Source organism: Aquarana catesbeiana, linkage group LG12, assembly GCF_042186555.1.
Source record: "Aquarana catesbeiana isolate 2022-GZ linkage group LG12, ASM4218655v1, whole genome shotgun sequence".
In the NCBI taxonomy this organism is placed as follows: Eukaryota; Metazoa; Chordata; class Amphibia; order Anura; family Ranidae; genus Aquarana; species Aquarana catesbeiana.
In genome coordinates, this window is record NC_133335.1 from 17,375,650 (window position 1) to 17,447,738 (window position 72,089).

A 72,089-nucleotide genomic window follows, 5' to 3' on the forward strand; every position below is an offset into this window, starting at 1 on the left:
AAAAAAAAGAGCTGCATGGTCAAGTTGCCAGAAAGAAGCCTTATGCCGCGTACACACGAGCGGACTTTACGGCAGACTTTGCCAGGCGGACGTGATTTCGTCGGACAATTCGATCGTGTGTGGGCTCCAGCGGACTTTGTTTTCTCAAAAGTTGGACGGACTTAGATTTGAAACATGTTTCAAATCTATCCGACGGACTCGAGTCCGGTCGAAAAGTCCGCTTGTCTGTATGCTAGTTTGACGGACAAAAAGCCACGCTAGGGCAGCTATTGGCTACTGGCTATGAACTTCCTTATTTTAGTCCGGTCGTACGTCATCACGTACGAATTCGACGGACTTTGGTTGATTGTGTGTAGGCAAGTCCGTTCATTCAGAAAGTCCGTCGTAAAGTCGGTTGAAAAGTCCGCCGGGCAAAGTCTGCCGTAAAGTCTGCTCGTGTGTACGCGGCATTACTGTACAAGTTTCACAAAAAAGCCTGGTTACAATATGCCCAACAACACCTTGACATGCCTCATTGGGCTTTTTTGTGGCATTGGCGCCGTAAAGGCTTCCTTCTGGCAGCTCAACCATGCAGCTTTTTTTTGTTCAAGTATCGTTGAATTGTGCTCCTTAAAAACAACCACACCGTCTTTTTGGGGAGCAGCCCGTATTTCTTCTGAGGTTACCTGTGGGATTTTCTTTGTATCCTGGGCAATTCTTCCGCCAGTTGTGGCTGCAATCTTTCTTGGTCTACCGGACCTTGGTATAGTATCAAAAGAGCCCTGAATTTTCCACTTCTTAATAAGGGATTAAACAGTACTGACTGGCATGGTCAAGGCTTTGGATATCTTTTTATATCCTTTTCCATCTTTATAAAGTTCCATTACTTTGTTACGCAGGCCTTTTGACTGTTCTTTTCTACCTCCTCATGGCTCAGTGTCTAGCCTGGTCAGTGAATCCAAGTGAGAGCTAACAAACTCATTGACTATTTATACACAGACACTAATTGTGATTTAAAAAGCCACAAATGTGGGAAATTAACCTTTAAATTGCCTTTTTAACCTGTGTGTGCCACCTTCTGTGTCTGTACCAAGACCAAACAATTCAGGGTATGTAAACTTTTTATCAGGGCCATTTGGGGTGATTTCTGTTATCATTATGATTTAAAAAGGATCCAAAAAACTATGTGATAATAAATGGCTTCATGTGATCACTATCCTTAAATAAAAGACAGTTTTTTGGCATGATCAGTTATATTTTCAATATTATGCCAAAATTTCACAATTTCTGCCAGGGTATACAAACTTTTATGCTCAACTGTACATACAATTATTCTTTTGTGCTTCCAAAATGTATTTTCTTCGCATTCTTCTGGGTCGTACATTGTTTCATATTCGGTTCTTCTTTTACAAAAACTGTACACATTAAACGAAAATCGTTTGTCCCTTTGGAGATTTTTGGGAGGCCTGAATCGGATGTTGAAAGTTGGTGTACACACAATACGAAAATCAAACGATCGTTCCGAATTTGAATTTTTTTCTTCCAATTTACTTATAGTGTGTACCCAGCTTTAAAGTGGTTGAAAAGGCTCAAGTGACATACTTTGCATGAATGTAAAAAAACTCCTCTGTGCAGTAGCGCCCCCTAATACCTGAGCCCGATCTTCCTCCAGCGATGTGCACGAAAGCCTCGGCTCTTCGGGGACTCTCCCTCCTCATTGGCTGAATCAATGGCTCCCAGTGCTGTCAATCACAGCCAATGAGGAGAGAGAGGGGCCGATCCATGGCTCTCTGTGTGAATGGACACTGAGAGCCGTGGCTCATGAATGAGCCTGCTTGGGTGCATCCCCCATTGCTCCCACTGCTGTCAAAGTCAGTGAGCCAATGAGCCAATGAGGAGAGAGAGGGGGTGGGGCTGGGGCTATGTGTCTGAATGGAGCTGCTTGCTGTCGGGGGCACTCGGCAGGAGGAAGGGGCCAGGCCCACCAGCGAGTGACCCGAGAAGAGGAGGATAGGGGCTGCGCTGTGCAAAACCACTGAACAGAGCAGGTATGTATGAGTTTGTTATTTAAAGCGGGATTCCGGCCAGCTAACATTTTTTTTTAAAGTCAGCAGCTACAAACACTGTAGCTGCTGACTTTAAATAAGTAGACTTACCTGTCCTGGGTGCAGCCCGAGGCCGACCCGTCCCTCGGGTCCCATCACCGCCATCCTAAGTAAGGGAAACAGGCAGTGGAGCCTCGCGGCTTCACTTCCAGTTTCCTACTGCGCACCCGTGAGCGTTGCGGTGCTCTGTGAATGGCCCCGTGGTGTTCTGGGCACACACACAGTTCCCAGAAGGCAACGGGGCCGCTCACTGAGGAGCAGAACACACCGCGGAATAGGAAGAGGCAGATTAGGAAGACTGCCTAGCAAGAAGGGTTTAGGTAAGTTTAAAATTGATTTTTTTTCAAATGTTTTTTTAAATTTTTTTAGGATTTTTCATGCAATTTTTTTTTTTTAGGGTGGCCCTCCACTTTAAAATACCATGTTTCCCCCAAAAATAAAACCGGGTCTTATATTAATTTTGGCTACAAAAAATGCATTAGGGCTTATTTTCAAGGGATGTCTTATTTGTCCCCTGTCTTCTCTACCCCCTTCTCTTACAAAGTCCTTGTAAAATCACTTAATTCGCTCTGTGAATGGATTATATCATGTCCAGTGTGTCTTTATGTAACATTGTAGAAAATAGCTTTTTTACAGCGCCGCTTCTCTTCCCCGCTCTGAACACTGCTGAGAGTGATGCCGAGATCCCCGCTGACGTCAGCCCTGCTCCGAGAACTGCAGAAGGAGGGGCCACTGACATCAGCCGCGAGGAGAGGAGGAGAGCTCCGGTGGGTCACATGAGCGCCCAGCGGTGCTGTAAATAATGTATTTTCTACAATAATGTTATATAAAGACACACACTGGACATTATATAAGCCTTTTACAGCAGGGCTTATTTTCGGGGTAGGGTTTATATTGCAGCCATCCTAGAAAATCGAGCTAGGTTTTATTTTCGGGAAACACGGGAAACAAACAAAAAAAAAGCCTTTAATATCACTTTAAAGTGGAAGTAAACTCCCATGTATGATTTTTTACATATAGGTAAGCCTATAATAAAGCTTACCTATAGGTACTGTAAAAACGTGCACTGTTTTGTGTGTGACTTGAGGAGCGATTATAACAGGCGCTGTGCGATTTTTTTATTATTTTTTTTGCGAGTGGTTTGCCATTGATTGTCATGTGTATTGTCATGTGATTTTAAAGCCGTGCTTTTTTAGACGAGATTTTACCTGCAACTACTATTACTACTGTCCTGGAGAGGAGGAGAAAATTTCAGCAAAACATTACACCACAATCGCATCAGAAACACACGTACATGCGTTTTGCATACCTTTCCATTCAAGTCTATGGGCCACAAAATCGCACCAAAGTAGCACAGGACGCTTCCCTAAACTCGCATCGCAGTCGTGCTGCATTATTGATGAGAACGGCCACCAGCGAAAACAATGCTATTTCCATTGTCATGCAAGAAATCACAGTAGAGCCTAATATTGTTTTTACTATTTACCCAGGACATGAAGTGGAGGGTAACTTCCCTGCAGAGACAGAAAAAAAAAACCTAAAGTGGAGTTGCACTTTAAAAGTTAAATATTAAATAAATAAATAAATAAAAACGACCCTTGGCAGTCAAGTGCTATCACTTACCAGATAAGGTTCACCCAGGTTTCAAAAGAGAGGATCCAACACAATGATGATTTTTATGGGTAGCAGTTTATGTTTCATTCTGAGATTATCATTCAAAGAGGCAAACGACTTGTTAGTAAATATTTTCCATTCTTTGTACATTGTTGGCAGCACAATACAGAAGAATGTTGTCTGCTATCATTAGCTCATTACATGTGGCATGCTTACACGATCCACCTGTAGTGTGTAACCGGCCCACCCGTAAGCGCCGAGCTCCTAGGATGCGGTCGGAGTAGACTCTGATTCTGCATTTGAAGGCTGTAAGGAGACAGAATATCTTTTGTTGTAGCATTTCAATCAGAATATGATTTAAATGTATCAACTAAAAGATTAACCCACCATAAATACTAGTCAACTTTCTGCTGTCAGTAATTAAAAAAAAACATCCCCCCCCACCCCTCTTTTGTATCATGCCCAAAGTTTCTGATAATCTCCTATAGCAGTGGTCTTCAAACTTTGCTTGCCTTCTTCCGGCCCTTCGGCACTGGTTCTCTCACTGATACAAGGCACCATTTTTTCCACTAACACCAACGATGAGGCACCATTCCTTCCACTGACAGCAACGACAGGGTGTAATACCTCCAACTGACACCAACAGTGGGGTGTAATACCTCCAACTGACACCAATAATGGGGCAATATTCCTCCCACTGACACCAACGATGGAGCACTACACCTCCCACTAACGATGAGGCACCATTCCCTCCACTGACACCAACAGTGGAGTGTAATACCTCTAACTGACACCAACGATGGAGTATTATTCTTACCGCTGACACCAACAATGGGGCCCTATTCATCTTCTTACTGACCACAGGTGCTATGTATATTTTCTTTACTCCCACTGGCCACAGTCCGGCCCGCCTAGAGTCTGAAGGACAGTAAACTGGCCCTTTGTTTAGAAAGTTTGGAGACCTCTGTCCTATAGCATGTCTACACTATCTGGCGGCATTATCTACCATTACAATTGCTGAATATGATATGTTGCCCTTTGGTGATGTCATTGGCCACATTTAAAGTGGTTGTAAACCTCTGAAGTAAAAAATGAACAAAGCATATCCCTCTATAGCATGGGTGTCAAACCTGCAGCCCTCCAGCTGTTGTGAAACTAAGGCTGGCTTTCAGGCGTTTTAGCGCTAGAAATAACCTCTATATAACGCCTGAAAAACGCCTCCCATTCATTTTAGTGCGACTTTTCACACTGGGGCGCTGCGGTTGCGGGACGTTAGGAAAAGTCCTGCAAGCAGCATCTTGGGGGCAGTTTGGGAGCGTTGTGTACAGTGCTCCTAAAATGCCCTGCCCATTGAAATGAATGGCCAGCGCTTTCCAAAGCACCTGAAAAGTGTCTGGAAGCTAGCACCCGAAAAGCACCGCAAAAGCACCCCTGCAAAAACCAGGCAAGCCCCACCCACATAAGATGATTGACAACCTGAGCTGTGCATGTTTCCCTATGAGACTGCGTAGGGGGGGGTCTATTCCCTGCACTTAGGTCTCAAATTACACTCAGCTCTCTGCTCTGCAGTGAATGGCCTCAGACCTCTTGCCTCCAGATTGTATGTTGGCATCATTCCTCACTAAATACAGCTGTCTTCAAGCTCAACTCTGGGAAACTTAAACGTATGCCTTGCAATGGGGCTGCAAGCGATTGCAGACTCTATCAGGTTTTCTTCTAAGATTGCCCTGTACTGTATTTGGCTCCATCCATCTTCCCATCATCTCTGACCAGCTTCCCTGTCCCTGCTGAAGGAAAGCATCCCCACAACATGATGCTGCCACCACCATGTTTCATGGTGGGTATGGTGTGTTCAGGGTGATGTGCAATGTTAGTTTTTCGCCACACATAGCGTTTTGCTTTTAGGCCAGAAAGTTCAATTTTGGTCTCATCTGACCAGAGCACCTTCTTCCACATGTTTGCTGTGTCCCCCACATGGCTTCTCGCAAACTGCAAACGGGACTTCTTATGGCTTTCTTTCAACAATGTCTTTCTTCTTACCACTCTTCCATAAAGGGCAGATTTGTGGAGTGCACAGCTAATAGTTGTCCTGTGGACAGATTCTCCTACCTGAGCTGTGGATCACCGCAGCTCCTCCAGAGATACCATGGGACTCTTGGCTGCTTCTCTGATGAATGCTCTCCTTGCCCGGCTTGTCAGTTTTGGTGGATGGCCATGTCTTGGTAGGTTTGCAGTTTTTGCAGGTTTGCAGTTTTGCCATACTCTCATACTGTCTCCTTTCCAATCTTACCTTGCACAGCACTCATCTTTTCCAGCAGATAGAAGGCAGAAGGTGTGGCATGTCCGGACAGAGGATGGGAGCTGCCTAGCTTTTAATTTTAACAGGCACATGATTGGTTGCTAGGACAGTCCTGCACCAAATCACTGGCTTGTTAACTAGAAAAGTTGGGGAGCTCCCACCCTCTGCCTGGACATGCCGCGCCTTCTGCCTTCTATCTGCTGGAAAAGATGAGTGCTGTGCCGGCGGTAGGGAAAGGAGGATACCACCTGGGAGAGGAAGACACCCGGGCTTCTAAATGGCGGAGCCAAGGTCTGGATAGGACTGTACAGACCACAGGCAGCCAGTGGCGTATCGTGGCGGGTGCGGAGGGGGCCGTACAACATTTAAGGTGACGAAATTCCACGTAAGTTTGTGTCACTACTGGCTGCCTCCTCTTAATTTCAATTTCCTGTGTCCCTGCGCTCTGGCCGCCATGTTCAGTCTCCGGCGCCCTGTGATTGGGCGCATGGGGCCATGTGCGGCGGCAGAGCTGGCCGGTCCGCGATCGCAGTTGCTCCTGGAGTCCCGCCTCCGCATATGACCCCATTCACCCAATCGAGGTGCTGGAAACTGAACATGGTGGCCAGAGCGCGGGGGACACAAGAAATGGAAATTGTGAGTCGTATCTGTCTTCTCCTCCTCTCCTCCGGACCAATGAAGAACAAAAAAGAAAAGGTGAGACTTCCTCGTGAGAGTAAAGTCATGTTGCTGGCCCCGGGGGGAATGGACACAGTCTGGGGAGAGGGAGCAGCCGGCCAGAGAGAGAGAGAGAGTAGAAGAGCAGATAGAGTCATGCTGTGTTGTGGTCAGTATAGGAATACTGTAAGTAGCACAGTGTAGTGTAGTGGATAGTATAGTGGTCAGTGTAATGGTCAGTGTAGTGTAGTGGTCAGTGTAACGGCCAGCGTAGTGTAGTGGTCAGTGTAGTACAGTGTAGTGTAGTGGTCAGTGTAGTGGTCAGCGTAGTGTAGTGGACAGTATAGTGGTCAGTGTAATGGTCAGTGTAGTGTGAGGGGACAGTGTAATGATCAGCGTAGTGTAGTGTAATGGTCAGTGTAGTGTAGTGGACAGTATAGTGGTCAGTGTAATGGTCAGTGTAGTGTAGTGGTCAGCGTAGTGTAGTGGTCAGTGTAGTGGACAGTATAGTGTAGTGGACAGTTTAGTGGTAAGTGTAATGGTCAGTGTAGTGTAGTGGTCAGTGTAGTACAGTGTAGTGGACAATATAGTGGTCAGTGTAGTGTAGCAGACAGTGTAGTGGACAGTGTATTGTAGTGGACAGTGTGGTGGTCAGTGTAAGACAGTGTAGTGGACAATATAGTGGTCAGTGTAGTGTAGCGGACAGTGTAGTGTAGTGGACAATGTGGGGGTCAGTGTAGTGTAGTGTAGTGTACAGTATAGTGGTCAGTGTAATGGTCAGTGTAGTGTAGTGGTCAGTGTAGTACAGTGTAGTGGACAATAAAGTGGTCAGTGTAGTGGACAATGTAGTGTAGTGGACAGTGTGGTGGTCAGTGTAGTGTAGTGGTCAGTGTAGTATAGTGGACAGTGTAGTGTAGTGGACAGTATAGTGGTCAGTGTAATGGTCAGTGTAGTGTAGTGGGGTGGTCAGTGTAGTACAGTGTAGTGGATAATATAGTGGTCAGTGTAGTGTAGCGGACAGTGTAGTGTAGTGGACAGTGTGGTGGTCAGTGTAGTGTAGTGATCAGTGTAGTGTAGTGGACAGTGTAGTGTAGTGGACAGTATAGTGGTCAGTGTAATGGTCATTGTAGTGAAGTGATCAGTGTAGTACATTGTAGTGGACAGTATAGTGGTCAGTGTAGTATAGTGGACAGTGTAGTGTAGTGGTCACTGTAGTGGTCAGGTTGGTCAGTGTAGTGGTCTGTGTTGGAATCAGGTAAGTGAGCGTTGGAATCAGGTAGGTCAGTGTAGTGGTCAGTGTAGTGTAGTGGTCAGTGTAGTACAGTGTAGTGGACAGTATAGTGGTCAGTGTAGTGTAGTGGACAGTATTGTGGTCAGTGTAGTGGTCAGTGTAGTGTAGTGATCAGTGTTGGAATCAGGTAGGTCAGTGTAGTGGTCAGTGTTGGAATCGGGTGGGTCAGTGTAGGAATCTGGTAGGTCAGTGTAGTGGTCAGAGTAGGAATCAGGCTGGTCAGTACTATTGTAGGAAGGGAAGAGACTCGAGTAGTGCTAAAAGTCTGCAGGTTAGGGGGCCTAAATTACTTGCCTTGCCCCGGGTGCTGGCAACCCACGCCATGCCACTGCGGGCTGCCATTTAGTGATAGCGGGTCTAGGGGATATAGAAAAGAATTCCCGATTCTCTGCTCCTCCACGCTGCTTTATGTTCCAGCAGTCTAAGGTCCTGACAACATGAAGACAAATGCAGGATCCCTACCCCTGCGTTGCACATGATGATGCCGAGGGACAGTCCACCGCTGAGGTCCACCATGAGGATGCGCCACCTTCCAGAGGAGTGTAGGATCAGGTAAGTTAAAGTGCAAAAACTCTTGCAGTGCTGTCATAGCCCTACTGCATGGGATCACTATTAAGTTTTCCCAGAGTTGGTTTTCAAGGAAATCATATTAAGGATAATAATAATAAGGAAATAATTTGTAAATATGTTGCAACATTTGTTACCTGGAGATCCTGCCTGTAACTGCACTTCTAGTTTCAGGTTGATGACAACCCTAAAATGTGCACTCCTGATGCAGACAAGTGAACCATCTGAAAGTTTTTCTGGACATGAGAGAGTCTCATAAAATCAGATTATTCAAATCAGATCTTTCCTGATATTATTCATTGTTATTTCTCGTAAACCGTAAAGACACTCTATGCAAATCTCTGCCTGCGAGTTGCTTCCTGCAATAAAAAAAAAGTAGTTGATAAATTGGGCTGATGGAGAGGTAGAGATGGACTTATATCCGGGCAAAATCATTATACGCTACACTGAGTGATACAACAGGGAGCACCAAAGGACAATTATAAGGCATTGTTGAAATTTCTCATGTGAAAAAAACACGTTCATTGAGAGTAAGCTCCTCTGGTACAGAGACTGATGTGAGAGGCTCAGTGTTCTCTGTACAGCACTGCAGTATATGTCAGAGCTATATAATAATAATAATAATAATAGTGTGTGACTGTGGAGGGGAAATTAGAGTGAAAGCTCCTCTGGTACAGAGACTGATGTGACTGGCTCAGTGTTCTCCGTACAGCACTGAGGTATATGTCAGAGCTATATAAATGTATAATTAAAGTGTGTGTGACTGTGGGGGGATATTAGAGTGTAAGCTCCTTTGGTACAGAGACTGATGTGACTGGCTCAGTGTTCTCTGTACAGCACTGAGGTATATGTCAGAGCTATATAAATGTATAATTAAAGTGTGTGTGACTGTGGGGGGATATTAGAGTGTAAGCTCCTCTGGTATAGAGACTGATGACTGGCTCAGTGTTCTCTGTAGAGCACTGCAGTATATGTCAGAGCCCTTGGCGGCTGGTGCTCAAATTTCTTGAGAGGGTGTCCCACGGCCTCCACTCACCCAGCCAGTCACACCCCCCCAGCTAGCCATCCGACCACCACCCCTTAACCCCCCCCCCCCCCCGTTGTCGATCAACTCTTCGCTTGCCCACTTGTAGCTCGGCAGCCCCGCACTTACCCTCATCCCTGTGTCTTTCTCCCCTAATCCCGGCCCCGAGTCCCGGCGGTCTCCTCCCGGCCAATCAGGAGTTCTGGAATCTGGCCAATTAGGTGTGAGGACTCGCTTCCTTATTGGTTGGGAGGAGAAACAGGAAGACATTAGCGAATATTCATTTACTAACGTCACACAACTAGGTGGGCTCCAGGTGCAGTGCTCTGCACCTCGAGTACAACCTTTTTTCCTTTTTTTAAGCCAAATAGAGCCTCAGGCTCTAATCATGTGCTTCCAAAAAAAAAAAAAAACAGTTAAAATCCATATATCTGGCTCCCTGCATGTAGATTAGGGGTCGGTCGTATAGATGGGGGGGGGCGCCCTGCATGAGCGGCCGCCATTGGTCAGAGCTACATAAATGCATAATAATGGTGTGTGACTGTGGGGGCATTAGAGTGTAAGCTTTTCTTGTGCAGAGACTGATGTGACTGGCTCAGTGTTCTCTGTACAGCACTGCAGTATATGTCAGAGTTATATAAATGTATAATAATGATGTAGTTACTTAACATCTACATATATCACATAATTGCGGATACAGTATACAAGTATTTCCCATTATAAATTTGAAACAGTAAGAATTCTTTTTTATGCTTTATGAAGTTTTTGATTTTTCTGCACCCTTCACATGCACTGATAAGGGAAAATATATATAAATTCCTAATTCTTTAATGATAAGGAAAACAGGCACAAAGCGCCTCCAGAGCCGTCTGTGTTTTACTTATCTGTGAAGTTAGATTACACCCAGCAGGAAAGTCACACAGATTATTCATTGCTGCATCTATAGATTAAGTAGGTAATCATTGTATATGTTTTATTTTTCCTCCCAAACCCACAAAAAGACATATTCTCATTAAGTAAAACACTGAAGAGCACCGAAGAGCGCTTAAAGAAACATAAAGAGTTTATTTTACCTGTCTAGACATGATGGCAGTCTAACAGAAAGCAAGTGACTAAATGATTGACAGTATCCAAACGGTTCCAGTTTAAAGGCCTCCTCCAACCCTGGTTGCCATTCCAATCAATTACCAAGGAGAAATCTTAACACTGGGGTCTCAGAAAGATACAGGAGGCCAGAAAGTGACTAAACTTTCAGGGATGCCTATCCAAAAGATATTCGATTTGAGAGGATTTGGCTTCCATATTGGCATGCTTTCAGTTTATTTAGACAGCTAACACAAGACATAAGGCTGTGACGTCATTTGACATCTGGGTTGTATACTGGCGATTAGCCATGGAGTGATTAATGTGGTGATTACAATGGTTACACCATTACATTGGTGGTCAGTGGGGAAACGTAGTGCCCTCCTACCATGGAGGTCAGTGAAGGTGTGCCCCTTTTACATTGGTGGTCAGTGTAGTGCCCTATTACATTGGTGATCAGTACATTGCCCCCTTACATTGGAGAAACGTAGAAACATGTGATCATTACATTGCCACCTTATATTGATGATCAGTGGAAAAGTGTCCCCTTACATTAATGGACAGTAGAGAAGTGCCCATTTACATCAGTGGTCACCAGGGAAATGTTTCCTTACATGGGTGGACAGTAGAGAAGCCCCCATGTACACTGGTGATCAATAGAGAAGTGCCCTTTACATTGGTGGTCAGTGGAAAAGTGCCCTTTACCTTGGTGGTCAGTGTTGACGTGTTCCCTTCCATTGGTGGTCAGTGTATAAGGGGCCCTAACATTAGTGATCAGTGTATGCATGCCCCTTACTTTCGTGGTCTGTGGAGAAATTTCCTGTACCTTGGGGGTCAGTGGAAAAGTGCCCCTTATATTGGTAGTCAGTGGAGAACTGCCCTTTGCATTGACGGTCAATGGAGGAGTGCCCCTTACATCGGTGGTCAGTGGAGAAGAACCCTTACATTGGTGGTCAGTGGGGACGTGCCCTTTTGTAGTCAGTAGTGAAGTGCCCCTTAAATTGGTGGTCAGTATAGAAGTTCCCACTTATATTGGTGGTCAGTGTAGAAGTTCCCACTTATATAGGTGGTCAGTGTAGAAGTTCCCACATATATAGGTGATCAGTGTAGAAGTTCCCACTTACATTGGTGGTCAATGGAGGAATGCTACCTTTCAGTGGTGTATTACCCATAGGCGTGCGCAGGGGGTGTGTCAGGTGTACCTAATGCCGACTCCCCCCGCTGCGCCAGCTTCCCCCCAACCCCCCCCCCCTCCCCGCCGCAGTGCTGCTGGCTTCCCTCCTCTTCTTTCCTCTTGTCTTGTCTGCTATGTGGATTGTTTCAGGATGGAGAGCAGGGGAAAGGGCTAGTGAATATGTAATTTAATGGCTCCTTCCTTTTCTAAATGAACACAGTGAACACACTAGCTGTGTTCATTCACAAACTGAAGCATAGTAAACACAGTTTACTATGCTTCAGTGTGTTTGAGCTTTGGGGTGCACACCCTAATGCAATAGGCTGCGCACACCTATGGTATTACCCCTATATTGGTGGTAATTGGTTAGATCAGTGTTGTAGCTCCCTCATACATTGGTGGTCAGTAGAGATGTGCCCCCTTATATCGGTGGTCAGTGAGAGCTCAGCTAAACAGATCATTGATTTTAGTGGTTAAACACTTGAGATAAAGCTGTTAGCCCCCAAGTCATGCCCCCCAATTGCCATCCACCTGCTGGATAAGGGGGGGTTGTTGCTTGCTTCTTTGAACTTTCCTGTCCCTATGGAACCAAAGCAGGTGACATGACTCCAGTCCAGGAAACCCATACAGGGCCTAGAAGCACAAATGTCTTTTTATTTACAGTCCCAGGCCCAGTGAATGCTGTTAAAGGATATGATTACAGCTGCCCCCCACCCCACAGTTCATTATGGTCTGAACTGTGCAGTGCCTCCTATTTTAAAGGTCCTAACAACCACTGAGCCACCAATGATTTTCTTAAAGAGGCAGCATGATTCCTAAGATTTAGTCTCCTGACCCCAGCACACCCATGACCTCCAGTCCTCAATCGTAGACCTATTCTCTCCATGTAGCCCCCACCCTCATGACAAAGTTTTGGGCTGCTAAGACATGAGTTAGCCGCCTGTGAGCCGTGCGTTTGTTTATACGATGTAAGGGGAATCACAGGCATAGAAATAAAGGGAAGCTTTGCAGAGAAAGTCTTGGGCATTTCTTTTTTTTTTTTTTTTTTTTCTATTTTTGAATGTGACATTTTTCCTTTTCTCAAGTTTTCGCTGATAAAAATCCCCTCCTGGGCCCCCAGAATAAACTCATTAAGAAAAAAATCTTTGGGATGAGACTCGTTACTCTCAGAATGCACCGGGAACAATTCATCTCCAACTGAGATCAGCGGCCTGATTTGGGGGAATTACTGTAGCAGTAGAAAAATAGTTTAGGGTTTAACAGAAGGGGGTTTACACAAAAAGCACCCAGGAGATAAGTTTTTTGTGTTCATAATTTATACAATGAAATGTAGCCAATTCATGCAATGTTTATAAAGAAGACCTGTCCTTATCTGTGTACTTGTTCCAGGTCATCAAGTGCCATCATGACAGCCGGCCAACAGGTATTTTTTTTCATTCTCGATTCTCTCATAACAGGTTTCTTTCAAACATTCACTCAGTTCTCATGGAATGTTTTCATGCCCTTGTTACTATTTTTCCAGTGACAGTGATGGGGATCTATAACTAGCACTCGGTGAGGAGCATACACCTATATAACTGTATGTGACATCTCACCTTCTCTCTTTACCTCCATTCCCTTTCTCCTTTCTCTCTCTTTATGTGCCTTCCATCTCTCCTTCTCTATCTCCCCCCCCCCCCCTCCCATTTCTTTCCCTCTGGCTCTCTCACTTTGCTCTCCTTATGTATCTTCCCACTTTCAATTCAAATGAGCTTTATTGGCAAGACCAAATAAAATTTTGGGTTCAGTGGGGTGGGGTGGGGGCTTGTGCAAATAATGCTAAAGGATAATGTAAAGGGGTAGAGGGTGAGTCCAGGTGGGTGATTCTCAGTCCCTCCCTCTTTCTTACACCTCCATTCATATACTACTTTTCTCTCTTTCTCTCCTCTCTTTTATTCACTCTATTTCTCTTTTGCCTCGAGAAACTCAGTCAATTCTCCCATCAACACAGACCATGTTGATGCGGGAATCCCTCCTGCCAAGCCATTGTATTCTTGTATTCTGTCTTCCTTCCCTCCATTTTTCTCTCTCTTTCTTTATAACTCTACCCTTTCTCTCCATTCTCTCTTTCATCTTATTATACCTCTACTCTTTCTCTCGACTCTCTCTCTCTCTCTCTTTCATCTCATTATACCTCTACTCTTTCTCTCTTTCATCTCATTATACCTTTACTCTTTCTCTCCATTCTCTTTCATCTCATTATACTGTGAAGGGTTAGTGTGTGGGTGTGGCGCTGTCCTAATTCATAGAAATACTTGGTAAAACGTGTGTAGCCAAATCCCATATGTAAAGTCGCATATAAAGTATAAACCAAAATTGCAAATAAAAAATTCAACGAAAATAAAACCAAACATAAAACAGCAAAGTGACCCCCTTTGGAGTGTGTAGGTGTAACGTTGTCCTAGTGGAGAAAAAAGTGGAGAAAATGGAAAAAAATGGAAACAATGGAAGAAATCGCATAAAGGACTGCTGCCTCCACAGATGTGATTTCCACCAAGGTGGAAAAAACAGAAGGTAAGTGAAGGGTTAGTGTGTGGGTGTGGCGCTGTCCTAATTCATAGAAATACTTGGTAAATCGTGTGTAGCCAAATCCCATATGTAAAGTCGCATATAGTATAGACCAAAATTGCAAATAAAAAATTAAACGAAAATAAAACCAAACATAAAACAGCAAAGTGACTCCCTTTGGAGTGTGTAGGTGTAACGTTGTCCTAGTTTAAAAAATACTTTGTAAATCGTGTGTAGCCAAATCCCACATGTAAAGTCGCATGTAAATTATAAACAAAATATAAACAAAATCGCATATAGCAAATTTAACGGCTAGGTTGGCCCCCTTTGAATTGGGGGAGGGGAGAAGGGGAACAGGGGATGAAATAAAAAAATGACTTTAGCCAAAACTATTCCATCCGCATAAAAACCCCATATAGTGATTGATTTAAAAGTCTTTGACAAACATAATATTGCTGAATAATTACATAGGTTAAATCGTGACTAATGCTCAGTGCAACTTAAGTGAAAAACTTGACAACTTTGTAAAACAAGGCAGGTATTTGTATTAATCTTGGTGACCAGGTGCTCGTGTCTTGTGATCATGCGGACACTCACCAGCTTCTTTAACCCCTGCGGGGGTAATGCGCAGTCACAGTGTATGCCACTGTGCGGCAATCCACAGGCTGTTTCTGGGTCACGGTGACGTTTTAGGCAGCTTCTTTAACCCCTGCGGTGGTAATGCGCAGTCACAGTGTATGCCACTGTGCGGCAACCCACAGGCTGTTTCTGGGTCACGGTGACGTTTTAGGCATAAGAGAAGAAAGAGGAGATTCCATAGCGTAAAACCGTAAAACACTCTTTATTGAACTGTACCTCTACTCTTTCTCTCCATTCTCTTTCATCTCATTATACCTCTACCCTTTCTCTCTCTCTCTCTTTCATCTCATTATACCTCTACTCTTTCTCTCCATTCTCTCTCTCTTTCATCTCATTATAACTCTCATATAGTTACATAGTAGGTTAGGTTGAAAAAAGACACAAGTCCATCAAGTCCAACCTATGTGTGTGATTATATGTCAGTATTACATTCCCTGTATATCCCTGTATGTTGCGGTCGTTCAGGTGCTTATCTCACCGCTAAGACCACCACCTGTGGAAGGGAATTCCACATCCTTGCCGCTCTTACAGTACAGAACCCTCTACGCAGTTTAAGGGTTAACCTCTTTTCTTCTCATTTTAATGAGTGGTCACGTGTCTTGTTAAAACTCCCTTCCGCAAAAAAGTTTTATCCCTATTGTGGGGTCACCAGTACGGTATTTATAGATTGAAATCATATCTCCTCTCAAGCATCTCTTCCCCAGAGAGAATAAGTTCAGTGCTCGCAACCTTTCCTCATAACTAATATCCTCCAGACCCTTTATTAGCTTAGTTGCCCTTCTTTGTACTCGCTCCATTTCCAGTACATTCTTCCTGAGGACTGGTGCCCAGAACTGAACAGCATACTCTAGGTGTGGCTGGACCAGAGTCTTGTAGAGTGGGAGAATTATCGAACTCTACCCTTTCTCTCCATTCTCTCTCCCCTCTCTCTCTTTCCTTATGTTCCTTTCTACCTTTACTGTCTTTCTCTCCTTATGTTCCTTACCTGTCTCCTCTCTCTTACCTCTCCCTCTCTCTTCATATTCTATCCCTCTCTTTCTGTCCTCATATCCATCTCTTCTTTCTTATTCTATCCCTTCTTTTTCGCTTTAATCATTAAAGTGGTTGTAAAGCTTAAAAGAGAAGTATGGGGTTTGGGGTTTTTGCAGAGTTATACTTACCTAGGTGATGCATCTGTCCCCCACCGGCTCTAACACTGAGGACCAAGCTATCTAACACCGCAGATCGCTCGGTTCTCTCAGCTCCCCAAGCAGAGAGCTGGTGACTGTCAGTCATCGCCTCTCTGCTCTGCTCTCTCCTCGCTCACTGTAGCGCTGGGCTATGGAGGGGTCAGAAGCAGCTGGCTCAGCCTCTCAGCAGCTCGCTGAGGGATTGTGCTGGATGCTGGTCCAGGCATGTGGGTGGATCCAGACCTCAATGATGTGATCTTGCCCGAGCCTGGACCGGCTCTGTGAGGTCAGCAGACAGCAGACTTCAGCCCGCTGTTTGCTGAAAATGGGTCACAGGAGTGCAGAACGAACTGCGCTCCTGTGATCCACAGAAGTACAGCCTCCCAGATGAGCTTTGGCTGTACTTCCCCTTTAAGACTTTTTTTTTTAACCTTAATGCATTCTCTGCATTAAGGTAAAAAACCTTTTAGGTGCATCAGCCCCCCCCCCCCCCCCCAAATACTGCCCCGAGCCCAATCTCGATCCAAGAATAACGACACTGCTCTCTCTCCCTCATCACCGAATTCAGTGAAATCAGCGAGAGGCTGCCATTGGCTCCCACTGCTGTCAATCAAATCTAGTGACAAGAAAGCAGGGGAGCAGGGCCGAGCTGCACCGTGGGTGTCAATAGATGCACACAGTGCGGCTCGGAAGTGAGGCTGCATGAGTAACCCCTTAGCAAGCGGCTTGCTAGTGAGAGTACTTGAAGGCAGGAGGAGTCAGTGGGAACCCCAGAATAAGAGGATTGGGGCCGTTCTGTACAAAACGATTCCACACAGCAGGTTAGAATGACACGTTTGTTATAAAAAAAAAAAAAAAAAAACAAACAAACAAACAAAATATGACTTTAATATCGCTTTAAATCTTTTCGCTCTGTCCTATATCTCTTTCTTGCCCTTATATCTGTCTCTTCCCCTTCTCCTTTTGTCTTTTCACTCTTTCCTTCTGTCGTTCTCTTTTTATCTCTATACCTCCCTACTCTCTCTCCCCTCTTCTCATTCTGTCTATCTCTTATCTGAAACTCTGATAGCTTATTTCTCTCTCTCTCTCCCCCCCCCTCTCTCTCATTTTTTTTCCCTTCCCTCTCACCTTCACTCTCTCACTTTTCTTTGTCTCTCTCCCTTTTCTTTGTCTCCCGCCCTCTTACCACACACTTTCTTTCCTTTTCTTTTTCTATTTCTTTCTTTCTCTTTCTTTCTTTCTTTCTTTCTTTCTTTCTTTCTTTCTTTCTTTCTTTCTTTCTTTCTTTCTTTCTTTCTTTCTTTCTTTCTTTCTTTCTTTCTTTTTTTCTTTCTTTCTTTCTTTCTCCCCCCCCCCCCTCTTTCTTTTTTTTCTTGCGTTCTTTCTTTCTTTCTTTCTTTCTTTCTTTCTTTCTTTCTTTCTTTCTTTCTTTCTTTCTTTCTTTCTTTCTTTCTTTCTTTCTTTCTTTCTTTCTTTCTTTCTTTTCTTCCTTTCTTTCTTTTCTCCCTTTCTTTCTTTTCTCCCTTTCTTTCTTTCCTCATTTTATTTATTTTTCTCTCTCTATATATTTAACTTCTATCTTTCTCCCGGCTCTATGCCTCACCTTTAGCTGCAACAAAGTGAAACGTCTTCGGTTACAGCATATGGCTGAAGATTATTGCTGTTTGCACCGCAGATTACAGTAATTTGCAGTCACTAAGGCTTTCAGTGTTAGAATGCCCCTAAACAACTATAAAGTTAAGGACAAGCCTCTAGTCTAGCAGAGTTAATTCATCCACTCTGGATATACCACTCTGTACAGCAGCCCCACTGCTAGTTCAGCACTGTGGATAGGAAGTGCTGAGTCACAATATATCACTGTGTTTATCCTGAGCATGGCTTTTTGCGTGGGACACGCAGTTATTGCACAAGCTCTAATTATGGGCTACGCGTCTAGTTACTGACACAGCTAATTGCAATGACAGTAAGTTCTGGGAGTCGAGCCACTCCTGGTCATGTGATCTGGCTTACAAGAAGCTCAGCCCTACAACTAGCTGGGAATTTCCCCTGAAAAGCCAAGAGCTAGTGTGTTCACCACGACTCTTCCTGTCCATGGCGCTGTGCACTCCCTGCCGCAGCTGTCACAGCTTTGTATATCCCCTCTAAATCCTCTGTAGCTTTACCCTGACTCATTACTGGAGCAGGTGGCTGCAAGTGAAAGTCACACACTATTATACCTTTATATAGATATAGTCTCTGCACCAGAAGAGCTAACACTTTAATGCCCCCCCCCCCCCCCCCACAGTCACACTATTAATACTATTATTATACATTTATATAATTCTGACCTATTACACAGTGCTGTATATAAAACATTCACATCAGTCTCTGCATCAAAGGGGATAACACTCTAATGTCCCCCCAAAGTCACACACTATTATTATTATACATTTATATAGCTCTGACATATACCGCAGTGCGGCACAGAGAAAACTGAGCCAGTCACATCAGTCTCTGCACCAGAGAAGCTTACACTCTAATCTCCCCCCAAAGTCACTCACTATTATTATTATACATTTATATAGCTCTGACATATGATGCAGTGCTGTGCAGAAAACACTGAGCTATTTATATCAGTTTCTGTACCAGAGGAGCTTACACTCTAATGTCCCCCCACAGTCACACACTATTATTATTATACATTTATATAGCTCTGACATATAGCGCAGTGCTGCACAGAGAAAACTGAGCCAGTCACATCAGTCTCTGCACCAGAGAAGCTTACACTCTAATGTCCCCTCAAAGTCACTCACTATTATTATTATATATTTATATAGCTCTGACATATGCTGCAGTGCTGTGCAGAGAACACTGAGCTATTCATATCAGTTTCTTTACCAGAGGAGCTTACACTCTAATGTTCCACCACAGTCACACACTATTATTATTATATGTGTAGCACTTACCCCCGAAGGAGCTGCTGGTAATTGACTAATTGATTAATTGAACTCCCCCTGCGATGTAATGCAGTCCTTTGCGCGTAGCAGAAACACAAGGCCTTACAGTGAATGGTACAGTTTCTTGTCTTCTTTCTTCAGCTAGCCATTATACTGCATTATTTATATTCCATAGGGTTTGTAGATGGTAATGTAACGTAAAATAGTGAATAACAGCAACTCCAGTTATGGGATGCACTTATAACTTCCTTATGTGAGAATGCAACCCGACCGTTAGTCAGTTTCTCGTGAAGTACAGGCTTTGAGGCCTGAATGAACACAGTCTAATTGGAAGAAACTGTTCCGTGCGACTGCAGATCTCAGCAGATCTGTGAAACTAGTCTATAGTGTATTAAGTGCTTTATATAAGTTCTGGGCAACAGCCCTCTCACCACACCAGGCCCGGAAAACTTGATAACTCTGCTACAGTGGACTCAGTCAGCACTGTCACGCTGCTCCGCTCCGCAAGATGACCGGGACCCTCGCTTGGCTCCGTCATGTGTTCTGGATCCTCAGACCCGATCACACAGCTTCTATAGCACACTATGGTAAGTCACTCTCAGTGGTTGCTGTTCCGCTCCGCTCCGTGCAAGCAGCGCTCTTGGGAACACTCCCCTGCAGTCAGGCCACGCGTCCAGAAGAGAAAGAAGATGGCCACGCCGGGCCTTTTATTACCTACCCAGCATGCAGTTCAGTCACTCAGTGTTCATGGGTAGGTGAGTGAGCATTGTGGGTAGGTGAGTCTTTCCAGTAAAACAATTAAATCACTTCCTGCTCACATTCTTATGTGAAAAACAAACAAGTTCTTTTCACATTATATACTACTAGAGGGATCCAAATACCAATCCAACAACATTAACATTGCATGACATTAGATTGCAAAAATCCCAGTGCTACATACATTTATATAGCTCTGACATATAGCGCAGTGCTGCACAGAGAAAACTGAGCCAGTCACATCAGTCTCTGCACCAAAAGAGCTTACGTTCTAACATCACCTCCACAGTCACACACTATTGTATTTGAAAATGAGAGAAGGAAACACAGAGATCCTTCTCCCATTTCGAAAAATAAACGGGGGTTTGTGATCTGTGTCAGGATTGGTCAGTAAGGCTTATAGTGTAGATGCGGTTTGCCTGGCAGGACTGCTATCTGTGCACAATTTTTCAGATGGTGTTACGGGGTAGTTGAAACATGTAGGTGGTGTAAGGGATGTCAGAAAATTGTGCTATTGTAGGGTGCTCCAGAAACCCAGGGCGGCGTAAGTCGGATCACAGGTCATGTCTTGAAGGGAGGGCCATGTGGGGAGTGGTCCTTGGGGTGGATGACGTGGAAACCCACCATTTCTATCAAATTTGGGGTCTGTCAGACCAGGGGGAAATTTAGGGTTCCCAAAAATTGGGTAAATGGGGTGAGTTGGATGGTGAGAAGTTGAGAAAATGAAGAACTTTTTGAAGGGAGGTTTCAGTGGTTTTTGTGGTGGGATGAGTCTGCAGTATTACTGGAACATCCTCTAAACATCATGGGAGATTATGGAGAGTTATAACCCATTACATGTTATTTTTTTAAGAGATGCATCTTCTACTTGCCATTTTTTCGACGTCTATGAGCTAATATGAGCTAATACTCTATATTCCTATCACAATTACAAATTAATATACTGTAGCTCTGACAAATTCAGTGGTGCAGCATGCATGGAACACCTTTAGCTGTCCTCCTCCTTTCATCCTGCATTACAATGTAGGCACTTCTCAAAAGTTACCTAAAACCTGGGATGGTTTGGGGTTTGGCTACACTTTTGGCACTTACAGTAAATACTGCACTTTGGACTTGGTCCTTGGTGATCTGGGGTTCGCTAGAGCCCTCTTTTAATAATCTAAAGGTTTATTTGGGCAGCTTGTGGTGCTTGTGGCCACATTGTGATATGGCTTAGGGCTCATTACACACATTAAACTGCCTATCACTCCATCATGCTGTCATGGTTATGCAATAGAGTTTTCTCTGTCAGCTTACCTGTCTCCATGTGTTCATCTCTAAAGACCAGCTGCCTCTCACCTGACTGGTTTTATAACCTCTCCTCTAAGCATGGCCCCACCCCAGGCCCTATCAGGGAACCATATATTAACCTGTGCACTGCAAGCCAGCAGTGCTGATCAAACATTGTGTGTTAGCCTCCGTGTGTTCTTGCTGTGTTTCCTACGTATGATTCCTGTTACCGACTTTGGCCTGTTCTCGACTCTCCCTGTCTGCTTGTTACCCTGACCTTTGACGTGTTATGTTTATCCTTGTCTGCTAGTCGCCCTGACCTTTGGCTTACCCCTTACTTCCCTGTCGTTCCAGCCTGCTGCCTCCTTTCTCTTCTCCTGTAGTCTATGGTGAGCGTGAGCTGTGAGACCCTGCGGGCCGCGACCTGGAGCCAGACTGCAGCGCAGTCCATCCTCACCACTAGAGACTCTGGTGAACACCTGCTGGCTCTTACACTCCGCGCCCTGGGGAATCTATGCTCTAGCTCTTACTGGGATCCATGTTAGTTATCCTGTAGACCTGCTTCCTGAACCTTCCAGGGTTCAATCCGCAGCAGTCAGTCCTAGGGTCCACTACCTTAGCGGTGCACTTCTGACTCCTACAGAGTGCATCTGTCACCTGGTCCAGGTGACCTGACACATGCTTTTATGATATGTTTTTGATGCTTCTGTGATGCTTTTTTAAAGCTTGAATGAAGCTTGGTAAATGCCCTGTGTGTGTTGATTTTCTATTTGTTTTCAGTGGGCTTCAGTAGAACCCTGGTTTAGTAGTACCTCCAATCAGCAGATCCCATGCTCATTAGTACCCCTGTTCAGCAGATTCCCAGCTTACTGATACCCTTATTCAGCAGATCCCCGCTCAGTAGTACCCCCATCTCTGCTGATCCCTTGCTCAGTAGTAACTCCCAGCTCTCCTAATTCCCTGCTCAGCAATAACCCCCAGCTCTGCTGATCCCTCCCCCTCAGTAGTAACTCCTCTGGTTTGCTGATCCTCCTCTCTTCGGTCCCCGCTCACCTCCCACTATATTGCTCACACGCAGATGTCACCACATGTGACATCTGCTAGTTTCTCCTGCTCTGGTCCCCCAGCTCTGCTGATCCTCTGCAGCTCCGTCCACTCTCTCTGGTCCCATTTCACCTTCTGCTTTAGCATTTCCATGTTGCACACCACCTGTGCCGTCTGCTAGTTGCTCCGCTCCAATCCAGACCCCACTCGCCTTCCTGCTGCTCCACGCTGGACACCAGATGTGACGTCTGTACCAGACACTCCCAGGATGTATACACATGAACAGGACGATGACATCTTTCTGGTTGTCTTGGTGGTTTCCCAGTGCATCCTGGAATATCTCATACCTGCAATACCTTAAAAACAAAGCAAAGCTAAAGCTAACTAAATGCCTCTCAAAAGCTGCAGGTGCTGTTAGGGAGCTTTGTCATAGACTTCTGTGGAGGCTTTGAAGACGCTTTGAGGTACGAAAGTGACATAGGGGATCATTTTTGAAGCGAAGCAAACGCAACGTGTGAACAGGACTGTAAGTTACTCATTTTATTTAGTGACAGGGGCTTTAATTTGCATTCAGAGTACTTTAAAAAAAAAGTGTGTTCAGTGCCACATTTTGAAGTGTAAATGAGTCTTTACTTAGCAACAACTTCCACAATGTGTCAGAAAGATAATCTGGCACCACGATGATGCAAAGGGTTCAGTCTATTGAGCTTAATATGGAAACAAAGTTTTGCACGTCTGCTATATCAATCACGTTTCCTTTGTGTGTATTTGAAGAAAAGCAACGCAATCATGTTTCGTAAGTAGATAGTACATTCGTACATATCCATGCATGAGAACTAAAAGAGGAACATCTGGAAGCCACATGGACTTACCCCTTTAAAATGAGCATTTTCAGTTTTATGTATTTGCAGAAGATCACACACTTTTATATCTAGCAAAAAAAGCTACTAGGACTTTAAAGGTACCACACCAAGAACAAAATGAAATAAAAATAAAAGCTTGCATTTTTATTGTACAAAAGATTAAGAAAGATTAAAATGCAAATGTTAAACATCTAAGTATTGTTTCAGAACAATTGTGGTCATAAAGAGGATCTCACGTACATATCTCTTATCTGCGACATGTTTCGCAGGACAAAGCCCGCTTCCTCAGAGAGAACTGGTATATATCTCTGCTATGAGGGTTTACATTGCATGTAACTTGTTCCCAGAAATGGAAGACCGCAGCCGCCACAAAGAAAAGGGAACCCCGCCAATAAAAATGATATATATTTCAGATAAGGAGGAGCCGGTATATGCTCCCTTAAGAGAGACAAGGAAAAGGGGTGTGTGGAGGGGGAGTTTTTTTGGGGTACTGTAGGGGACAGCCTGTTTGGGAGACATCTGGACAATATTGGGGAGCAGGACTATGGAACACTGGAACTAGTTTGGTCTCTATGGTACCCTTTAAGCTAGCCACAGGACAGTGCCCTCCCACCTTATTATATCAATCATTATCTGTATGCAAGATTGTTTCTGAAAAATTGGACATTTCTTCTGCCAGCTGAAATTTATGCTTAAAGTGTTACTAAACCCAGGAGCCTGCATTCACTATATCTGGTCTCCCACAGTACACAGAACATGGAAATGCAATAGTTTTAGTAAAGATAAACTGCTAAATACCTTTTCTCATCAGCCGTATATAGCAGTCTTGTGACTTCTATCAGTGTCCGGTTAAAGCTTGTAGGAGGAGTTTTCATTCTACTCTGACTGTTCTATGAGGCTGCATGACCCCTGACCCTCTGTCTGGACAGTGCTGATTGGCCCTGTGCTGATCACATGCACTCTCCCAAGAAAAAAAAACTATCCAGCAATACACACCAAACTGAGCATGTGCAGCTTGTCCCCTACCCTCTGTTCTATCATGAAATGGTTTGGGGACTCTGGAAGAAGGGGAGGTTAAGAGAAGACAGGATCAAACAGCCCTTCTACACAAACCAGAGGATTAACCCCATAGGTTCCACATTGATTATAACAAGCATGCTTTACTGTATATACAGAATGATTTTACTGTTGTGGGTTTAGTAACACTTTAAGGCTAGATTCATGTCTATGCATGTGCAGTTGATGAGTTTTCGCAGCGTACTTTCCGGTGCGTTTCATGTGTGTTTTTGATGCGTTTTACATTACAAGTGTTGATGTTGCTAGGAGTAGGTACCTGTTGCCATGCACCAAAAATGCATGTATATGTAGTTTTTTTTTCGTTCTTTTTTTTATGGGATTCCATTGACATATACGGAGCCAAAAATGCATCTTGCTGTATGTAAAAAAGTCCTTGCACCTTTAAAAAAAAAAAAAAAAAATGCATCGCAGGAAACTGCATATATGTGAATAGGACCCTATAGGTAATAAGGTTAAATGGATTGTAGTGCCTTTCTGTGGATCTGCAAACACACTAAAAACGCATAGATGTGAACTTAGCCTTAGGCAGACCATAGATGAATCGATTTTCTTTCCTTTCACCATGGGCTGCAGGAAAGAAAAACGCTTGATTCCCCCATCAACAGAGTCAGTGTTGATGGCCGAATGCCTCCTGTGGAGTGATTGTATTCTGCTGGAATGGGGGGCACCGGGAGCCTTCCCAGGCGCTGCAAAACATAATCATCACTGCTGGATGCTATAGTCATCAGCAGTAATCGCATGTAGAAAAATCCGACAAGCTGGCTGTAACCAAGTCGATCGATGGATTGACTTGGGTACAATCATCCTGCCCATACAAGGATTGAAATTTAGCCAGTCCCTGCCGAAGAGAACGAATTTTGATCCATGTTTTTTTTTTTCTATCAGCTTTTATTTTTGGAAATGTTATAACAAGTAAACACCAAAAAAAAAAAAAGAAAAGAAAAGAAAAATCAAGGTCAAATCATCATTCATAACAACCACACCTAGTTTTCCCATAATATTCACAGATACTCGAAAAGCTATTCATAGATAATCAATTTTCAGGAATATACAGAGGTATTCAAAAACATATAGAAATATTTAAAAAGTATTCAGAAGGTATTTAGAAATACTGTGGAGCAGATAGTATATAACTCTTTTACAGGTCCCTTCCCCTAAAAAAAATCAAAAAATCAAAAAAATCTATGAACTTCGATATGAAGAATGATTACCTGCCCAAAAATAAAAGCCAAAAAGAAACTTTGGCTGTTTTTTTCTTTTTTTTTTTTTCTTTCTTTTGATAACCCATTATAAACTACTACTATGCTAATTGTACTCTACACTAAATTGGATTATCTCTTCCCCAGAATTGTATTTAGACACATTGATGTATAATACTGTTACACTTTCTCCCTTATTTTGTAACTTTGTACACCTCTATTTTGTAACTTTGTACACCTCTTTCATGTACACGACATATATATGTTATTATGTTTATGTTATAACATTTGCTCCTAATAAAGCTTTATTGTGAAAATAATAAAGAAACTGAAAACCTAACAAAGACTTAAAATAGGCAAAAGGTGAACATTCCAATAATTTCCCTTTGGGGTGGAGTTGTTTTTTTTTGGTTTTTTTTGCTCACCAGCAGTAAATATGTGACATTATTGTGGTGATCACAGTGAACTTGCATGTTGCATTTGTTTTCCCTGTAGAAAAACCCACAGACTTATGTCATTATCGCTTCACGTGCAGGTGACTGAGTACAGTAACACATTTGTGTGCAGCCTGCTCATTCCCACGATGACTGTCCAGGAACAAAGGTGCTTTTTAACTTCTATGTCACCTTACACTTCCTATAGCATCAGCTTTTACTCACTTATGAATCAGAGGTTTCAGTAAAATTGGGTTATGTACTCAGCGCCCTCATTTATGGTTTCCCCCATCGTCACCGCGCTCTGTTATTTCATATCAAAACTGAGTATTGTTAGACTGACATCAGGTTCTCACAAAAATGCGAGGCAGGTTCTGGCAGATGACATTTTTTTTTCCACGACTGGCGTTATGTTAAAGGCCAACTCCTCCTAAAATTGTTTAAAGCTGAAGTTTAACAGTCTTATATTTTGCCTTCCCTGGTTACTTGCCCCCCCCCCCATCAACTTGCTAATAAAAGTATTGAATAAATATTTTTGTGTTTCATTACATACTTCATTTATGACCCAGTAATGTCATCACTGAGTCCTCTTGACTCTCTGTGCCAGGGGTCTTGAGTAAAAATGTAAAGTTCAGTCAGCAAAATTTTCTTCTGGCAGAGGTCCGAATTTGATCTTTGCACTATAACATATCACAGTCCCCCCCACCCCCCTCCCCTATATATGAGTGTCTTCAGCCCACCCTTCACATCATAGCCCCCTTTACATCACAGACCCCCTTCACATTATGGTCCCACTGCTCTTTACATTACAGTCCCCCCTTTACATCAGTGTCCACAGTCCCCCTTTACATTACAGACCCCCTTCACATTACAGTCCCACTGCTCTTTACATTACAGTCCCCCTTTACATCAATGTCCAAAGTCCCCCTTTACATTACAGACCCCCTTCACATTACAGTCCCACTCCTCTTTACATTACAGTCCCCCTTTACAGTACATCAGTGTCCACAGTCCCCCTTTACACTTTCACTTTTTCCACATTTTGTTCTGTTACAGCCTTATTCCAAAATGGATTAAATTCAATATTTTCCTCAAAATTCTACAAACAATACCCCATAATGACAACGTGAAAGAAGTTTGTTTGAAATCTTTGAAATCTTTCAAATTTATTAAAAATAAAAAACAAACAAAATCCCATGTACATAAGTATTCACAGCTTTTGCGCAATACTTTTTTGAAGCGCCTTTGGCACCAATTACAGCCTCAAGTCTTTTTGAGTATAATGCTACAGGCTTGGCACAACTATTTTTGGACAGTTTCTCCCATTCTTCTTTCCAGGACCTCTCAAGCTCCATCAGGCTGGCTGGGGAGCATCGGTGCACAACCATTTTCAGATCTCTCCAGAGATGTTCAATCGGGTTCAAGTCTGGGATCTGGCTGGGCCACTCAAGGACATCCACAGAGTTGCCTTGTAGCCACTGCTTTGTTATCTTGGCTGTGTGCTTCGCGTCGTTGTCCTGTTGGAAGATGAACCTTTGCACCAGTCTGAGGTCCAGAGCGCTCTGGAGCAGGTTTTCATCAAGGACGTCTCTGTACATTGCTACTTTCATCTTTCCCTCGATCCTAACTAGTCCCCTAGTTCCTGCCGCTGAGAAAAATCCCCACAGCATGATGCTGCCACCACCATGCTTCACTGTAGGGATGGTATTGGCCAGGTGATGAGCGGTGCCTGGTTTCCTCCAGACATGACGCTTGCCATTCAGGCCAAAGAGTTCAATCTTTGTTTCATCAGACCAGAGAATTTTGTTTCACATGGTCTGAGGGTCCTTCAGGTGCCTTTTGGCAAGCTCCAGGTGGGCTGTCATGTGCCTTTTACCGAGGAGTGGCTTCCGTCTGGCCACTCTACCATACAGGCCTTATTGGTGGAGTGCTGCAGAGAAGGCTGTTCTTCTGGATGGTTCTCCTCTCTCCACAGAGAAACACTGGAACTCTGTCAAGAGTGACCATCGGGTTCTTGGTCACCTCCCTGACTAAGGCCCTTCTCCCTCGATCTCTCAGTTTGGTCGGGCGGCCCCGCTCTATGAAGAGTCCTGATGGTTCCAAACTACTTGCATTTCCAGGTGATGGAGGCCACTGTGCTCACTGGGACCTGCAGAAACTTTTTTGTGTACCCTTTCCCAGATCTGTGCCTCCATACAATATGGTCTCGGAGGTCTACAGACAATTTCTTGGACTTCATGGCTTGGTTTGTGCTCTGACATGCACTGATAACTGTGGGACCTTATATAGACAGGTGTGTGCCTTTCCAAATCATGTCCAATCAACTGAATATACCACAGGTGGACTCCAATCAAGTTGTAGAAACATCTCAGGCTGGGTTCACACTGGTGCGATACGACAGCTGTCCTACTTTGGATCCGACCTTGCCCTGCGACATGATGCCGGCATGCGTCCGACTTTCAATGAACGGGGATCGGACTTGGATCCCCGCCAATGCCCGGCACTGTGTTTGGTATTAATCTCGAGGGGGAACTCCACGCCAAATTTTAAATAAAAAACCGGCATGGGTTCCCCCTCCAAGAGCATACCAGGCCCTTGGGTCTGGTATGGACCTCAAGGGGAACCCCCTACGCCGAAAAAAAAAGCTCCATACCAGACCCTTATCCGAGCACGCAGCCGGGCCGGTCAGGAATGGGGGTGGAGACGAGCGAGCCCACCACCTCCTGAACCATACCAGGCCGCATGCCCTCAACATGGGGGGTGGGGGCTTTGGGGCAGGGGGGCGCCCTGCAGCCCCCCCACCCCAAAGTACCTTGTCCCCATGTTGATGAGGACAAGGGCCTCTTCCCGACAACCCTGGCCGTTGGTTGTCGGGGTCTGCAGGCGGGGGGCTTATCGGAATCCGGGAGCCCTCTTTAATAAGGGGGCCCCAGATCCCGGCCCCCCACCCTTTGTGAATGAGTATGGGGTACATCGTACCCCTACCCATTCACCTAGGGAAAAAAGTGTCAATGAAAAAAAACAGTACACAGGTTTTTAAAGTAATTTATTAGGCAGCTCCGGGGTCTTCTTCCGACTTCGGGGGTCTTCTTCTGACTCCGGGGGTCTTCTTCCGACTTCGGGGGTCTCTCCGGCGTCTCCTCCCCGTATCCTGATCTTCTGCCGGCTCCTCCGTTATCTTCTGCAGCTCTTTTGCTAGCGGTGGCCCGAACTTCTGCCGGGGCATGCTGGGACTGTGCCGTCATAAGGGGGCGTGGTCAACATCACCCGGTGACCACACCCCCTTATGACAGCACAGTCCCAGCATGCCCAGGGACTGTGACCTCATAAGAGGGCGGGGTCACCGCCTATATTAGTCCATTGCGGAGCGCTCAGAGAGCATTCCAGCTGGGGAGAGCATCGTGTCAACATCGGAAGAAGACAAGAGGGAAGAAGACAAGAAGGCAGATGGCAGAAGTCCGGGCCACCGCTAGCAAAAGAGCTGAAGAAGATAGCGGAGGAGCCGGCAGAAGATCAGCACACCGGGAGAAGACGCCGAAGAGACCCCCGAAGTCGGAAGAAGACCCTGAAGTCAGAAGAAGACCCCCGGAGTCGGAAGAAGACCCCCGGAGTCGGAAGAAGACCCCCGAAGTCGGAAGAAGACGCCGAAGTTGGAAGAAGACCCCGGAGCTGCCTAATAAATTACTTTAAAAACCTGTGTACTGTGTTTTTTCATTGACACTTTTTTCCCTAGGTGAATGGGTAGGGGTACAATGTACCCCATACTCATTCACAAAGGGTGGGGGGCCGGGATCTGGGGGCTCCCGGATTCCGATAAGCCCCCCGCCCGCAGACCCCGACAACCAACTGCCAGGGTTGCCGGGAAGAGGCCCTTGTCCTCATCAACATGGGGACAAGGTGCTTTGGGGTGGGGGGGGCCGCAGGGTGCCCCCCTGCCCCAAAGCACCCAACCCCCCCATGTTGAGAACATGCGGCCTGGTACGGTTCAGGAGGGGGGATGCTCACTCATCCCCACCCCCATTCCTGACCGGCCGGGCTGCATGCTCGGATAAGGGTCTGGTATGGATTTGGGGGGGACCCCCATGCCGTTTTTTCGGCGTAGGGGGGTTCCCCTTGAGGTCCATACCAGACCCAAAGGCCTGGTATGCGGAACCCATGCCGGTTTTTTATTTAAAATTTGACGTGGAGTTCCCCCTCAAGATTATCTGAGCACAAGTCGCATGCCGAAGTCGGATCATGCGAGACGGCGATCTGACTTTGATCCGACTTCAATGACAGTCAATGGGCTGAAGTAGGGTCAAAGTCGGACCAAAGTAGTACAGGGAGCATTTCTAAAGTCGGAACTACTTGTGTCGGACCAGTTAGGACGGCTCCCATAGGGAAACATTAAATTTCACACGTCATGCGACATGAGCTCCCAATGTCGGAGCGTTTGTCGGACCAGTGTGAACCCAGCCTCAAGGATAATCAGTGGAAACAGGATGCACCTGAGCTCAATTTTGAGTGTCATGGGATTTTTTATTTTTAATAAATTTTCAAAGATTTCAAACAAACTTCTTTCACATTGTCATTATGGTGTATTGTTTGTAGAATTTTGAGGAAAATAATGAATTTAATCCATTTTGGAATAAAGCTGTAACATAACAAAATGTGGACAAAGTGAAGCGCTGTGAATACTTTCCAAATGCACTGTACCTGGTAGAAGAGCCTGATACAATGAGGAAGGCCTCTCTTACACCTCTGACTCAGAGATCCTGATAGAGTAGACAGGTAGCGCAGGAGTGCAGAGTGGCACGAGTACCTGATGGTCTTGCTAGCTGCAGGGCTGGACAGGATCTCCCAGTCTAGCAGCAGATGGTCGTCAGCAAGCAGAAATGCCGAATAGCAGCCGATGAACAGTAAACAGGAACAGGCTGGCACTTGGAGGACGCAAGCTGGTGAACCGCAGGCAGATAACAGGCAGATGGAGAACAGGCTCCAGTGGGTAACAGACAGATGCTTGCAGCTTGGAAAATCAAGTAATGACTGGAACATAGACAGGGTCAGATTAGCTGGGTCATACACAAGCAGACAAATCAGGTACAGATGCGGAGGCAATCAGACAGAGGAGCAGTAATGGGCACAGGCAGAAGCAAGGCCAGGGTCAATGCAGGCGGAGATCAGAGGTAATCAGAGCAATAACTGGAGACAGATACAGAGTAACAGGTTGCAGGTTATTACGGGAAAGCTGTAGACAAGACAGCACTGATCCTGGGTACTGGCCCAGTTTAACAACATCTGTCACAGGGTGTGCGCATATCTATTAGCATTCCTATGTACATTGGCGTGCACAAATGCATGTGAGCAAGAGCTTTTGCATTTTTCCTATGTGCACTTGAACAGGAAACTGCCTGAGGTAGCCATGTTGTCTGCTGGCATGCCCTTCCTGACAGTCACACTACAGTTCCCCTTTATATCACAGTGCCCCTTACATCACATTGCCCCTTAATATCAAAGTGCCCCTCACATCGCATCACCCCTTAATATCACAGTGCCCCTCACATCTCATTACCCCTTAATATCACACTGCCCCTCACATCACAATGCCCCTCACACGACAGTGCCCCTCACATCACAGTGCCCCATTCAGTTCAAGTCCCACCTACACAGCCCTACCTTCAGCAGGGTAGAGGCACATGTCAGCCTGGGGAGTGCTCTCCTGGGTCTCACGCCAGCTCACAGCAGGGCAGGCGGCCGAGTGGGAGACCCAGGAGAGGACATCCAGCTGCTAAGTGGCATGGCAGCTATTCGGACAGGACTATGACTTGGTCTGGGTCCAGACCACGGTCCAACATTTAGTGATCCCTGCTGTATTCAATGCAGGCAGATCACAGCTGGTGGGAGGGGCCAGCAGGGTGCTGTTCTGTTTCGAGGAAACTAAGTACAGCGCCCTGCCGGCCCCTCCCACCAGCTGTGATCTTCCTGCACTGCATACAGCAGAGCTCACTAAATGGTGGACAGCGGTCCGGACTCAGGATCCCTCAAGTACTCAAAATACCTCAGCCCCGATTCAAGCAGTGGGCTGGTTCTTGGGAGGAGTTATGCAAATATAATAATGCCTTGACGGGAAGTTCAGTCTGGCGAAGTGGGCGGTTCTAGGCAGACCATCCTAAATAACACCGACCCACATGTGATGCCGATATTCCATGATTGAAAGAACTGAAATCCAGTGAATAGAAAGGGGTGGGCCAGGAACAGGCTGGGGAGGAAAGAGCTAGAATCAGGGGTGTCAAACTCGGTTTCATCGTGGGCCGCATCAGCATTATGATTGCCCTCAAAAGGGCCGGTTGTATCTGTAAGATTACATGTCCAGCACATCCCCTCCCCTTACATTAGATGTCGAGAGCCACCCCACCATCAGAAGTTGAGTCCGCCACCCTCCCTTACATTACAGTGCACCCCCCTTACCTTATGCTGCTGCTGGGAAGAAGCTGGATGCATTACTTGAAAGCAGAAAGTACAGGGTCTGGAGAAGGACCAGAGGAGGGCTGGAGCTCTCCTACATGCCCTACTCCTCGCTCCCCGGCAGCCGGCGCTCACCTGGGTGTCACAGGGTCGCAGGGTGATTGATGAAAATAACAAAATGAGATGTAAGACGGGAGATGTGAGATGTTTTCCTCAGTCATCTGTGACTTCCCTGTCACCACCAGCACACAGCGTGACTTCAGCTTTGTTTTTAGTTTCAAAGTCTTTTCTCCATTTTAGGATTTAAAAAAAGAACCGTATCTTCATAGGAGAATTCCCCAGTCAGAGGACTCGGTTATAGAGGGGGGAATTGTGTTTGTTTTTTGTTTTTTTCATTGAAGATTAGTAAATACCATACCGAATACATCATTTATATGATTTAAATGTCCATCTCACAATGATAGAACTATGCAAAATGTAAATGTATATCTACACTCCCCCATTCGGGAAGATTTACCCCCCCCCCCCTCATGACCAGAGCATTTTTTGCGTTACGGCACTGCGTTACTTTAAGTGTCAATTGCACGCATCGCTGTACCCAAATAAAATTGATGTCCTTTTTTCCCCCACAAATAGAGCTTTCTGTTGGTGGGATTTGATCGCCTCTGCGGTTTTTATTTTTTGCGTTATAAACAGAAAAAGACCGTCAATTTTGAAAAAAAACAATATTTTTTTTACTTTCTGCTATAAAACATATCCTATAACAAAATGTAAAAAAATCAAATTTATTCCTAAATTTAGGCCAATAGGTATTCTGCTACAAACCAAAATAAAAAAATAAGCGTATATTGATGTACGTTTGATTGGTTTGCGCAAAATATATAGCATTTACAAACTATGGGATACACAGTATCTCACAAAAGTGAGTACACCCCTCACATTTTTGTAAATATTTTCTTCTATCTTTTCATGTGACAGCACTGAAGAAATGACACTTTGCTACAATGTAAAGTAGTGAGTGTACAGCTTGTATAACAGTGTAAATTTGCTATCCCCTCAAAATAACTCAACACACAGCCATTAATGTCTAAACCGCTGGCAACAAAAGTGAGTACACCCCTAAGTGAAAATGTCCAAATTGGGCCCAATTAGCCATTTTCCATTCCCGGTGTCATGGGACTCGTTAGTGTTACAAGGTCTCAGGTGTGAATGGGGAGCAGGTGTGTTAAATTTGGTGTTATTGCTCTCACTCTCTCATACTGGTCACTGGAAGTTCAACATGGCACCTCATGGAAAAGAACTCTCTGAGGATCTGAAAAAAAGAATTGTTGCTCTACATAAAGATGGACTAGGCTATAAGAAGATTGCCAAGACCCTGAAACTGAGCTGCAGCACGGTGGCCAAGAACATACAGAGGTTTAACAGGACAGGTTCCACTCAGAACAGGCCTCGCCATGGTCGACCAAAGAAGTTGAGTGCCCGTGCTCAGCGTCATATCCAGAGGTTGTCTTTGGGAAATAGACGTATGAGTGCTGCCAGCATTGCTGCAGAGGTTGAAGGGGTGGGGGGGTCAGCCTGTCAGTGCTCAGACCATACGCTGCACACTGCATCAAATTGGTCTGCATGGCTGTCGTCCCAGAAGGAAGCCTCTTCTAAAGATGATGCACAAGAAAGCCAGCAAACAGTTTGCTGAAGACAAGCAGACTAAGGACATGGATTACTGGAACCATGTCCTGTGGTCTGATGAGACCAAGATAAACATATTCGGTTCAAGCATGTGTGGCGGCAACCAGGTGAGGAGTACAAAGACAAGTGTGTCTTGCCTACAGTCAAGCATGGTGGTGGGAGTGTCATGGTCTGGGGCTGCATGAGTGCTGTCGGCACTGGGGAGCTACAGTTCATTGAGGGAACCATGAATGCCAACATGTACTGTGACATACTGAAGCAGAGCATGATCCCCTCCCTTCGGAGACTGGGCCACAGGGCAGTATTCCAACATATATAAAAACACAGTGTAGCGCTGTAAACCATCAAAAATTACACATATTATACAGTGCATAAAAACGTGTGAAATAAAGTGCTGTGTATAAAAAAGTGCAGTGACTATGACCAGTGATATGTGAGATCACCAATGCGTTAAGTTCATAAGGGCAAATAGCCCAAATGTAAAAAATTTGGGATCCACTCGTGAAGGGAATACGTATTCCCTTCAATCGTTTTTAGCTTTAAATGTGATGGCTGCCTTATTTTTCTTTCTTAGGCATTCTTTCCTATATTTTCACATGATGATCCTGCCAGTGAGTCTGCTGTTTTTCAACATGACAAGCTGCCCTGCAGATCTAGCAGTTTAGAGGGTTGAGACAAACCATTTACCACTGACAGCGGTGCTTACAATGATCAGCTTTCATTTAGTCATGTGTTCACCTTTATCGCAAAAGAAACAAAACTGCTGTAACTGATTAGAAAGTGTTAGCTGGAGTTTGGCTGGCATGCATCAGGTTTGGCCACGGTGGGTTTAGGAGAACCTTGGTGGGCAGTGGAGAATGCCACAGGAAGATGTGACGCCGCTCCCTGCTGTCATTCACGTTACAAATGGCTCTGTTGACTGATTCTCTGTACGGGATCTTGCGACAGTGGTTTGCTGAAGCATAGTCCTTCCTGTATGATAAACAGGACTTCATGTGTTCTGAGGTTAACTGCAGTGCATGGTAAGGACAAAGAACTGGCAAAAGCTGGCAGTGTGTTGACATCATACAATCATTGTAGTGAACACCGGCAGTGATATGATAGGGTGTGACTCAGAGCCAATATATTACTGCAAGTGACATGATGATCACATGACCAAGGTAGCTGGCAGTGCAGTAATGTCATTTATCATTTAGCCCCCATTGACACTGAATGCGGCTTTGAGATCGTGCAAATCCACTTGAAGTCGCATGTCAGTGCGACTTCAGGTGCGACTTGGCTGACATCTGTGCGACTTCATGCACAGGTGTCTATGCAAGTCACACCTGAAATCGCCAAAAATAGAGCAGGAACTTTTTTTCACATCAGTGCGGCACTGCAATGTTGGCATTTGCACAGTTTAATTGGTGCAACAACAGGGTGCAACTTGTCATGCGATTCGGACATGTCAAATTGCACAACAAGCAACACCAGTGTGAACGGGGGACTAAGAGTGAAGAGCTCCATGAACAGGGCCCTCCTATTCCTTTTGTATTGAACTGTATTATAATTGTACAGTCCCCCCTCTACATTGTAAAGTGTTTCGCAAACTGTTTGCACTATATAAATCCTTCAAGCAAGGAACTGAGTGTAATCTGAAATCTGAGTGGAGGGAATGGACACCCCCCTCTACACAGTCTCATAGGGAAACATGCACAGCTGAGGCTGTCAATTACTTGCTGTGTGCTGAAGGGGAGGCATCTCCCAGGATTGCTTGGTGTCGGCATAGATAGACTGTCAGAAGTGACTCATGCAGATAGCAGAGGAATGAGGGAGGAGACAGAAACCACACTTTAGTATGATCCATCTATGACTGGCTTTAGTACAATCCATCTATGGCCGGCTTTAGTACGATCCATCTATGGTTGACTTTAGTAAGAACCATCTATGGCCGGCTTTAGTAAGATCCATCTATGGCCGGCTTTAGTAAAATCCATCTATGGCCGGCTTTAGTAAGATCCATCTATGGCCGGCTTTAGTACGATCCATCTATGGCCGGCTTTAGTAAGATCCATCTATGGCTGGCTTTAGTACGATCCATCTATGGCCGGCTTTAGTACGATCCATCTATGGCCGGCTTTAGTACAATCCATCTATGGCCGGCTTTAGTACGATCCATCTATGGCCGGCTTTAGTAAGATCCATCTATGGCAGGCTTTAGTAAGATCCATCTATGGCCGGCTTTAGTAAAATCCATCTATGGCTGGCTTTAGTAAGATCCATCTATGGCCGGCTTTAGTACAATCCATCTATGGCCGGCTTTAGTACGATCCATCTATGGCCGGCTTTAGTACGATCCATCTATGGCCGGCTTTAGTAAGATCCATCTATGGCCGGCTTTAGTAAGATCCATCTATGGCCGGCTTTAGTAAAATCCATCTATGGCCAGCTTTAGTACGATCCATCTATGGCCGGCTTTAGTACGATCCATCTATGGCCGGCTTTAGTAAGATCCATCTATGGCCAGCTTTAGTACGATCCATCTATGGCCGGCTTTAGTACGATCCATCTATGGCTGGCTTTAGTAAGATCATTTAATGGCAATGTAGTGAAAGTTGGCGGTGCAATAATGTCAAGTGAGCACATCATGTGATCTTTCAAAGCCAGTATAGTAAAAGCTGCCCATGTGAAAATGTCATGTGACCTGCTCCTGACTGCCATATATGTAAAAAAAAAATTTATATATATATATATATATATATATATATATATATATATATATATATATATATATATAAATTTTCAGCACAGATAAGATTTTTGTTGTAAATAGGCATTTTTTTTTATACTTTTTAAAATCATACAGAAGGCCAAACAATGAGCGAAGTTACAGAATGAAAAAATGTACATCATACGATACAGACAGAAAAGCATAACATGCCAACTGAGTTTGAATGAATAAATCATTACTCTACATCTAATAAAATGTACCAAGGCGGTCTTGTGTTACAGGGACCCAAAATGGATACTAGCTTCCACCATGCACAACCAAATAGGCCAGCTGGGATTATCATCAACTGTGAATGCTAGTGGATGCACAACAGCTATGCTGTCCTCTTCGGTACAGGGACGCTGAGCTGAAAAATTGGAAGAAGGCACAGCAGCCTAATGCATGAGCATAAAAAACTTAATATATAACAATAAAACACTTCAAAGAGTGTTCCCAGGCACAGAACACAAAACCCAACTGGACACATGTCAGTCAGATAGGCGCAGTTTACGCGCTTCGAAGGACATGTCGGGAATTTCGCTCAAAACGCATCAGCTGCACCTATCTGACTGACCTGCGTCCGGTGGTGGTTTGTGTTCTATGCCTAGGACTATTCTCTCTTTGTGAGTATAATGGAGTATTTTAGTGTTATTTATTAAAGTTTTTTTATGTTAATACACTAGGCTGGTTTGCCTTCTTCCTATCCTTCATTACTCTACATCTGTAATTTCTGCTACGTGCAGGGCCAGCACCCTTCGCTTGTGCAGTGCATGTGGAACTTGAAAGGTGAATACCTTGAGGCGTGTACTACTTTATTCCGCCATATTCATGTTGGGGTCATCGTGTAGAAGGGTGTAGGAAGGTGCAGCCTACTTTCTCCACTGCGGGTGGCTCTCTTCCGCAGCGGCACCGCAGCTGGAGGGAAAATCAAGGGGCACACAGTTCCTCTATGGTTTCCTGGGTCACTAGGGAAGCACCCGATTGGATGCTGATGCCCCATATGACTCCGGCAACCATCTTGGATCAGGCAGAGCCCATCTTGGATCAGGCAGGGCCTTGGCTCCCAGGCTTGTCGCTGTTTTGGTGAGTTGGTAGAGTAGGGACGGGTACTCTGCCTGTTAGGGACAGTACTAGCGATAGGAATAGGTTCCTGACGAGGAGGGAAAGCGTAGGGTCGCAACTGGATGGCCAGGCCGCACTCCGCTCTTTTAACAGACGCTGTCAACCCAGCTGATATGCATCGTTTTAATTTCTGATGATATCTAAAATAGAATCACAGCAAATGGGCATGGATCAATTTGATAGATATTTGTTATTGCAGAATGTACAGTGAAACTATTCCACCTTTCCCCGGAATTTGCTGTTTTATTCAAATCTGCGGGGTTAAGTGTTATATACACACTTCTTCACGAATGATCATATCTCCATACACACCGGCTCTGAAATGCTGATATGATTGCTGTACTGGGATCTGGTTCTCCTCAAGATTCGGGAATCGAGGAGGTAAAAAAAAATTATCCGTCCAGCGTATAGTTTATACAGTGGGGAAAGGAATGAGGAACATGTGTGTAATGCACTCCGGCGTGCAGTGCACTTTGCTGACCCCGCAGCTGGAATTATGCAGAGAATGCTCTGATGGTCGCAAGGTGGATGAATATTGTGGCGGGCTCTGAGGTGTTAAAAAAGGCACTCTCACTTTGTCAATTCATGTCCATTCCCACAAGTGGCAAGGTTCAGGTCCGAGTGGCCAATCACTAGGCCTGTACACGGTGGTGGTGGCTTAATTTCACCCAGGTATGCTCTTATGGTGAACGCCAGCAATGGAAAAGCGGCAAAGAAGCGTGGGGGAGAGGGGGTGTATCAGAAGGCCCTATCACTGTTCCCTCACTAGGAAAGTAAAATCGGGGTTGATTTACTAAAGGTAAAAAGGCTGTGCACTTTGCAAAGTGCAGTTGCACTCTGCAAGAGCCGTTGCTCCAAAGCTTAGTAAATGAGCAGAAGCTCTGCTGACTTCCATCATCCAATCATGTGCAAGCAAAAATGCTGTTTTTTTATTTTCCTTGCATGTGATTGGGTACTTTTTGCAAAGTGAAGCCTTACCTCATTTACTAAGCTCTGAAGCAAATGCACTTGCAGAGGGCAACTGCGCTTTGCAAAGTGCAGTCTATTTGCCTTTAGTAAATCAACCCCACTGTCTCTTTATCCACTGCCAGTCCGGGCCTTTTCTGGCACTTTTTGTAACAATCAGTGTTTTTTTGCTAAGAAATTACTTAGAACCCCCAAACATTATACATTTTTTTTTAAAGCAGGGAGAATAAATCGGTGGGTTTTGCAATTTTTTATGTTACATGGTTTTTGCGTAGCATTTTTTCAAACACATTTTTTTTGGGGGGGATACACTTTTTTGAATTTTAATGCAAAAAAACACAATACATAACCACATTTTTTAGTAAAACATAAAAGATGTTGTTACGCCGAGTAAATAGATACCAAACATGTCTAAAATTGCGCACCATAGATTGTATAACTTTCACACAGACTAAATAATATACACTGATTTGGGTTATTGTCACGAAAGAAATAGAGCAGAATACATTTTGGCCTAAATGTACGAAGAAAAATTATTTATTTGCGAAATTTTATAACAAAAACTAAGCAAACGTGTTTTTTTCAAAATTGTCAGTATTTTTTTTATTTACAGTATATAGCAAAAAAATAAAAAACTAATGTAGCGCTGGTAGATTTGCAATCTACCGCATGTTAGGTAAATTTAGTAAATTGTGTGTTAGGAAGGTTAAAAGTTCGCCTCTGTTCCAGCTTGGCTGTCGTTGTGGGTGTTTCCGTGCTGACCGGTGGGTGTCGCTGTTGCCACTGGTCAGGGTTGGAAAGGCAACGTGTTGAAGCGTATGGATGCTCCTCTGTCCCGGAGGCTCGCTCGGTGGAGGTGGTCCTCCGAGTTGTATTCTGGGCGAGGGTATTTATGGGACAGACGCCATATTTTGGGGTTCGTTTTACAGCCACCTGCTGGCCCTCCTGGCCGACAGGTATGTGTTAAGGAGCTACCTCGTGGTCCTCCGTCCGGGAGGCCCACGATACAGCGGCGCAGGGGTGAATCCAGAGGCTTGTCTGGAGCCTGCCACCGGGGCCGAGGAATGGTCCTGAGCTGTCAGTCCTGTGTGACGAAGCTGGACAACCGAGGAGATCCCAGGGGAGGACCCGTCTTGGAGAGATCACGCCGCATGCTGGTCTAAAGAGGGGCCTGGTGACTCGGTTGGAGGACGTATTCAAAAGTAACTATACAGCATAGCGTTGCCGGCTCGGCTTAAAGGTTCAAGCACTGTGAATGACTTTCACTACAGTAGATCTATACATCCTGTGGCAGAGGATTGTATGGATTTTATTCCCAAACAAGTCTGTGGCAGAGACTTTGATTCGTGCTGCGTACTGGCTGCTAGACCGGTGAGAGAGGCCTATCCAGACGGGCAAGGAGTGTGTCCCATGAGGGGAGTGCATTTCAAATAGTATTTGAATTATACCAAGACCTTTTGCCAAGAGAACCCTTTCAGAGAATATTTGAGTTTCTCCTGCAAGCTTTCCTTTACCTCTTTCCTACTACTTCCTAAGTCGTTTGTTTAATAAAGCATTGAAAACGTACTCCAGTGTTGGAGCGTGTGTCGTCCAGAAGTAAACTCAACGGAACCCCTAGACCCGGTGCCGGTGAAACAGAGGGAAGCAGAGTGAAGGTAACAGACCCGCTTAAACCAGCAGCTCCACCGTGAGTTAGTGCTACACTAGGTGGTGATTAAATACCACCAAAAGAAAGCTCTATTTGCTTAAAAAATATATATAACATTTTCATTTGGGTACAGTGTTAAATGACTGAGTAATTGTCATTCAAAATGTGACAGTGCTGCAGTCTGAAAATTGGCTTGGGCAGGAAGGGTATTAAACTGGCTATGGTCCGGTATTGAAGTGGTTAAAGACTGCAGCAGGAAGTAAGCGACTTTACAAGAAGGGGTTGGGGGAGGTCATTTCTATAGAAAAAGATAACATCAAAAATAACAATTTTACTTTAAAAAATGCAGAACTTGTGTCAAACTGATAAGACTGATATTTCCAACGTGACAAATCCATTTTATGGGTACTAAACAGGTCTGAATTCTCAATAGAAATGTTGAAGAAGGCTTACCAAAATATAAGGATGCTCACAGATGGATAAAAATCTCCCAAAAGAAAACAGACGGGAGGGGGGCATGTGTCCTCTGTGGCACCAGGAACTGCTGCTGCTCCTTATGCAGCTCACCTAGCTAATAGAAGTGACTTTTATTTAATATTTTAGTGTGGGATAATGAACGCTTCTGATGATGTTGGCCAATGGCCGGGCTGCTGTTAGAAATCATGGGGCCCCAGACAGGATCCTGCTCCCCCCCCCCCCCGCTAAAAATACACTAAAATCATTAGTATATGATATATTTACCGACCCCTTCTCCCAATCTTCATCCTGAAACATCCCCTTGTGTGCTCGCAGCAGCTGCCGGTGGGAGAGGAGAGGAGGGAAGCCGGAAAGCAGGGGGATGGGGGCACGAATACTAGAACTGATCCTCCTGCAGCACAGCTGGAGGGAGTGAGTGGAGGAGAAGCCCGAAGTGCTGCTGGGAAAAGGAGAGCACAGGGGGGCCCGGAAAGCAGGGGGATGGGGGAGCGGATGCTAGAACTGATCCCCCTGCAGCACAGCTGGAGGGAGTGAGCAGCGCTGCAGGGGGAAGCAGAAGATGATCGGTGACTGCAGTAAGGCAGTGCAGCCAGCCTTCCTGTTCAGCAGGTGCCTGGGTCCCCCTTTTGAACTGATGGAGCCCAGGCCCAGTACAGGAGGGTTGGCTGTACTGCCTTATCTGTGGCCCTGGCCAGTGGTCTCCAAACTGTGGCTCAGGGGCCAGATATGGCCCTTTGCTTGCTTTTATCCAGCCCTGGGGGTAATTTTCCTCCACTGACACCAACAATGGGGCACTATTCCTCCCAATAACACCAACAATGTGGCACTATTCCTCCCACTGACACCAACAATGGGGCACTAGTCCTCCAATTAAAACCTCCTACCAGCCACAGTCCACCCCCCATAAAGCCTGAAGGACAATAAACTAGCCCTTTGTCTAGAAAGTTTGGAGACCCCTGCTGTAGGCACTCAATATTGCCCTCTTATGCAGCCAACAATAGCCCATTCCTTTTTGGGGCATCACATGGGAGTGATGAATCATGAAATGGATTAGATCATCTATGGCCTATGTTTCAAAGACTTTCTCAAAGTTTTTACCCCAGAGGCACACTTAAAATATTTTTTTTACAACTCAGGGAACCCCTGCTAAGATTAGTCCCCTGGGGGTCATTAAGAAAATTCCCCTTACGTTGGTGGTCAGTGGGAACAATGCCTCCCTTACAGTGGTGGTTAGAATGCCACCCCTACAGACAGCTTTAACGATCATTGGTATCATGCTTCTGGGTCTACAAATTAGTGAAGGACCTGGATCTATGAAGGCATCGTCAGACAGGAGGTCAATTAGCCACAGCTCAAAGAACCCCTAGCAACCTCTGGAGGAACAAGTGGGCACAGGTTGGGATCAAGCAGAAGAATAGTCGAGGAAGCCAAATTTCGGTAATGAGTGGTAGCGAGGATACGGACAGCAGCAGAAGTGACAAGACTGAGAAATTGGCTGAAGAGAGCACAATAATCTGGCAAACAGGAAGTGCAAAGGCATGGCTTAAATAGGAAGTTCATGGAAGGAGCTAAGGGTTCAAGATTCAAGAGAAACAAGGTTCAAGGCAAGGTCATTCAAGGAATTGTCCATGGAACTGTCCAGCATTCCAGGTGGCTCAGCAAAAAGAGACATTGCCAGACACAGCAAAGGTTGCAGGTTCAGATTAGGGTCCTGACAGTTCATCTTCCCTTATGGCAAGGTCATATCCTCTCCTGCCTTACAGCACATCAGTCAGGAATGTTGAGGACAAGTGTAAAAAGATCATATCTCAGGGAACCCCTGCTAAGATCCCCTGGGGGTTATTAGGAAAATGCCCCTTACATTGGTGGTTAGTGGGAACAATGCCTCCTTTAAAGTGGTGGTTAAAATGCCACCCTTACAGACAGCTTTAACAATCATTGGTTTCATGCCACTGGCTCTCCCAAGTAGTGAACAACCTGGATCTATGAAGGCATCATTAGATGGGAGGTAAAATAGCCACAGCTCAATGAACCCCTAGCAACCTCTGGAAGAGGTTGACCACATTGGTGGTCAGTGGGAACAATGCCTCCTTTAAAGTGATGGTTAAAATGCCACCCTTACAGACAGCTTTAATGATCATTGGTGTCATACTACTGGCTCTCCCAAGTAGTGAACAACCTGGATCTATGAAGGCATCATCAGATGGGAGAAATAGCCACAGTTCAATGAACCCCTAGCAACCTCTGGAAGAACCCTAAGGTTTCATGAAACCCTGGTTGAGATTGATGGACCTAGAAGGTCCATTCATTAAAAATTAAAACAAAAATCTTCAGTTTGAACACTTTTAACAACAGATCACCCACCCTAGTAGAAGGCTCCAATCACCATGTAAAAGACATACAAAACAACACAAAATCTGCATTAGGAGAGTCCTTATGTTGTGGGATGTTCTCCTCCAGAGGATCTATATGATCCACAACTGAGGAGGTTTGCAGCTCCCTCCAACCTTTACAAGGTGAATACAGAATAAATATACCAAGTCTGAAAACTAGAAAAGGGGGTACGGTCCCAGAGGAGATTTGTACGCTCCTTTTTCTAATGTTCCGCTCACCACTGTTTTCCAGCAGCTCCCACACACAGACGCAGCCTTGTGGTTTGGTGTGGGCACGCTGTAACGCTTTGCACAAAGCCGCCATTGTTTTACTTTGCCCACAAATGTTGACATCCCAGTGTTCTTCCTACCTGAATTGTCACAATTACATATTCAATGATGCGCAAACAAAGTATCTCATTGTACGTAGACACTAAACTAGGGCCAGGAGGCATTTAATGGAGTACACTGGTAGCCAAACCGGGGAAGTTTTTCAAAGTGAGGAGGTGTTGTGTAAAGGGAAAATCCAGTATAACCCTATTATCATGCTGGAGAATGTAGAACCTTGTTTGTAGAAGCCAGGTTACTTTTATGGTGTCCCCATAGCTCTAGTTGCTGTATATGGAAATCTGACGTCTTCCCTTGGCCATTGCTCCTTCTCCCCAAGTGGTAGTTGAACAGGTCTAAATGAGGAAAAATAAAGCATTATCCCTGTTCTCCATCCTCCTCTACGCATGTTTGCACTGTTGCACTGTTGAACTGTTTAGCTGACAGCTAAAGGTACAGCTGCTCCTAAGACTTTTGCAACCCTCAGTTTCAGCTTGCAGGTGCTTATTTCTCTGGGGGCCTGTTCCTCCCACGCACAATTCAGCACATTTCTGGAGCTGCACACCACTTCCAAAGGGTAAAATCAACTTTATTGTTCAGCACAAGCACAGACATTTCACCCAAGAATCACCCTGTAACGTGTCTCACTGGGGGTTAAGTTGTACTGTAGAGCCCCCCTATGATTAAGTCCCAGTAGGGGGCAAAATGCTTGGAATTTTAAGAGGAGTATCTATTCTTTTGCTGAATGGTACATTGATTTTACCCCTTGGAAATGGTGTGCAGTTCCAGAACTTTACTGAGTTAGGCCGACAGCACTTCCACCTTCCCAGTCTGAGTTGACTTTGCAGGGGATTTTCCCTTGGTATCAAGATGCTACTTCTGTACTTTAGTTGTACATAATTGCATTTCATGATTTTTATTAATTTTATAACTGGATTAGGTGGTGTTTTTTTTAGATCTGCCTGGCAACTTTAAAAGAGATGTATGGGATTTTTTTTTTTTTCAGAATCATACTTACCTAGGTGGATGCAGCATTGGTCTGATAATGCATCTGTGCCCCACCAGCTCTAACACTGAGAACCAAGCGATCTAACACCGCCAATCACTCAGCTCTCAGGGCTCCAGAGCAGAGAGTTGATGATTGTCAGACACCACTCTCTGCTCTGCCCCCTCCTCGCTCACTAGAGCGCTGGGCTGTGGAGGGGGTGGGAGCAGCCGGATCAGGTTCTCAGCGCCTCACTGAGAGGCTGAGCCGGATGTCTGTCCAAGCATGTGGACGGATCCCGACTTCATTGTCGTGATCTTGCCCGAGCCTGGACCGGCTCTGTGATGTCAGCAGACTGTGGCCTCCAGCCCGATGTCTGCTGAAAGTGGGTCACAGGAGTGCTGAAGGAACTGCACTCCTGTGATCCACAGGAGAAGTAAGATAAACAAGCTTTGGCTGTACTTCTCCTTTAACCACTTCAGCCCCAGAAGATTTGCCCCCTTAATGACCAGACCATTTTTTGCGATTCGGCACTGCGTCACTTTAACTGACAATTGCGCGGTCGCGCGACGCTGTACCCAAACAAAATTGACGTCCTTTTTTTCCCACAAATAGAGCTTTCTTTTTGGTGGTATTTGATCACCTCTGCGGTTTTTATTTTTTGCGCTTTAAACAAAAGAAAAGCGACAATTTAATAAAAAACGCAATATACATAGTTACATAGTTACATAGTAGGTGAGGTTGAAAAAAGACACAAGTCCATCAAGTCCAACCTATGTGTGTGATTATGTGTCAGTATTACATTACATATCCCTGTATATTGCGGTCATTCAGGTGATTATCTAATAGTTTCTTGAAGCTATCAATGCTCCCCGCTGAGACCACCGCCTGTGGAAGGGAATTCCACATCCTTACCGCTCTTACAGTAAAGAACCCTCTACGTAGTTTAAGGTTAAACCTCTTTTCTTCTAATTGTAATGAGTGGCCACGAGTCTTATTAAACTCTCTTCTGCGAAAAAGTTTTATCCCTATTGTGGGGTCACCAGTACAGTATTTGTAAATTGAAATCATATCCCCTCTCAAGCGTCTCTTCTCCAGAGAGAATAAGTTCAGTGCTTGCAACCTTTCCTCATAACTAAGATCCTCCAGACCCTTTATTAGCTTTGTTGCCCTTCTTTGTACTCGCTCCATTTCCAGTACGTCCCTCCTGAGGACTGGTGCCCAGAACTGGACAGCATACTCCAGGTGCGGCCGGACCAGAGTCTTGTAGAGCGGGAGAATTATCGTTTTATCTCTGCAGTTGATCCCCCTTTTAATGCATGCCAATATTCTGTTTGCTTTATTAGCAGCAGCTTGGCATTGCATGCCATTGCTGAGCCTATCATCTACTAGGACCCCCAGGTTCTTTTCCATCCTAGATTCCCCCAGAGGTTCTCCCCCCAGTGTATAGATTGCATTCATATTTTTGCCACCCAAATGCATTATTTTACATTTTTCTACATTGAACCTCATTTGCCATGTAGTCGCCCACCCCATTAATTTGTTCAGGTCTTTTTGCAAGATTTCCACATCCTGCAGAGAAGTTATTGCCCTGCTTAGCTTAGTATCGTCTGCAAATACAGAGATTGAACTCTTTATCCCATCCTCCAGGTCGTTTATGAACAAATTAAATAGGATTGGTCCCAGCACAGAACCCTGGGGAACCCCACTACCCACCCCTGACCATTCTGAGTACTCCCCATTTATCACCACCCTCTGAACACGCCCTTGTAGCCAGTTTTCAATCCATGTACTCACCCTATGGTCCATGCCAACGCACCTTATTTTGTACAGTAAACGTTTATGGGGAACTGTGTCAAACGCTTTTGCAAAATCCAGATACACCACGTCTACAGCCTTCCTTTATCTAGATGGCAACTCACCTCCTCATAGAAGGTTAATAGATTGGTTTGGCAAGAACGATTCTTCATGAATCCATGCTGATTACTGCTAATGAAATCATTCTTATTACTAAAATCTTGTATATAGTCCCTTATCATCCCCTCACCCTCATTTACTTTTTGCTATAATAAATATCCCACATTTTATATCAAAAAAACAAAAATTTTCCTCAGTTTAGGCCGATATGTATTCTTCTACATCGGACACTTTTGACCCATTTTTGAAACCATTGACAATGATACAACGATCAGTGCTATAAAAATGCACTGATTACTGTGTAAATGTCACTGGCAGGGAAGGGGATAACTGTGTTCCCTCAGTGTGTTCCCTAACTGTGGGGGGATGGGACTGTCTAGCCAAACAGGAAGTGAGAGGAAATCTATGCAAATTAAGGCAATCCATTGCTCCCCCCCCCCCCCCCCAGGCCCTCAGGACTAGTGTCCCCACTCGAAAATTTCAGGGCAGGTCTTAAACAGCCAGAGGTGTGGCCTTGTCAGGAAGGGGTGGACCATATTTAAATTAGGGGGTGCACGGGTTTAGGCCTAGGGCAGCACAAAACCTAAATACACTACTGCCCATAGGAGTGAATGAAGGCTCCGATAAGGTCCATCTGAAAAACTGACAGGCGGACCTGATCGGAAAGCCCTTGTGAAAGGCGCCTTACACAGAGGGGTTGATTTACTAAATACAAATAGGTTGTTGACTTTGCAAGTGAAGTTGCACTTTGCATTGGAATGATCCCCAGAGCTTAGTGAATGTGGCAAAACCTTTGGAAAGATTAACCAATGTTCAAAGAAAATAAATAAAACAACATTTTTATTTGAAAATGATTGGATGATGGAAGTCAGCAGGACTCACTAAGGGAAAATTCCCTTGCACACTTCCCTTGCAAAGTAAACAGTCTATTTGCCTTTAGTATTTTGACCACAATGCATTGAACCATGTGTTAATGGGGGGAGAGTTACTAAAAATGGAGCACTCAGAATCTGGTAGCCAATCAGCTTATAACTTGAGCTTGTTCACTTAAGCCACATCATAAAAAACTATGAATAAATGGTGCAGTGCCGATCCTGACCTCCCTGGGGTCCTAAGCAAAATTCTGCTAAGGGTCCCTCTACCTGACCCGTGAATTTTTTTTATTAGTAATGGCGGCGATCTGCAATTTTTATAGGGACTGCAACATTATGGCGGGCACATCGGACACTTTTGACACTATTTTGGGACCATTGCCATTTATACAGCGATCAGTGCTATAAAAATGCACTGATTACTGTGTAATGGAAACTGGCAGGGAAGGGGTTAACACTAGGGGGTTAAGTGTGTCCTAGGGAGTGATTCTAACTGTGGGGGGGTGGGCTTCCACTCACATGACAGCAATCACCGCTCTCGATGACAGGAAGCAGTGATCTCTGTCAGGACACAAGCCAGAACGGGGAAATGCCTTGTTTACATAGGGACTTCCCCGTTCTGCGGCTCCGTGACACGGTCGCCGGGAGACCGGCGGACATCGAGTCCGCCGGTCCCGTGGTCACCGTCACGCTGTGCGCCTCTTAAAAGGGACGTATAGGTACGCCCATTTGCCTACCGCTGCTATTGTGCTGGCGTATATCAGTGTGCAGCGGTCAGCAAGTGGTTAAAGTGGAAGTAAACCCTCCTCTTGTTTTCAGCCCAGGAAGCTGCCATCTTGCCCTCTGTTTAATCTCTATGTGCCAGGATGCTGCACATGTGATCAGTTATGACTCCAGCTATTGGATGGTTTGACAGTTTGGTTGAGCGCACAAACAAATGTGACAGTTACATTCCCGGCACGTGCCAGGAATGTAACTGTTGTTTGAAACTATTAAATGAATAGGTTTACTTCCGCTTTAAGCTTTCACAATAAAACCTGGAAGCTGATTGGTTTCTTTGAAGAGCTGCGCCAGATTTTGCACTCTCCTTTTTTAGTAAATCCCCCCCCCCCCACGTGTAGTAAAATGCACGTAAGCATTTAAATGGGCCCTCTGTGTCACCAAAACTGGGGAGTAATCTATCATCTCATTGGTGCTCGGTGATGTCATCTTCCGCTCTGCTGCCATCATCGAGCCTTTTATAAGGGTTATCACCGCCTCAGAGGCACATAGCCCAGTGCTACGCCTATCATCCTCCATCTTGCCATTGTCATCCCCATAAAACATGAGTCATTTTTTCCGGAAAGAGAGTGCCCTGGCTTCATGGGGCATCACCATCTGAGTGACACGACTTCCTTCTCTGCTTCAACATGGCTGGCATTCAATAATCCTATAAATATACAGAGATTTCTGTGTGAACTCCATAACCCCACAGTCGTTTTCTGGCCCCGTAATCACTAAAGTATTTCAATAATCCCGATGATAGATAGATATTATTTGTTGTAGAAGTGTATACTGTTATATTAAACAGACACACCTTTCAACTTTTAGAGAAAGAAGGGCAGCTATTAACACCAAAAATGCTAAAGTATGAAAGTATGACTAAAGGAAAAACTTTTTTTTTTTTTTTTTTAGTTTTGGATAGAGTGCAGAGGGATTAGAACGCCTGTCAGTTTTTATTGCTGTCTGTGTCCTTATTAGGGAGAGTCTCCTTCTCTATTTGTCCTGTTTACAATTATCATAATTTTAAAAGTAAAAGAAAATCCCACATTTTGGGTTAGAAAAATAGAAAAGTGACGGCAGAAAAAGACAGAGCAGTCCATCGAGTCTGCCCATTTTTTTTTTTATGGGCAACCTATTCAGTATAATTTTAAATAATAATAGTATAATAATAGTAATAGTTTTTTAGTATAATAAAATAGAAATTAAAGGCAAAACGAAAATGAAAGGCAAAACATTTTTGTATAGGTATATAAAAAAAAAAAAGATAAATACCCTTTTTCCCTTTTTAATACGTGATCACATTCCCTCTGTTCCCAGCTGCATAAGAGCTTTTTGTATAAGAGCTTTTTGTTTTGTTTCTTTGCATTTTTTCACTTTTTTTTGTTTTGTTTTTTCTTCATTCATTTTATTATCTGACTATCGATCCATGTTTGTCCCAACCATCTACTGTTGATCCTCAGAAAGTAATAGAGGGGAAATCTTCTAAAGGGGGCACTAGTTCTGGTGACCTTGGGGGGCCCCAAGGAATTCCCTTAAGTTGCAGGGATTTCTTCTCACTTTCTGTTTGGCTATGGCACAGAAAGTGGAGGGAAATCTCCAGATGGAGAAAAAAAAAAAGTTCTGCCTATAGTTCTACTTTAAGGTAAAATCCTACCCCCCCCCCCCCTCCACCCTTGCACCCTAATCAGATATCTATTATTTCAACCAAAAATTTGAGTACTAATTCACTAAACACAGACAAAACAAGCCTAGCACACACGGGCCATATGTCGAGCGACATCGGCCGGTTCAATAAAAACCAGCCGACATTCGGCCCGTGTGTGTGGCAGCTGGTCTGACATAAGACGGTTATTCGATACACTCCACTGTGATTGGACATAGCAGGAGCCAAGCAGCGGGTCCGACAAACGCGATGCCCGCCGGGAACCCACCCATCGCTCAGGAGACAGGCAGAATGGCAGTGTGCCTATGTAAACAAGGCAGATCGTTCTGTGAGAGGGGAATGTACTCATCCTGTGTTTCTGCTAAGCAGGAACATGGATCTTTACCTTCCTCCCCGTCAAAGAACCTCCCCCACAGTTAGCAAGCACTCCCTAGGATCTCATTTAACCCTTTGATCGCCCCTGATGTTAACCCCCTCCCTGCCAGTGTCATAAGTACAGTGACAGTGCATATTTTTTTAGCACTGATCACTGTATTAGTGTCACTGGTTCCCAAAAAGTGTCAAAAGTGTCAGTTGGTGTCCGATTTTCCGCCGCAATATCTCAGTCGCTATAAGTCACTGATCGCCGCCATTACTAGTAAAAAAAAAAATACTGAAAAAATAAAGAAAAATATCCCATATTTTGTAGACGCTATAACTTTTGCGCAAGCCAATCAATATACGCTTATTGGGATTTTTTTTACCAAAAAATATGTAGCAGAATACATATTGGCCTAAATTGATGAAGAAACTTGATTAAAAAAAAAAAAATTATTGGATGTGTTTTATAGCAGAAAGTAAAAAAATATTTATTTGTTTTCAAAATTGGTGCCCTTTTTTTGTTTATAAAAAAAAAAAAATTAAAGGATCAAAGGATTAAATCAGAGGATCAAATACCACCAAAAGAAAGCTCTATTTGTGGGAAGAAAAAGGACCAACATTTTATTTTTTGGTACAGTGTCGCATGAACGCGCAATAGTCAGTTAAAGTAACGCAGTGCCGTATCACAAAAAATGGCCTGGTCATGAAGTAAATCTTCCAGAGCTGAAGTGGTTAAACATTACTGAAATCACATTAAAGTGATTGTAAACAATCACCTTGTAAAACAACCCATACAGTATAAAATAGAAATGAAAGGCAAAACATTTTTGTATAGGTACAAAAAAAAATGATAAATACCTTTTTTCCCTTTTTAATAAGTGATCACATTCCCTCTGTTCTCAGCTGCAAAGGAGCTGGAGGAGGAGAAGCAGCAGCACACTGAGCTTGCCAGCGACAGGCTGTGCAGTGGGGGTGTCAGGTCAAGTCTGATCATTGGAGGAGAGCAGGCTGAGTTCCCAGAATAGCTAGAGAACTGATCACGGTGTGTTCTCCTGCTTAGCGTGGTCAGTTTTTAATAGGAAAGCTGAGGGACTGGCAGGAACACCAGGGAATTCACACAAAGGAAGCAATACAAAGAGAACAGGAGACTTTCTCATACAAGTACATGGTACAGCAGCCACATGACAGGAATATGAAGTGTTGGGGTAACAAACGCTTTAACATATTAACACTCCTATGAGATATTATTGACACCATATACTGTATGAATGTTCCAGTGGCGGCCACTCATTAAGAGCGCATGGGCACCGCCCCCCCCCCCCCAATCCATGCACCCGGCCCCCTTATCTACATGCCAGACGCATGGATTTCTATGTATTTTTGTTAGAAGCACATGATTAGAGCCTGAGAATCTATTTGCCTTCAAAAAGGGTAGGCCCAGGGCAGGGGGCTCTGCACCCTGAGCCCACCCTGTTGTGTGGCATTAGCCAGTTAATATTCACTAATATCTTCCTGTTTCTCCTCCTTGCCAATCAGGAAGCAGGTCCTGAGACCCCATTGGCCGGGGGTCCTAAGACCCCGTTGGTCGAGATTCCAAGGACCCGATTGGCCGGGAGGAGACGAGGCGGCTGGGACATGGAGTTGTCAATGGTGTGCCATGGTGGGCTAGAGCAACGGGGGATGGGGGGTTAGTGTGGGATGGCGAGCTGAAGTGACGGGGGGGGGGTCTGTGGTCAGGTCTGTCTGCCCCCCCCCCCCCCGACTGATGGAGCCCCAGCCGCCACTGGTATGTTCTATACATGGATCATGCTTGAGTTGTGTTGAGTTTGTGGCATGCACACGTGCTAAAACAGCCACTTGTGGCACTTAGCAGAAGCCTGGGGTGACAACACAAAAGAACATTTGGGACACAGGGACAGAGGGTTGTCACCCTATCACAGGAAGTAGCTGAACAAGGACCTTCATGGCAGAATTTATCTTTAAAAGCTGCAGATTTAAAAATAATAAAAATAACATGATATTGCATGTTACGCCTTTTATGAGATTTTCGTGATTGGCTTTACATCAACTTTGAGGGGTGGACTGAGGTATAAGCAATATGAAGGTGAATAGTAAATGTATTTATATAATTCTGTACATCCGCCATAAAATCTATAGAGGTATGACAGACAAAAGGATGTGGGCAGAAAAAAGGGGGGATCATCGGGGGGCTCTTTGGACCTACAACTTGATAGCGTTTGTAAATGTTGTTTGTCTACAGATGAGTGTGCAAGAGGAAGGAAATGCAAAAAGTGAACATCTTTTAGATAATATTTGACTTTTGGGTCTGTGTTGCTTTCTGCGGCTTTGCGATCTCCTATCTTTCTGATCAATCTGATTCCCAAAACCTCACACTTCCTACCATCTACACAAACCATATCACCCGCCCTGTGAGAGCAAGCAGAAAAATAATCCTTATCTTCATTCACGTTATCATGTTTCCAGTCTATAAAATTGTCCTCTGTAAGCACCTTTTACATGCAAATACGTAATAACTACCATTAGGCTGCCTGTAATATGTCATATGAACTAGGACATTCGTCACAATGGGAGGAAATCATTTCTTTCTGCAGAGAAGATTGTTCTCAAATGCACAACAATATTTATTGACAGATAAATATCATACACTCAGGAAAATATTTCTAAACCTATTAAAGTAGAACATGCAAAATAACCTTCATGCCTTATATTAGATCCCCGGCCCTTTTTTCCCTTTATATCTTTGTCTGAGTGTAGTAAATAGATAGCACAATGAATTCCAGAGAGGAACCTTATGTAATAGAAGCAATATAAAAATATTTAGTATGTAAATATTACATTTCTTTCTACAGATCCATACACTGCAGTTGTGGTAGAACAATGGATGTGACTCCACTGAAAAAACATTTGTGTGCCATAGAGAAATGATGTGAGCACATGAATAATATAATAATATACTTCCATCCTATGTGGAAACAAGGAAGGGTTATATATACTGTATATTATACCTGGAAAGCAGTGATTTCACAATGGTACAATGTATCTTTTTTTTTTTTTTTTTTAGAAGGAAGTACAAATGTAGCATTTAGAGATAAGTTTGCTTTTAAAAAGCAACAATAAAAAATAGCAAAAAAATAACCTGGAGAGCGGTGATGTCACTGCTGTATAATATATCTTATATCTAGAGAGCGGTGATGTCACTCCTGTATAATATATCTTATATCTGGAGAGCGGTGATGTCACTCCTGTATAATATAACTTATACCCGGAGAGCAAGGATGTCACTCCTGTATGATATATATTATATTTGGAGAGCGGTGATGTCACTTCTGTATAATATAACATATCTGGAGAGCAGTGATGTCACTCCTGTATAATATTTCTTATATCTGGAGAGCGGTGATGTCACTCCTTTATAATATATCTTATATCTGGAGAGCGGTGATATCACTCCCGTATAATATAACATATCTGGAGAGGGGTGATGTCACTTCTGTATAATATAACTTAAACCTGGAGAGCAATGATGTCACTCCTGTATAATATTTCTTATATCTGGAGAGTGGTGATGTCACTCCTGTATAATATAACATATCTGGAGATCGGTGATGTCACTCCTGTATAATATAACATATCTGGAGAGCAGTGATGTAACTTCTGTATAATATAACATATCTGGAGAGCGGTGATGTCACTCCTGTATAATATAACATATCTGCAGAGCAGTGATGTCACTCCTGTATAATATAACATATCTGCAGAGCAGTGATGTCACTCCTGTATAATATAACATATCTGGAGAGCGGTGATGTCACTCCTGTATAATATAACATATCTGCAGAGCAGTGATGTCACTCTTGTATAATATAACATATCTGGAGAGCAGTGATGTAACTTCTGTATAATATAACATATCTGGAGATCGGTGATGTCACTCCTGTATAATATAACATATCTGCAGAGCAGTGATGTCACTCCTGTATAATATAACATATCTGGAGAGCGGTGATGTCACTCCTGTATAATATAACATATCTGCAGAGCAGTGATGTCACTCTTGTATAATATAACATATCTGGAGAGCAGTGATGTAACTTCTGTATAATATAACATATCTAGAGAGCGATGATGTCACTCCTGTATAATATAACATATCTGCAGAGCAGTGATGTCATTCCTGTATAATATAACATATCTGGAGATCGGTGATGTCGCTCCTGTATAATATAACATATCTAGAGAGCGGTGATGTCACTTCTGTATTATAAATCTTATATCTAGAGAGCGGTGATGTCACTCCTGTATAATATAACTTATACCCGGAGAGCAAAGATGTCACTCCTGTATAATATATATTATATTTGGAGAGCGGTGATGTCACTTCTGTATAATATAACATATCTGGAGAGCAGTGATGTCACTCCTGTATAATATTTCTTATATCTGGAGAGCGGTGATGTCACTCCTTTATAATATATCTTATATCTGGAAAGCGGTGATGTCACTCCCGTATAATATAACATATCTGGAGAGGGGTGATGTCACTTCTGTATAATATAACTTAAACCTGGAGAGCAATGATGTCACTCCTGTATAATATTTCTTATATCTGGAGAGCGGTGATGTCACTCCTGTATGATATAACTTATATCTGGAGAGCGATGATGTAACTTCTGTATAATATAACATATCTGCAGAGCAGTGATGTCATTCCTGTATAATATAACATATCTGGAGATCGGTGATGTCACTCCTGTATAATATAACATATCTGGAGAGCAGTGATGTAACTTCTGTATAATATAACATATCTGGAGAGCGGTGATGTCACTCCTGTATAATATAACATATCTGCAGAGCAGTGATGTCACTCTTATATAATATAACATATCTGGAGAGCAGTGATGTAACTTCTGTATAATATAACATATCTGGAGAGCAGTGATGTCACTCCTGTATAATATAACATATCTAGAGAGCGGTGATGTCACTCCTGTATAATATAACATATCTGGAGAGCAGTGAAGTCACTTCTGTATTATAAATCTTATATCTGGAGAGTGGTGATGTCACTCCTGTATAATATAACATATCTGGAGAGCGGTGATGTCACTCCTGTAAAATATATATGTAAATCAATGATGTCACTCCTGTCTCAGTTTGGGGACTTTAAAAAAGTATCCACCTTAGTTTGAAAATTGGAGAAGGAAATAATTTGCCATAATTAAAAATGTAAAAAAAAGTTCTGACAAGGAGTGTATGTGAACTCCCACACACAATTAGAAAATTCCATGGGTGGAGCGGTGAAGTTGCAGTGATTGCGAGTGATGTTACTGAGAGGCTGATTTTCCAGGAATAAAAAAATATTTGGACTTCAGTGTGGTTTCCAGGATTGTGAAATCATGCGGTGATGTAACGATGATGTCATACAAGTCTGACCCCATGTGATCAGAAGCCTTAAGGAGAAATGTGATTCAGAGCCAAAGGAGTCTGGGATGGTGGGTGGTCAGTTTGGTGAATAGGTTGTGCTGGAACTCTATCCCTCTCCATCACTAGAAGAAGTCTGACCTATCCACCATGTGTAGTCTGCATCTCCTCAGGACAGAGGTCATGATATCCTCTGCTGGAAGAAGCAGTAAACCTAATAGCAACAGTATAGGTGTGCACAGCCTATTGCATTAGGGTGTGCACCCCAAAGTTGTGTGTGTGTGCATGTGTATATAAACTGACGGTGTTAGTATATCAGTGGACAATGTCAGTAGGGCAGCGAATGGTGTCAGTCAGACAGTGGATGGTGTTAGTAGTTTTTTTTTTGTTATTATTTTTTACAATTTTATTTTTTGTAATTTTTTTTTTTGCAAGTTTTTGGGAGCCCCGTTAGGAGGCTTTAGTGGAATATCAGGGGCCTTAACAGGGGGAATCTGGACCACACAAGGTGATTAGGGTGTGCCTAGGCACACCTGGAACACCCTGTGCGCACGCCTATGAGCAACAATAAGAACGACAGTTAGGGCTCGTCTACGTTTGCTTCAAAATGTGCCATTTAACACACTTTATAAAGCACTCTAAATGCCAAAGGTCCTCTCACTAAATAAAATGGTCACCTTACAATGCTGTTCATACATTGCGTTTGCTTAGCTTCTCTTCAAAAATTATACCCCATGTCACTTTCTTGGTGCTTCATTGAAATCTCCAGGGTCTCCATAGAAGTCTATGACAACCCTCACTAAAAGCACCTGTAGCTTTTGAGAGGTTTTTATTCAGAGTTAGCTTTGCTTTGTTTTAAAGATATTGCAGGTATGAAATATCCCAGGATGCACTGGAAACCCAACAAGCGACCCGGAAAGACGTCATCAGCAGTGTGTATATATATTCTGGGAGTGTCTGGTGCAGACGTCATATCTGGTGTGCAGTGTGGAGCAGCAGGAAGGTGAGCGGGGTCTGGACTGGAGCGGAGCAACTAGCAGACAGCACATGTGGTGCGCAACGTGGGAACACTATAGCGGAAGGTGAACGGGACTGGAGAGTGAGGATTGAGTGGTGGAGGATCAGCAGAGTTGGGGGACCTGAGCAGGAGAAACTAGCAGATGTCACACAGATGTCACACGTGCATAGCTCCCAACTGTCCCTGATTTCGAGCAATGTCCCTCTCTCCCTCTTTCCTCCTCATTTGTAACTCATTTTGGTCTGATCCATGTAGTTGTATATAAAACGCACTTTTTAACTTTCAAAGCGTTGCCCAGTGCTAAACCTTTCATCCAAATTCTAAATTGCTGCATTTGTAAATTTTAAAAGCCAATATAAAGGAATAGTAGTAAAAAAAAAGCCCTTCTGGATTTAACCTTTTTTTGGTTAATTCTTCTTTAACTTGTTGCCGCCCACCCACTGTCAAATAACGGCGGAGCGGTGCGGCTCTTGTAGTACGGCCGCTTTCGTGCGCCTGCGGGGGCATGCAGCGCGGCAATCGCAGCCACGCCGTGTTGCTAGGGCACAGCGCAACCCCGATCTGTGTAAAGAGCCGCGTCCGCAGCTCTTTAACCATGTGATCGGCTGTGTCCAATCACAGCCGGTCACATGTAAACACGGAGATGCAGGTAATCGGCTCTCCTCGCCTCACACTGAGTGTGAGGCGAGGAGAGCTGATCCGCGGCATCTCCTCACAGGGGGACATCTAGGGATGTAATCAGGGCACTGATCATCAGTGCCCTGATTACAATAAAGAAATATAGTGTAACAATACAGTGCCCACCAATGTCAGCATACAGTGCCCACCAGTGGCAGCAATCAGTGCCCACCACTACCCAAAAGAGCCACAAATCAGTGCCCATTAGCCATGCCAGTCAGTGCTGGCAATCAGTGCTGCCCATCAATGCCCATCAGGGTCGCCCATCAATGCCACCCATCAATGCCCATCAGTGCCCATCTGTATCGCCTATCCATGCCGCCTATCCGTGCCCACCAGTGCAGCCAATTAGTGCCAGCCACTGTCGCCTATCAGTGCCCACCAGTGCCGCCTATTAGTGCCCATCAGTGCCACCTATCAGTGCTCATCAGTGCCACATATCAGTGCCACCTATCAGTGCCCATAAGTGCGACAAATTAGTGCCTCCTCATCAGTGCCACCTCATCAGTGCACATAAGTGCCGCCTCATCAGTGCCAATCAGTTCAGCCTCATCAGCGCACATCAGTTAAGGCGAAAAATTACTTAGTTACAAAAAAACCTAAAAACCTTTTTTTTTCCTAAATTTTTGGTCCTTTTTTTCTTTTTCTTGTAAAAAATAAAAAAAACAGCAGCGATTGAATACCACCAAAAGAAAGCTCTATTTGTGTGAAGAAAATGATAAAAAATTTGTTTGGGTACAGTGTAGCATGACCGCGCAATTGTCATTCAAAGTGCGACAGCGCTGAAAGCTGAAAAATGGCCTGGGCAGGAAGGGGGTGTTAGTGCCTGGTAGGCAAGTGGTTAAGGGGGTGTGGCAGGGGGCGTGTCCTATGCCTACATACGTTTGCTAGTAGGTGTCCCTCATTCCCACCTCAAAATGTTGGGAGGTATGCACATGGTGCACAGCATGGGAGCAATAAAGCTGCACAGGAGGTGAGCGGGGACCGGAGAGATAGGAGTGGGAGTTACTACTGAGTGGGGGATCAGCAGAGCTGGGGGTTACCAATGAGTAGGGGATCAGCAGAGCTGAGAGTTACTACTGAGCAGGGGATCTGTTGAATGAGGGTACTAATAAGATGAGGATCTGCTGAAAAGGGGTACTGTTGAGCTGGGGTTCTACTGGGCCCCTTCAAAACAAAAAAAAAATCAGCACACACAGGGCATTTGCCAAGCTTCATTAAAGCATCACCACAGCATCAAAAACACATCAAAAAAGCATGTTGAAGCGGTAGGCACTTTAATGTGTGTTAAAGTTGAAGCAAGAACGAGCCCTTGCACTGTTGGGACAAACCATACAACACAGTAGGGGAGTTTATAGTGATCTGCTCTTTTATGTTGCTGTGATTGTTAAAGTGTCACCATCCTATTAAAGGAAGTGAAAAAGTAATAAATCAACACAAGGACACCTATATGAAGACTGGCCCAAGAAGTCATTTTAACTAATTTACTTTGGTGGATGTGACAGGTCCACTTAAACTATCATATGGGTATCTTTAACTCTTAAAGTAGAACTAACGGCAAAACTTTTTTTTTTAAGTTTTGAATAGGGATTAGCAACCCAATCAGGTTTTATTGCAATCTGTGCCCCTGTTAGCGAGATTCACTCTGTCTATATGTCCCGTTTACCATTATCATCAAAAGTGAAAAAAAAAAAAAAAATCACAAATTTTGGGTTGTGCCCAGAACAGTACTAGAGGCAAAATCTTCCAATGGGAATACCAGATCTGGTGACAACCAAGGATTTCCTCCTTCCCTTTAAAGGGATTTCCCTTCACTGACTGTTTTGCCTATGGGACAGGAAGTGAAGGGAAATCTCCCCAATAGGACACAAATGGCAGTAAAAAAATTTACTGGGGTTTTAACCCCAAAATGAAAAAAGTTTCCTTTAGTTCTCTTTTAAAAATAAAAACTACAAATATTTTCCCAAGCTAGACACATAACAGAAAAAGAAAAGTTATTTAGATTTTAGTCTTAGGAGTGCAGGGTTTAGAGCAGCTTGTACTGTGGAGATTGAACATCTAAATTATCATCATGCAGTCACATTGGTGAACTGCGACTTTAAACTCTACCCAGCCAGAGTGCACAGTCTAATAGTATTGCAGCACATTGTACATGGCTGGCATACAGCGGATGAGGAGAAAGTTCACCATGATGCAACAACTAATTACAGACTCTCACAGTTCCAAACAAGGGTGGGATGGAGGGTAAAGGTTTAATTTCGGGTGATGTTTCCATAAAAAAAAAATCACAGTTTTGCCCCAAGGAGACAATTGGTGTATAATGGCTGTAATTACATTATAATACTTTATAATTAACTTGGGCTCGGCTGCGTGATCAGTGTTGTAGGTGAGAGCTTTCCTGGTTTACGACTGTACTCCATATATATATATATATATATATATATATATATATATATATATACAGAGAGAGAGAGATCATATTCATTGACTGTAATTACTATTGTCTATCTACTGTTATCTCATATCATCATTAGCTATCTATCTATTCATTATCTATCTATCTATCTATCTATCTATCTATCTATCTATCTATCTATCTATCTATCTATCTATCTATCTAAATATCTATCTAAATATCTATCTTTATCTCAACTAACTGGATGAAAGTTTAAAACTAATTTTAGAAAGTATTATTTTACTGAAAGGGTAGTTGATGATTGGAATAAACTTCCAGCAGAGGTAGTGAGACAGTCAACAGTAAATGGCTTCAAACATGCTTGGAACAAACATAGATCTGTACTCAGACAATAAAGTTAAAAAAAAACAACAACAAACAAAAAAAAAAAGGGGCAGACTACATGTTTTTTTTTCTGCTGTCACTTTTCATAAAACTTTTCATGTTTTTATATAATCACTATCTATCTATCTATCTATCTATCTATCTATCTATCTATCTATCTATCTATCTATCTATCTATCTATCTATCTATCTATCTATCTATCTATCTATCTATCATCTATCGGTGCATCTCATAAAATTAGAATATCATCAAAAAGTTCACCTATTTTGGTAATTCAATTCAAAAAGTGAAACTCATATTTTACATAGATGTGTTACACACAGAGTGATATATTTCAAGCATTTCTTTCTTTTCATTTGGATGATTATGGCTTACAGCTAGTGAAAACCCAAAATTCAGTATCTCAGAAAATTAGAATATTACATAAGAGCAATAAAAAACAAGGATTTTTATTACAGAAATGTTGGCTTACTGAAAAGTATGTCCATGTACAGTATAGTATACACTCAATAGTTGGTTGGGGCTCCTTTTGCATGAATTACGGCATCAATGCGGTGTGGCATGGAGGCGATCAACCTGTGGCACTGCTGAGGTGTTATGGAAGTCCAGGTTGCTTTGATAGCGGCCTTTGGCTCGTCTGCCTTGTTGGGTCTGGTGTCTCTCATCTTCCTCTTGACAATACCCCACAGATTCTCTATGGGATTTAGGTCAGGTGAGTTTGCTGGCCAATCAAGCACAATGATAACATGATCATTTAACCGGGTATTGGTACATTTGGCAGTGTGGGCAGGTGCCGAGTCCTGCTGGAAAATGAAATCAGCATCTCCATAAAGCTGGTCAGCAGAGGGAAGCATGAAGTGCTCTAGAATTTCCTGCTAGAGGGCTGCATTGACTTTGGACTTGATAAAACAAAGTGGGCCAACACCAGCAGATGACATGGCTCCTCAAATCATCACTGACTGTGAAAACCTCGCACTGGACCTCATGCAACTTGGATTTTGTGCCTCTCCACTCCTCCTCCAGACTCTGGGACCTTGATTTCCAAATGATATGCAAAATTTTCACACAGTCAATGATGATTTGGGGAGCCATGTCATCTGCTGGTGTTGGTCCACTTTGTTGGTCCACTTTGTTTTATCGAGTCCAAAGTCAGGGCATCCCTCTAGCAGGAAATTCTAGAGCACTTCATACTTCCCTCTGCTGACCAGCTTTATGGAGATGCTGATTTAATTTTCCAGCAGGACTTGGCACCTGCCCACACTGCCAAAAGTACCAATAGCTGGTTTAATGATCATGGTATCACTGTGCTTGATTGGCCAACAAACTCACCTGACCTAAACTCCAACAGAATCTGTGGGATATTGTCGAGAGGAAGATGAGAGACACCAGACCCAACAATGCAGATGAGCTGAAGGCCGCTATCAAAGCAACCTGGACTTCCATAACACCTCAGCAGTGCCACAGGCTGATCGCCTTCATGCCACGCCACATTGATGCCGTGATTCATGCAAAAGGAGCCCCGACCAAGTATTCAGTGCATGCTATACTGTACATGGACAGACTTTTCAGTAAGACAACATTTCTGTATAAAAAATCTATCTATCTACATACAGTTGAAGCGGGTACACTTCCCCCCAGATAATACATAGGTCATATTTGTAGGGTAGGAGGGGTTTGTGTTCTTCCTATTTTTTCCTCATTATATAAGTCCAGACCCATTTTATTTTATGCACAGCTTGTTTCTCATTAAAGACCTTCCATGTTGCAACACTTAATGTAAAATGATTTCATTAAGGTTACACAAACACATAACTGTCAAGTTTGCACACGCTCATTGGCAGTTAGGAGACAAACTTTGCCTTACTTGACAAAGGGAAGAGGGGTTGTGACCACAAGGGACAAACAGAGGTGGAAATCCTGTCAGTCTGCAGAATATTAAAAAACACAGACAGATGTCTGACTCAAAATTAGGATTTTTTTGAGGCAAAAGGGGAAAATCAGGGACAAAAATAAAAGGAAATGGACATAGTGGTGACAGTGCTAGTGTACATAACCTGCATTTATTCATTGAAAACTCATGCAAAGATTACAAACATTTTACAGTGGGTGTAGAAAAGAATCACCCCCATTACATTCTGTTGCTTTGCAGCCTGAAATGAAGACAGACATTTCGGATCAGTGCATCCTTCATTTTTGGTTTCGGCACCAAAATTTCCATTCGGTGCACCCCTAACATTTATTTATCCAATTCAGTCCTCACAATGACATCTTTTTCCCTATAGATGGCATTTAATGCAGAACTTCCTTGCGCTTTATTTGAAAAGTGAAGATGTGTATGATTCACACAAATGCAAATACTCAAATAGTGAAATAGGGGATGTTGCACACTATACGGTGTCAGGATAGCAAACACAAAATTATCAAACTACCCTTGTAGATGCGCTCCCTTGCAGTGCCAAGGTTAAAGTGGTTGTAAACCCTTCCATATACCCAGTGAAGTGACTGGCCTCAGGTGATACACAGAGATGAAACAAATCCTCCTACATAAGTTAAACCTTTTTATCTGTAGTCTTCTCTCTTCTACAGCCGCTCAAAGTGCTGAATTTATACAGCCCGTCTGAGCTTTCAGAAAGACTGGAGGTGCAGAGCTGAAATTACACTCTGCAGAGGTCAGTGAGTGCTGATTGGAGGGAAGGGACACATTCCCTCTGACACAGCACACAAGAACAGAGCTGAGGCTGTCAATCAGAGCCTGTGTGCTGAAGCCCCCTCCCCTGTCACCCTTTTTCTCTTGGTTTCAGGAAAACTTGTCAAAAGTGATTCATGCTGATGGCAGAGAAATGAAGCAACAAACAGAAATAACACTTAGTGATCTGGACTGCATGTGGTGTGAACTGGCCCTGGATAGAGACTAGTACACACTATAGAGGGATATGGTTTGTTCATATTTCATGTCTGAGGTTTACATCCACTTTAAAGTAGAAGTAAAGGCAAAACTTTTTGTTCATTTTGGATAGAGTAAGATAGGGTCATAACTCCGCCCCTTTTTTTGCCCTCTGTGTCCCATTGGGGAGATTTTCTTTTACTTCCTGTCCCCTATCCCAGAATGTAAAAGGAAATCCATCTAAAGGAGTTGTCCCTGGAACTAGTGTCCCCATTGAAAGATTTCCCCCTTAATCCTGTTGTGATGGCAGCCACAAATTGGGGATTTTCTTTCAGTTTCACTCTCAGTGATAAGACTTGTGATGGACCGCCTGGCACCTCATGTCACGTACCTGGTCGGAGGCCAAAGTGCTGAGAGGGCTGCCCTTGCAGCAGGGCACCCCTGAAGGTGGTAACAGGGAGTGCTATGCCCAAAGAAGCAGGGGTTGCAAGCTTCAACAGGCTGAGTGATGTGGTGATGTCTGCTGGATGGTGGCTGGACAAGCGGGATGCACTGCTGGGCAGGAGTCCCTCAGACATACCCGATGAGACTTGGCAGAAGGAAGAGCCAGAAGCAGGATCAGGAGCCAGGCCAGTAGTCATACACGGAATGTCAGCCAGGGGTAAGGCAGCAAGCAGAGTCAGGAGGAAGCCAAGGTCAAACATTGATAATCAGGCAGCAGCAGAGTGAAGAAACAAGCCAGAGGTCAAACACGGATCAGCAGGCAGAAGCGGGGTCAATGGAGCAAGCTGAGGGTCAAAGCCAGGAATGGAGACAAGACAGGTCAAAGGCAAGCCGGGTCAGTAACAGGAAATCCAATAGTATCAAGAACAGGAACATAGGAACACATGGGGGAGCTGAAGATCATCCAGCAACTAATGGCTCATGCTGCTGGCTTTAAATAGGCCACTGGGCGCCAGCATCTGTCACGTATTGCGTGCGCTTTGATGCACGCGTGTGCGCACATGGATCCTTGCTCCCTTTCATGCCCGTGTGCGCATGCGCATTTGCATCGGTTAATTTATTTGTGCCAATCTTCAGTTCTGATGGGCATTAGTGGATGTGCCGGTCCTTCTACGCACTATTCTCACCTGGGTGCTTCTGCCAAGATATAGCTTCCTCCACTCAGGAACCAGCAACCGGGTATAAAAGCTGAGCACCAAAGAACTAGATGACACTAGCTTATGTGCAAGATAAAACTCTTCATTGAAAACTCACCCACAATTTATACCACACAAAATCAGGTAAGAGCTTGATCACATTATCCTAAACAATGTAAACTTGGAAACAGTAATCTCATCAGCACATCTAAGGGCAGCATCAAAGAGCAGCTTTGTGTGCCAAAGCCAGGGACCGAGCAGACCAGTGGGGTGAGTGGGGTGAAGCTTGAGAAGTATCTTGAGTGCCAAGCTAGGGACCCAACAGAGAAGTGGGGGTGACGCATGAGGAAGATACTACAGTGAAGATTGGAGGAGCTCAAGGGCTTCAGTGGCAGTGAATCCTCTAGTCTAGTGAGAGAGAGACTGGGAGCTCAGTGGGTTGAAGAACTACAAGAAGTGATTTGTATTCAGCCCCCCCCCAAGTCAATACTTTTTAGAACCACCTTTCTCTGCAATTGCAGCTGCAAGTCTTTTTGGGAATGTCACTACCAGTTTTGCACATCTAGAGAGTGACATTTTTGCCCATTCTTCTTCGCAAAATAGCTCAAGCTTTGTCAGATTGCATGGAGAGCGTCGGTGAACAGCTGTTTTCAAGTCTTGCCACAGATTCTCATTTGAATTTAGCTTTGGACTTTGACTGGGTCATTCTAACACATGAATATGCTTTGATCTAAACCATTCCATTGTAGCTCTGGCTGTATGTTTAGGGTCGTTGTCCTGCTGGAAGGTGAACTTCTGCTCCAGTCTCAAGTCTTTTGAAGACTCTAATACAGTAGGCTTTCTGATTGCCCTGTGTTTGGCTCCATTCATCTTCCCATCAATTCTGATCAGCTTCCCTGTCCCTGCTGAAGAAAAGCATCCCCACAACATGATGCTGCCACCACCATTTTTCACGGTGGGGATGGTGTGTTCAGGGTGATGTGCAGTGTTAGTTTTCCGCCACACATAGGAGTTTGCTTTTAGGCCAAAAAGTTCAATTTTGGTCTCACCTGACCAGAGCAGCTCCTTCCACCTGTTTGCTGTGTACCCCACATGACTTCTCGCAAACGGGACTTATTATGGCTTTCTTTCAACAATGTCTTTCTTCTTGCCACTCTTCTATAAAGGGCAGATTTGTGGAGAACACGACTAATAGTTGTCCTGTGGACAGATTCTCCCACCTGAGCTGTGTATCTCTGCAGCTCCTCCAGAATTACCATGGACCTCTTGGCTGCTTCTCTGATGAATCCTCTCCTTGCCCGGCCTGTCAGTTTAGGTGGACGGCCATGTCTTGGTAGGTTTGCAGTTGTGCCATACTCTTTCCATTTTCGGATGATGGATTGAACAGAGCTCCGTGAGATGTTGAAAGCTTGGGATATTTTTTTATAACCTAACCCTGCTTTAAACTTCTCCACAACTTTATCCCTGACCTGTCTGGTGTGTTCCGTGGCCTTCATGATGCTGTTTGTTAACTAAGGTTCTCTACCAAACCTCTGAGGGCTTCACAGAACAGCTGTATTTATACTGAGATTAAATTACACACAGGTGGACTCTATTTACTAATTAGGTGACTTCTGGAGGCAATTGGTTCCACTAGATATTAGTTAGGGGTATCAGAATAAAGGGGGCTGAATACAAATGCACGCCACACTTTTCACATATTTATTTGTAAAAGAAAATTGAAAACCATTTATAATTTTCCTTCCACCTCACAATTATGTGTCACTTTGTGTTGGTCTATCACATTAAATTCCAATAAAATACATTTACGTTTCTGGTTGTAACATGACGAAATGTGGAAAATTTCAAAGGGTGTGAATACTTTTTCAAGGCACTGTATATTACTTTTTTTTTTTTTTATTTGCCAACTTTTTTCACAAAAGTGGAGTCACCCTTTAAAATCTGATCTCTGATTGGATGGTATGTGTTACTGCACTGAGCTTGTTGCTCTTCCTGTGTTCTATATTGTTAGTGAGCAACAGGAGAAGATAATATTATTAATGTGACTCATCTGCCTCCCTGTACACCAGCCAGGTCTCTACATCCCCAGCCAGGCCTGGAGTGTGACATGTGACTGCCCCGCCGCCCAGATTGTGAAACCTATACACCCAAAACATGCCCAGACTTTTCTTGGCTGGAGGCCGGAGCTCAGTGCCAGAGCTGTGCACAGCAACGCAAGCCCAGAAGCTCATTCGTCTCTGTCACGTGTCTGCTCAGGAACTGTGATTGGCAGAGCGGTGTTATATAGAGAACTAGTTTATTAGTTGTATTTACTGCGCAGCTGAATGGACTGCACAGGGATTGAAACCTATATAAACCAAGAAATTGGTGTGGACGTATATGCTTGTGTGCCGGGCAGGTCATAGTGCCGCTAAAAGATAAAAATAATAAATAGCCGAAACAGGGGACATCAAAGTCAACACCATAACCAAAATGTTTCCAGCACCAGAGTAGTCTGGGGAAGTCAGTACCTGCGCTATATACTGGCAACATGATTTTATTTTCACCACCAGTGTTGGTGCCCACAGCATGTATCACCTGAATAATACCGCACCTGTCCCTGTAATAGTGTTTAATTCTGACCTCAGTTCTAAGGCGTTGCACAGACTCTCTTATGCCGTGTACACACGAGCGAACTTTCGATGGACTGAACTCCGAAAGACTTTTAAGACGGACTTTCGACGGAGTTCTGATGCAAAGGACTTGCCTACAAACGATCACACCAAAGTCCGACTGACTCGAACGTGATGACGTACGACCGGACTAGAATAAGGAAGTTCATAGCCAGTAGCCAATAGCTGCCCTTCGCGTCGTTGTTCGTCCGTCGGACTAGCATACAGACGAACGGATTTTTCGACCGGACTCGAGTCCGTCGGAAAGATTTGAAACATGTTCTATTTCTAAAGTCCGTCTGATTTTTTCGACAGCAAAGGTCTGATGAAGCCCACACACGATCGAATTGTCCGGCGGATTCGTTCCGTCGGACCTTTGCTGTCGAAAAGTCCGGTCGTGTGTACACGGCATTACTGTATACTGGAATGTTCTTGACAATACAATTTCTGTAACTCCAACCATTGTGTGTGTCGTTCCTTCCCTCAGGAGACGCCTACCACCTGGCCTCCCTCCAGCCTACAAGCTGCCAGGTGTGTGGGTGCATGTGAGAGCCCCAACACCCGCAAACCTGCCTGCTTCCTAAAGACACAGCTATGTTCATGCAGCCACTGCATCTCCATGGACCCGAACGGGCTGCCTGCATGCAGCACCTGGTGGCTGCAGTCGCATATGGCCCATTCACAGAATGCGGGCCTCAGCACCCACGTGAAAGAAGCCTAAAAAAATTCTCTTTTCATTTGTAATTTCATTTGTAAAAAAAAAAAAACTACTGTTAATATAGAAGAAAAGTACATATGTAGTTCTGTAATTTGCCCTATTTATAAGGGGTTGATTTACTAAAACTGGAGAGTACAAAATCTGGTGCAGCTGTGTATGGCAGCCAATCAGATTGTATCTTCAGCTTGTTCAATTCACACCTTCCCGTCTGGCCTATAGCAGATTGATGGCCGGGCGGGCCTTTTGTCCTTCCGACTGGATGTCACATGACGTCCTTTCAGAAGGCCGTTATCCCGCAGCCACAGTGGCCCAATCTGTCACTGACAGACTGACAATCAGTCATCGACACAGCCGATGACTGATCAGTGTACTCGCTTGCTGCCAGTACCATGTGACCGCTGTGACCAATCACAGCAGATCACATGACAATTGTAAACAATGGACGGCTTACTTTCATGCTATCCATTGTGTACAATTGTGTTGCTAGCTGTGATCAGTCTATGTGATTACATGGTACAGACAGGGCCAATCACAGCCCATGTGTACCATGTGATTAGCTCTGGCTAATCACAACAAAACAAACTGAATGAATCTCTTTCATTCAGTAAAATGCTTGCTTATAGCAATGAAATTCACTGCTATAAGCAATGATGATGTGTAAAAAAAAAGAAAGAAAACAAATCCTGATCACTTCCCCAGAGTAGTAAAATGTTACTATGGTGACACTGTATTGCTCTGTTCACAATGTGCTTAAAAAAATTAAAATCGTGAAAAAAAAAGTAATCGAAAAAAAATGTCTTAATTTTTTATTTTTTTACATACAGTCACCAGTCAGTGTCCCTGATCACCGCCACACCAATTATATGATGACGCTGTACTGCACTGGTGACAGTATGCAAAAAAAAAACATTTTCAATTTCTTAACTTTCCTAAAAATTATGACAAAAAATGTCAACTTCAAAAAACTCGCCATGCCTCTTACTAAATACCTTGGACTGTCTACTTTCCTAAAAGGGTCATGGGGGGGGGTAATTGTATTGTCATGTCATTTTTGAGCCCAAAGAATTCAGATAGGCCGTCAGTACATCAGGATCGATCAATTTTAAGATATATACCATGGTTTGTGGAGTCTGTAACTTTCCTACAGACTAAATAATATACACTGGTTTGTGTTATTTTCACCAAAGAAATGGAGCAGAAAACATTTTGGCCTAAATTTATGAAGAAAGATTATTTATTTGCAAAACTGCATAACAGAAATGAAGAAAAACTTGTTTTTTTTTTCCAAAATTTTGGAAAAAAATTTCAGTCTTTTTTTGTTAAAACGATTTTGAGGCCCGGTTCACACTGATGCGCTGTGATTTTTTTCCGTTTTTTGTCCTTTGTGAGGTGCGCGATTTTACAGCGATTTTACCGCGAATTTCAGGAGTTGGACATAGCTGCGATTTATATTCTAGCCAATGGAATCATAATGTAAAAAAAAAAAAGGTGTTAACTTCCTGTGTACTTCCTGGTTTTTGTGGAGAATAGTGTGGTGGAGTTCGCACATATGTGAACCATCAATGCGATTCAAGAACGATTTACATTGATGTCTATGGAGACTAAATTCGCAACGCAACGCAGTAAACTCGCACAAGACCCTTTTTTTATCGCATTCGTAGAGGAATCGCAACGCATGTATGTGAACGACCGTCATTGAAAACAATGACTTTAGGGATGACATGCGAATTTAAAGTGTTTTTGACGCATGAACTCGCATCAGTGTGAACCGGGCCTTAAGTCTCATTAAAAAAAAAAAAAAAAGTGTTATACTTACCTCCACTGTTCCAGTGGTTTTTCACAGAGCAGCCCAGATCCTCCTCTTCTCGGGTCCCTTTTCACCTCTCCTGGCCCCTCCCTCCTGTTGAGTGCCCCCACAGCAAGCAGCTTGCTATGGGGGGAACCCGAGCTGAATCACAGCTCCCTGTGTCCATTCAGACATGGAACCCTGGTTCGACCCGCCCCCTCTCTCTCCTGATTGGCTAACTGACTTTTATTGACAGCAGCGGGAGCCAATGGCGCTGCCTCTTGTCTCTGTCAACTCGTTGACATCGCTGGAGAGAGATGGAGCTCAGGTATGAGGGGGGCGGCTGCACACAAAAGGCTTTTTATCTTAATGCATAGAATGCATTAAGATAAAAAAAATAAAACTTCTGACTTTACAACCACTTTAAGCTTTGACAAAAAAAAATGTACATGTAGGCAATGTTAGTAATTAAGACAATGATGAGTTGAATTCAATTGACCAATCACTCGCTAGCAAAAAATGCAGTGAATACACTGCGATGTTTTGCGGCGTTATCTCCGCATTTCTTTTTTTTTTTAGGAATCATCCGTATCCCTTGTGTCTTGGACAAGTCTGTTTTTTTTTTGTTTTTTTTTTTTAATGGGGAGCTTTTCAGAACAATTCTCCATCATGTAAATAAAATTCCATACAAAACAGGAATGCGGCCCATCTAGGGTGATCATCATAATTGAAGAGTTGCCGGCTCGCGCTGTTTATCTCACCTCCGCCCGGCTGGACGCGGTGCGAGACGCTATCGGCGCAGGAATGTGTAGTGTAAACGTTCGCAGCAGGTTTTTTCTGGCGAAAAACGAAACGTTCATAAACATTGGCCCCTGATAAGGGAGCGGAGGGCCCCGAGGCTGCCAGAAGCCGTCACCCCATTCCCTCAGATCAGGCTGCGCCGATTCTTAATTCCTCCGCTGATCCCGGCACGAAGCTTCGCTGTCCAAGTCGTAACAAGCAATAAATTTACAGAGGAGAGATAAGGGGGGGGGGGTCGTTAAACTATATAGCGCAGACTGAGCGTCTTGCTGAAATTTAAAAATGTAAAGCCGCAGCCATATTCAGACCAAGATGTGTATGATGCAAGCACACAAGGGAATAACCCATGCAAAGTCAATAATAAAGCCAGTCCAGTAGTCTTTAAAATTGTTTTAAGGAACTTCTCCTTATAGGTATTGGCCGATGAGCCAAGGGATGGGCCAGGAAACAGTATATGGAACTCTGTGACACTTAGGGCAAGGCTCTTCCCAAGAGTGGAGTCAACTTTCCAGGATAGGCACGAGAGTCTGAGGTTTACAGCAGACAGCCATATCTTTTCTCCTACCTTGAAAACAGGGTTCTCTCTCCTTCTTCAGTCGTGGTATCTTTTGTAGTTATCTTGAGCTTCCTGCATAGCTTCCCAGAGTTGTTGGTAATTTGTTTGCATAAAGCTTATCTAATCCTGGACTGCAGGGACTGATGCCTCCAGTATTGTGTTTGGTAGGAAAGAGGGATGGAATCCATAATTGGCCCAGAAAGGAGATTTTCTGGCAGCATGCAGGGAATTATTGTAGGTGAATTATACATAGGGAAGAAGAGAGACCCAATCAGTGGCGGTGCGTCCGTAAGGGCGCAGGAGCGCCGCCCCCCCCCTCTCCTGTCACTCTCTAATCACCATAGATAGCTTCATGCATTGCATGAAGCTATCTATGGTTGCTGCTGACACCCCCTATTCAGGTGTCCGGCCCCTTTTCGGTCTCCGGGCACCTGAATTACAGCGGTAGGGGTGTTTTTTGGAAGCACCTGATTAGAGTCGTAGGCTCTAATAGACGTCCAAAAAAGTGAGAAGCGGACCCAACGCTATGCGTTCCTTGTCACTCAGCTCAATGTTAGCAAAGCTAAGGAATTCGCTTTGCTAACATTGACCCGCCTCTCAGCCAGTCAGGTTGACGGTTCTGTTACCGGTCGCCTGATTGGCTGAAATGTTAGGCGCTGTGATTGGACGCCTATCAGGCGTCCAATCATAGGAGAGGACGGGAGGAGAGGAGGACGGGAGAAGACACATGGAGGGGAGAAGATGCATGGAAGACACCGCTCGCCGTCACCCGCTGCCCCACCGAGACAGGGTAAGTGCCAGGCAGATGGCGAGCGGGCAGGGGTGGGTGGGATCACAGTGGCAGCATTGGATGGCACAGTGGCAGCATTGGATGGCACAGTGGGAGCATTTGATGGCACAGTGGCAGCATTGGGAGCATTTGATGGCACAGTGGCAGCATTGGGAGCATTTGATGGCACAGTGGCAGCACTGGATGGCACAGTGGCAGCCTTTGCTGGCATAGTGGCAGCATTGGGAGCATTTGATGGCACAGTGGCAGCATTTGATGGTACAGTGGCAGCGTTTGATGGGCACAGTGGCTGCAATTGATGAGCACAGTGGCTGCAATTGATGAGCACAGTGGCTGCGCTTGATGGCACAGTGGCTGCATTTGATGGCACAGTGGCACTGTTTGATGGGCACAGTTACAGTGGCTGCAATTGATTGGCACAGTGGCTGCGTTTGATGGCACAGTGGCAGTATTTGATGGCACAGTGGCTGCGTTTGATGGCACAGTGGCTGCGTTTGATGGCACAGTGAGGCTGCAATTGATGGTTTTTTTTTAGAATTTTTCAATTTGTTTACACCCCCCCAAAAAATTTTGAGCACCAGCCACCACTGGATCCAATCGTCTTAAGAGCAGGTACAAAAACACCGTAGATATTGCTCCAAGGTCTGATTCATCCTTCCTGTCTGGCCATTGCTTTGTGGATGGTACGCACATACCTCTATGGATAAGGTCTTGCAGAAGTCTTTCCAGAACCTGGAAGTGAATTG

General features: G+C 44.2%; 1 long non-coding RNA gene across 1 annotated transcript; it reads right to left on the reverse strand.

Annotated features, from left to right (window-relative positions):
* Positions 1-3,712: 3,712 nt before the first annotated feature.
* Positions 3,713-20,593, reverse strand: LOC141113918 (uncharacterized). The gene is made up of 3 exons (XR_012236834.1): positions 19,094-20,593; positions 8,650-8,871; positions 3,713-4,004 (listed from the first exon to the last, which is right to left on the reverse strand). It is a non-coding gene; the product is annotated as an uncharacterized lncRNA (long non-coding RNA).
* Positions 20,594-72,089: the final 51,496 nt, after the last annotated feature.